Raw genomic sequence first — 57,793 nt, forward strand, 5'->3', positions numbered from 1 at the left:
GTGTGGTGAGTTGTGTATGATCAGTAGTATGGCGAGTTGTGTATGATCAGTAGTGTGGTGAGTTGTGTATGATCAGTAGTGGTGAGTTGTGTGTGATCAGTAGTGTGTGTGATCATTAGTGTGGTGAGTTGTGTATGATCAGTAGTGTGGTAAATTGTGTATGATCAGTAGTGTGGTGAGTTGTGTGTGTGATCAGTAGTATGGTGAGTTGTGTATGATCAGTAGTGTGTGATCATTAGTGGTGAGTTGTGTGTGTGATCAGTAGTGTGGTGAGTTGTGTATGATCAGTAGTGTGGTGAGTTGTGTGTGATCAGTAGTGTGGTAAGTTGTGTGATCAGTAGTGTGTGAGTTGTGTGTGTGATCAGTAGTATGGTGAGTTGTATATGATCAGTTGTGGGTTGAGTTGTGTGTGATCAGTAGTATGGTGAGTTGTGTATGATCAGTAGTGTAGTGAGTTGTGTGTATGATCAGTTGTGTGGTGAGTTGTGTATGATCAGTAGTATGCTGAGTTGTGTATGATCAGTAGTGTGGTGAGTTGTGTATGATCAGTAGTGTGTGATCATTAGTGTGGTGAGTTGTGATCAGTAGTGTGGTGAGTTGTATATGATCAGTAGTATGGTGAATTGTGTATGATCAGTAGTGTGGTGAGTTGTGTATGATCAGTAGTATGGCGAGTTGTGTATGATCAGTAGTGTGGTGAGTTGTGTATGATCAGTAGTGTGGTGAGTTGTGTGTGATCAGTAGTGTGTGTGATCATTAGTGTGGTGAGTTGTGTATGATCAGTAGTGTGGTAAATTGTGTATGATCAGTAGTGTGGTGAGTTGTGTGTGATCAGTAGTATGGTGAGTTGTGTATGATCAGTAGTGTGTGATCATTAGTGTGGTGAGTTGTGTATGATCAGTAGTGGTGAGTTGTGTATGATCAATAGTGTGGTGAGTTGTGTGTGATCAGTAGTATGGTGAGTTGTGTATGATCAGTAGTATGGTGAGTTGTGTGTGTGATCAGTAGTGTGGTGAGTTGTGTGTGATCAGTAGTATGGTGAGTTGTGTATGATCAGTGTGGTGAGTTGTATGATCAGTAGTGTGGTGAATTGTGTATGATCAGTCGTGTGGTAATTTGTTTGTGATCAGTAGTGTGGTGAGCTGTGTGTGATCAGTAGTGGTGAGTTGTGTATGATCAGTAGTGTGGTGAGTTGTGTGTGATCAGTAGTATGGTGAGTTGTGTATGATCAGTAGTGTGTGATCATTAGTGTGGTGAGTTGTGTGTGTGATCAGTAGTGTGGTGAGTTGTGTATGATCAGTAGTGTGGTGAGTTGTGTGTGTGATCAGTAGTGTGGTAAGTTGTGTGTGATCAGTAGTGTGTTGAGTTGTGTGTGATCAGTAGTATGGTGAGTTGTATATGATCAGTTGTGGGTTGAGTTGTGTGATCAGTAGTATGGTGAGTTGTATGATCAGTAGTGTAGTGAGTTGTGTGTATGATCAGTTGTGTGGTGAGTTGTGTATGATCAGTAGTATGCTGAGTTGTGTATGATCAGTAGTGTGGTGAGTTGTGTATGATCAGTAGTGTGGTGAGTTGTGTGTGATCAGTAGTGTGTGTGATCATTAGTGTGGTGAGTTGTGTATGATCAGTAGTATGGTGAATTGTGTATGATCAGTAGTGTGGTGAGTTGTGTATGATCAGTAGTATGGCGAGTTGTGTATGATCAGTAGTGTGGTGAGTGTATGATCAGTAGTGTGGTGAGTTGTGTGTGATCAGTGTGTGTGATCATTAGTGTGGTGAGTTGTGTATGATCAGTAGTGTGGTAAATTGTGTATGATCAGTAGTGTGGTGAGTTGTGTGTGATCAGTAGTATGGTGAGTTGTGTATGATCAGTAGTGTGTGTGATCATTAGTGTGGTGAGTTGTGTATGATCAGTAGTGTGGTGAGTTGTGTATGATCAATAGTGTGGTGAGTTGTGTGTGATCAGTAGTATGGTGAGTTGTGTGATCAGTAGTATGGTGAGTGTGTGATCAGTAGTGGTGAGTTGTGTGTGATCAGTAGTATGGTGAGTTGTGTATGATCAGTAGTGTGGTGAGTTGTGTATGATCAGTAGTGTGGTGAATTGTGTATGATCAGTCGTGTGGTAATTTGTTTGTGATCAGTAGTGTGGTGAGCTGTGTGTGATCAGTAGTGTGGTAAGTTGTGTATGATCAGTAGTGTGGTGAGTTGTGTATGATCAGTAGTATGGTGAGTTGTGTATGATCAGTAGTATGGTGAATTGTGTATGATCAGTAGTGTGGTGAGTTGTGTGTGATCAGTAGTGTGGTGAGTTGTGTGTGATCAGTAGTGTGGTGAGAGCCGGTAGCACAGCGCCGCCCGCGGCCCGGCTACGAACCTATATGAGTGGCTGAGTGCGCGAGCCCGAGGCTGCCGGCAGCCACAGCGTCTTTCATTGGAGCTCCGCTGCGAGTGTGGATGCTTAAACAGCCGAACCGTAAACAGTGCGCGGATTATCCATTCGGGTTTTAATCACAGAAAGACAATTCTATTTATTTCCAGGTAAGTCTCTGGAGCTGCAGCTCGGCGTTACGCGCCCGCTTTTTGAGCTAACCGGGGTTACCATTGGGTCTCGAACAACGGCTAACGCGAGTTAGCCTCAAAGCTAACGACGGTAGCTTGTAAACATGGCAGCTGATTTGAGTTCGGGCACTGATGCTGGCTGGGAATAACCTCAGTCTCCTGGCGTTGCATAAATACAAACACTGTATTTCTTTGTATACGGACCAGGTCATGTTTTATATTTCTTTGGATAATTTAATGGTTTTCTAAGCTGTGCTAGCAAGCTAAAGGAATGCTAAGCTCAGTACGGTTCTGTTTCTGCGGCTAGCTGTCTAGCGAGCTCTCCAGCTCTGCGTTTTCTGAAATAACATGGGTGGTAATAATGCTGAAATTTCGTTTCAGTGCCAGTTCTAGATTAAGCAGCCGTCTTTGGACCTTTTTGCTTGTTAGCTGTACTGGAAGCCAGTACACGACCCTATGACCCAGAATGATAATGAGGCAGGGGCAGTGTGAGGATGTGTATGGGCTGTAATGAAAGCAAATTGGACGTGCAGCTGAGCTGGCGCAAGTTCCTCCTGGATCCTTGCTGTAATGCAGATTGGGGCACGATTCCTGGACGTCTGTAACCTGTTGTTCTGAACAGCCTTTACACGCAGGATCTAGATCACGATGCTTCACCGAATCGAAATATCATCTTTATCTGCAGCGGAGGCTTGGAATGTCCACTATTAACAGCATACCGTATTGAAACCCCGCTTCTTCCATGCATGGTGTGCATCTCGGGGTCCATGTTGCCCGTGTGATCGATAGTTTTGTTAACCCATCAGCTGCGATTCAATCAGATGTCCTTCTTGGATCCCTGCTGTCCATGGGCTGTATATTGAAGCGATGAATTTGACGGTGTTTAAGCTTATACAACCTACAAATGTCATGTTCATTACACCTCCCCAGGGATAATCAGTGATCCGGTGACGCAGGTATCCATAACGACTGTATACCAGATTAGTTTTGCTGCGACATTTAGGATCTATGGCACCGTTGCGTGGTTATTTTCCTGATCAAAACAGTGACCTGGAAACCAGTTCAGATGCCTCCATCATCAGGGTTAATTAAGAATCATTGTAGGGATATTTAAGGTATAAGGCATATATTTAGTAAACGTATGTACACAATGTAGTGTAGTACAGGGTTTGTTACCTGATGAACCCTGGAAAGTGTTCTTGTGGAAAAACTTAAATTAGCAGTGAAAGCAACTCAAGAACTATGAGGCTGGATTTTGACTGATTTAATATAACCAGTCTACTGCAATAGCTTACAACTGTGGTTTGCATGAACAGTTCTGCTTTTAAGTGAACAGCACACCTCAACAATGATAGAGCTGTAATTGATAGACACTCTGTGTTTTCCAGATATGGATGGGGTTCCCTTTTGAGGCTGGATGCTCTCAAGGTTTCTTCCTCGTTCCATCTCGTAGTTTTACGCAAGAGCTTCCATATATTTTTTTTGTTTACCTTGTCGGGTAAATCTTGAATTGCTTGTAAGGGAATGGAAGAACGGGATATTTTAAAAGTGATTAGTCAAACAAATGATAAGCTCTTCTAATCGGTCTTACTTATAGCTGTTAACTATAGGCAGCAACCAATATCCAGAAATTTTATGTAACTGGACCTTCATGAATTGTAGCAGATGGACCATTTAGGAAAAGGCTTTTAACTAGGTATTGTCTGTTTGGGTAGCATCTGCTGCCCTCGAAGAGCAAGTGATTGATTTGTATTGATTGTATGAATAATCACTTAAATTGGATTATTCATGTACGAGACTCAGTGGAGTCATTTTATATTGTGTTGCTCTTTAACCAGTTGATCGGTCTGCCCCTCTGCTTTTTCGCAGCCTCGCTAGCAGCTGCACATGCCGAGCCACGCACAGTTGGCAACCCCTCACCAAAATGACAGCTGCTTCTTTTGAGTCCTTTTTTACAGCTTCTGAGTCCTTTTGCTTCTGTGTCTTTCTTGTATTGTTTCCTGCGGTTGCATCTCAGAAGGAGCCATCCTCTCTCTCACACACAATTTCTAAACACCATTTCTGTTTCTCCCTTGTGTAACAAGTGCACCCGCTGGATAATCACTTGTTAAACGTAATACTAGGTAGCCATCTGTTCAACTGTAACAAAAAAGGACCTTTATATTGTGTTCTCTTAAAGGTGGAAGTTTTTCTGATTAGGTAGAATTTGGTTCTTTTATTTAAGACGTTGCTTCCAGTTGGGGTGCTGATGACATATTGCCATTGCTGAAGCAAAATTCCTTCGATATTATGTGTATCATTACACTTGGGATTGCTATTAAACTATTTTAGCAAAACAATGGCTCATAAAACTACAAAAGTATACTTTTAAATTGTTTATATATCTTCGTGTGCACCAAGATAAAATATTTCATACAGAAAAAAATGGCACATGAAGCCATTTTTTTTTTTTTTAAGAATTCGGTGTCAAAAAACAAAACTAAACACAATATCCATTATAATATTTTATAATAATGTTTTGTGGTTCTTTTGCACACCATTACTTTGTTTACTTCTAGTTTTTCTTTTTGTGCGTCATAACAGCAATATAACCTGAAATATGACCTGTTTATGGCCTTTACCTGTACGAGGATTAACCTATATTTCTGAACTGTGACTTTGCCTCGAGCATCCTACAGATTCATGACTTCTACAGAAAGTCATTTAAATCTACATTGAACCGGTTGCGATAACCCAGGTTATCTCCTCTACTGAAAAGGGCTTCTTTTTTTTTTTTTTTTTTTTTTTTTTGGCCATTATGTTTTCTCTTAATAGCAAGAATATCATGTCAGTGTGTTCCCTAAAGCCCTTGAAAAATACTGGGACGCAATATTTAGGCCACGGATAAGCCATACAGTTGAGAATATGATCGTTTTTACATTAAAGCTGTTGCCTGTAAGGTTTATGAATCTCATGCTATTTCTTGTTGTGGTGTTCTGTTTCCTTCTCCACTGCACATATTAATGCATGCATTCTGCATGAACACACAAAGAGCCCTAAGTAGTATGGCTAAATAGTAATATATTGTACTGGAACACTACTTATTGGATAGTATGCAGTTTGGGAACTGGCCCAAGTATTCATACTTCGGCTTTGTTTGTTACAAAAGCATTATGAGAATAAAAACTCTATTGTGCGCATTAATCTTACAGTCATGGTTACTGGGTGAAAGAGCAAGACCTCTTGGTTACTTTACTGTATTCTCCCAGCACATTGCTGTGTTTTGATAAGGTTGGCCTGCCTTTGAGTTAAAAACATATAGATGCTTCTTCCTTTGTCTTTTACACTATAAATGTTGGGAAATTTGTTGTAGTTGCCTCACGTTTATTTCTATACACCAAGTTAGAGTTGTCTATTCATTCACTCTTATCCAGCTCCGTGCATTTAGTGTACTTCTGGTGCCTTTCTACACACTACAGTCTGCCTTTTTTTGCATTTTGTGATTGATAGGGATAGTGTGGGTATCCAAATGAGACAAAGAGAGAGAGAGAGAGAGAGAGTTGGATGCACACCCTGTTTGGTCACATGGTACACTGCATTAGTCCTCTGATGGTTTCAGCTGCATGTTACCTTAGCAAAGGGAGTGCAGTGCTCTCCACACATATCGCGTTACCAGGCGGGGCAATAATGGGCCCTCTCCATGCAACTGATCTGTTCAAGATGAAGAGGAGGTAATGGCTGGGATGGACTCTGTAATGAACTGCGTAGTAGACAGTATGTTCTGCATCATTCGGTTTCAGACAGCAGCTTGAAGTAGTTGTTATGGCTCTAGTCCTACCTGTTACTAAAGCCTGTCTGTAATGCACAGTGGTGAACTCTGTGAATAAGCATTATATTTCTGCAGTTTCAGTTTACTATTGCGTTTCCCAAAGTGTAGTTGTATGAGGTTTAAAGTTTTTAAGTGATGGTTATTGGTAAGTCATTTCTATCCTCTGCAAGCTGCATGCACTGAGCATCAGGTTAAAGATGCATACAGAGTGCAGAAGAGTTTTATGCCGCAAGCAGTTTGATCAAGTTCTTAAGGTTAACACAGGAATACTAACATTTAAGAAGTGGGTTTGTTTCTTTTAGTTTGTAAGAAAAAACTATTTTAATTTTTTTATATTCCCCACATGCACGTGTACTGCATGTTGAGCATCAAGTCACGTCAAAGGTGCTGTCAATTCCAAAAAGCCAATTTCCTGATTCTCGGCAGAAATTCAACTTCAAACCTTTTAAGCGGATTCCACACACTGAACATGAATTACCTTGTGCAAACTTTCAACCTTGGTCAAGCGAAAGGAATTTACCATCTGCAGGTTTGTTAGTGATATGGATATTGACATTTAAATTTGGTTGGTTGAAATTAAATAGGTTAGGGTTTAAAATGCATTTGAGGGTTAGGGAACTCATGCCAGGGCAGAATGTGTAATAAGTCAGTAATATTGTACCAGACCTCCACCACTTGACCCTGTAGTGAGAACACACTCAAGCTATGTAGTACTTTATGTACTTTGTTTTTTGAGTGTACCGGAGTCTGTTTCTGGATGCGTTTATGCCAAAAATTTAACACGGAAGAAAAGTTGTTTCTTGTGCCGCTGTTGTAAAAAGCTCAAGCCAGTGGGAAGTTTTAAGCTACATTCTGTTCATGCTCTTACATTATTAGTAACTTTCATGCTCTTGGTTTTAAACCTTGAGGGGAAACTATTCTGATGACATTTCCAAATGAACAGGATGCTTAATGTTTTTAAACAATTTGAGTTCCCTCAGTTCAATATTTTGGAGGTGGTAGCTTAGTGGCTGAGTTATTGGACTGATAGTCATAAGTTCAAATCCTAGCCACAGCAAGCTGCCACTCCTGGGCCCCTGAGCAAGGCCCTTACCCCCATAGCTGCTCAGTTGTGTAAATGAGATAAAATGTAAGTCGCTCTGGATAAGAGCATCTGCTGCATGACGTCAATGTAAATTTAGATGTAAATCTTGAATGTAGTCTTCACACCCAGAGGTTAAAGATGACACCATTATAACTTCCCACTTATAAAGAAAGCTAAATGCAGCAAAGGAAGTTGCTTGTTTTTTCCTTTAATTATTGTTCATTAAAATGGTAGGGCTTGTAGTATTTTTCATCTGGGTGTATTCTAAAATGTAATAGAAATTAATGTTTAATAGGCCAGCTTTTTCCGTTATGCGCCAGTCAAGGCAGTCATGAGGAAGAAAATATCCTCAAAAGGATGCCTGCCTAATGTCTGCCATTAAAGATTTCCTGTTAATCACCTTATGAATAGACTGGTATGAAATGAATAGACTACACCCTATTTCAGATGAATGGCATTCAGGTAAATAATAATCATGAAGTGCACCTAAATAAGCAACAATTAAATAAATGTTAAGGCCCAAATAAACAGTGTTTTTTGTATTTCCAGCTGTTGTTTCAAATTAACAATCTTCTGCCCTTGCCTAATGAAATGGTATTGCATAGTCAACTTCATAATTCAGTTCAGTGTGCTAATGGAATGGATTCATCCCTCAGTTTAGCAACCAAACAATAAAATATGTCTTGGCTGAAAGGAAGAAAAGCAAGATGTGTATTGTCTACTGAAATTCCAGCCCTTTACACTGATCTGCATTACACTTGATCGCAATATTCAGATTATGGTCTGCTTCAATATCATTTTACAACTAGGGCTGCTGGTATTGATTATTTTAGTACTCAAGTACCTTATTAAAGAGCAATACTAAATGAGACTATAAGACCGGTACAAGTACAGGTAGTACTACTTACGATGGCGATACGTTACGACGACACCCTTGTAAGTAAAAAATATTGTAAGTTGAAGATCTTATCTCTCACAGGGTGAGAGCAGCTCATCCCAGCTGCACGTCCAAAGTATCGTACATCGCACGCTGTTGCCTGTGCCTGTTGCGCTAAAGTTTAAATATTTTTTAAATCGTCGTATCGCTATAGTCATCTTAAGAAAGAAAAATCATAAGTCGAACCATCGTAACTCGGGGACCATCTGTAATTTGTTTTTCTTTTTAGAAAAAGTTTTATATTTATTGCTTAAATTGCATAAAAGAATATTTGTGAAATCTAAGCCAAGTGCATTTAATAGCCATGTTACATCAAAATACAAATACAGTTGCGTTTAAAAAGTCCCTCTGCAGTGGCCACCTAGAGTAGCTATAAACTATTTGTTTAATGAAACTCAATTATTCTCACTGATGTATTTATTGATATTCTTGGCTCCGGAAAAGCTGCTTGAAATTTTCCACGCACTAAATCCACGTATTTATTGCCAGCATTAAAAACGTTATTCACTCCCTACTCTACAGGGCCACTGCAGAGAGACTTTTTGAATGCACTGTATATGATTAAAAATATAAAAATCAATTTTAAATTGCGTTAAAACTAGTATCCACATTGTACAGTGTTTTCTTTGTTTTTGTTTGAAACGATTCCAAACTTTGGAAAATTTCTGCCTTTTTTTTTTTTTTCTCCCCAGTGTCTTCTGTGTTTACCTGTCCAGAGCGCATCAGCGTTTAGTGGGCGGTGCATCAGTAATAATGGTCCGTGGGAAACATAGTGCTCTGTGTTTAATTTAATAGACTAAACGAAGTGAAAATGTACAAAAAATATTTTTGCCCTACTTACAACTAGTTGTTTCTTCCATCTTTAAAGCATAGTTTTCTTCTTTTGTGTGTGTGTGTGTGTGTGTGTGTGTGTGTGTGTGTATGTGTGTGTGTGTGTGTGTGTGTGTGTGTGTGTGTGTGTATGTGTGTGTGTGTGTATATATATATATATATATATATAATTCACACACACAATGTATAGGCCAGTTTTAAAATATCCAACTGGTAACAATACAAATCGGGGTTTGTTACAAGCTTCCTTTAGTTTAGTATTTTTACTAGTTTTTAAAGGTGTACCTGCATAAAATAAAAAAATTGCTATATAATTATTTCCAACATTAACGGTGCTTATGAGTCTACGCCTCCATGACAGCTGTGACTATTCTGTACTAGAGTGAGAAAGAGGTGTGCATGACTCGCACCTTTTGCATTTGCCCTTTTGTAAAGGTGAAACTTGAAACAGAAACTCTGATCAATTGGTCAGTGACTTTTTAAGAGGGTGTTACAAGTTCTCAGGTTTGTAGAGTCATTGATATTGCTGAAGTGTCATTGTTTGCACCATTTTTGCATAGTGGATATTTTAGAAAGATGAGAGATTCTGTCTTAAAGCACCAACACATTCATATGCACCCTTTTTAACAAATGTTTTTGTTTGGCAGAGTATTTTTAAACCAATGTATGGATTTAATTCTAAAATGCAATAAGATGCAAACAAACCTTTGCAAATAAAATACAAGGCGTTGATGTGTTCTAAAGTGCAGCGACTGAATCATTCAGCGCAAATGTCGAGAGACCAGATATCTTGTAGCATTTGCTGTTTTTACCACACTGTAATCATCAGTGGCATTAACTTGAGCTCCTCAAGCAGAAAGGTCAAGTCTTGGCAGACTTATAAGTGAGTCTGTGTTTACATTAAGTGCTATTGGAGTATTTTGGGTGTTGAGACACTTGGACGGCGTGATTATTGATGATTGTGTAGTAGAAAAAAAAAACCTTGTCAGCATGTAGCAGGCTCTGTACCATAACCTTGAAATTATTTTGAAATTTTATTTCACCAAAGATTATTGATTTATTTTTTTATGTCCTTGGTGGTAAAATGAGCTGTCTACATGTTTGTGCTGTTTTTGATAAAATGCTTGATGATGATAATACGTAGACATTAGTTACTTTCTAGCTGTTTCCTTGCTGTGCCCCCTTCTGTGGGTTTCGGTGTAGTGCTTCTATATTTGAGTGTCTCTTTGTCTGAGGCACATGGTTAGAGGAGGAGGTGGAGCTGTGTAATTTGACACGAATCAGGCCCAAAGTACAGCTCAGACATGGTGAGAGAGAGAGTGAAACGGGGGAGAGAGGGGGCATTCCAACTCCAGCTTGACATTCGACTCCTCAGCCTACAGACTGCATTGGCGAACGTGCGTGCAGTCTGTACTGTTCTTTCTCTCTGTAACGCTTTGCTGTGATTCTACCCTTGTCCCACAGAGAATAGGCTCATCTTCCTGTCTCTCATTTGGAGTTCACACAGGATACTTGGGCCTGCCTGGGAGTGGCCCCTTAGTTTGCTGCTAGAATGTGCCTTTAGACAAGTTGGGAAACTCGCTTTGCTGCTGTTGGTTTTCCTCTCTTCCTCGGCTCTCCCTCTCTTTCCCACTCTCCTTGTGCTCCCTTGCAATCGTCTACCAGGCATTCAGGATAAATTTTTTACATTCTCCTTGATGCATTCTTTTGGAGTTCTCCATTACACTTTAAGCTTTTCCTGTGCTGCCTTTTAACAACGATTTTGCCTTTAAGCCACATGTCTACTTTTAAGCAGTCAACAGACAATTTGGATAGCTTGCAGAGTTTTGCGTGCGTTACAGGTAAGTGACCAGGCCTCACCCTCAAGTGTCCAGGGAGTATCTGGCAGTGAACCTGAGAAAGCTAGTGGAGCAGTATTTTTTTTTAAATATTTTTTTTTATCTGAGCCAGCACCGAGTGAGCATATCGGATATTGGACTGTTTTGGGGCCCTCTGTTATGGGCTGTTTTGTTTCTATGGAAAGAGCGCAATGAAGAGTCACTACGATCCCGATGTCTCCCACCGCTAGGCTGCAGCCTGTCTACTCATGGAAGGGGGTGTTCAAGCTCTTCACATGCGTAGCTGCTCGAACAGCCAACAAGCCTAAAGGTAACTGACAAAACCCAGTGCGTTCTAAATGAGTATTCTGTTTTAGCTTTTGCTGCCAGACTTAAGTCTTTCCTTCAGACATCAACCTATAAACCCAAGTCTTGGACTCTATGTTCATATGGTAATGGACTTTCACTAGCAGGCCTAGACTGGGTCTGACCTCTGTGTAAACTCCAGCAATGTAGCCACTGTTTTTGTGTGTGGGTGTTGGTGGTGCTTACGCTAGACTGAGACTTTGAAAGACAAAGCAGGAGCATTTCTTTGCGTGCTGCAATTTTCTGCCAGATTCTAGTTGTCTATGAAACGGGGTTATTTCATGTTGTTTGAGTGTGTATGTGTCCATAAGACCCCCCCCACCATAGGCCCATATACTAAGAATGTCACACACAAAAAGTGATACTGTCATCGGTCTCTCTTGTGGTGGATATTCCTACGGTTTTCCCATGCAAACACACAACCTATTTCATGTTTGCTATTTTATAGTTTATAAATTGGGAGGAAGAAGAGCAAATGAAGAAAAATTATTTGATTAAATCAATTTGTTATTGAATGTGTGCATTTTTATTTTCAAAATATTTTGTTAGGATGACAAATGTAAGAAAATTAATCAGTGGAAAATTGTAATGTTCAATGTTTATAAATAATTTTTCTTATATCAGGCATGCCAATAATTGTGGTGAGCACTGTAATTTAATTGTGTACTTTAGTAAGAGTAAGTGTGTTTAGTAGTAAATGGTCTAATGTGACTACAATCAGGGCAGGCTGGAACAAGCCTGACCACCAAGAGAACGCTGATTCACCTACTGTATCGCATAAATCTCTAAGAATAGGTGCACTCCTAATCTCCTGTTTACCCGTTGCTTCCACGTTTCACTGTACACATCAGACAGAGCCTGTGTTCAGTTACTTTTTTAATAATTTCAACCTTTTTATATATTGAGATTGGATTGCTGACAGTGAACTAAAATCCTGTGTCATTCCTGTGTAATAAAACAAATTGAAAATAATTGTACCATTATTTTAATGTTAGTATTGGGGAAAGCTTTAAAGTGACAAACACAAAGAAAGGTCTACGCTATTTGTGTCCATATATGATTGTGTCTTTTTGTATACTGGTAAATCTGACAATCACCCTCAGACCCTCAACATTAGGAGAAAGGTTTTATATTAATATTATATATTGTGTCTGATTTGAATTTGTATTTCTTGGGTCTTTGCTTATTTTCAAACAAAAATATGCTAATGTTTTCTCCAGTGCTTTTGATCTGTATATTATACTATATGTATGTGTATGTATATTCCGTATTGCACTCTGCATATTGTCTTTTGTGTGTGTGTGTGTGTGTGTGTGTGTGTGTGTGTGTGTGTGTGTGTGTGTGAGAGAGAGAGAAATACCAAAGTTTAGTTTAATTTTAACATGTTTTGAGGATAGGTTATGTTTACTTGTCAGTGCAAGTCTCTTTGCTTGTAACCAGTCATACTCAAGGCTTATTGTAATATGGTTTCATCTTTCAAGTAAAGCCTGTTTGGTTGAATAGAAAAGGTATCTTGACTAACGGCAGGTGAGCACAAGGGTCACTCAACAGAGTTCAGGCAGTTGGTTTCATTCTTCTTCTTCTCTTTCTCTTTGCAGAGGTCCACACATTTCAAGAGAAGAAAATAGCCTTACTGGGGAATCATATGGACGAAGGTAGGTTCTTAATATACTTTTGCTGCATCATTAGATTTTAAAGAATGTTTTAGCTCAAATCTAAGTAGTAGAAAACTCTGGAAATTGCTACACATTTGTGGTGATTGAGAAGGAGTGGGCCAGTTAATTGAAGAGTGTGTCCTTCACTGTCACTTGGACCTGTAATCTCCCTCCATCACCATCTGGAGAAGCAGGGCAGGTCTGTGCCATCCAGCCCTTATGCCCTGTGTCCCACTGTTGGTCCTTGCAGCATTGGGAGTGGTGATGCAGTGTGTTGTTCCAGCCTGCCCTCAACACACCACACCACACCACCAGTTCCCCCTCTCTTATCTCTCTTTTGAACCCACTGTTCAGTACTGGTGCTGCTATAAGACTGTCTGAACATGTCAGACTTGTGTGCTGACAAAAACACTGCAACACTGTAGTGTAATAAGAGCAGGGTGATCACAGAAAAACCATTAAAATATCCGTTCCCCATATAAGACTTCTACCAATTAACAAGAATTATTGATCGTCACATATAAAGGATTGCCCTCAGCTGCAGTGATGGGAAGCAGCTCTTTTTAAAGCATCTAAAATTATCACGCAAGGTGGTTATGAAGTGGTTGCCTTATGCCTTGGAGATTACTTGAGGTGTGTGTGTGTGTGTGTGTGTGTGTGTGTGTGTGTGTGTGTGTGTGTGTGTGTGTGTGTGTGTGTGTGTGTGTGTGTGTGTGTGTGTATATATATGTGTGTGTATATATATATATATATATATATATATATATATATATATATATATATATATATATATATATATATATATATATATATATATATATATATATATTTTTATTTACTTTATTAAAAAAAAAATCATGTTATAATGGTATTAAAGCAGAGTTACATAAAATCCTGCATGTACCAGCACATAAATGAGACAATTATAGACATAACAGTTGTGTAAAAATGTAATCTTGCTTCAACCAATCTGTCTATTCTATAAAATAATGAAACAACTTTACTGCAACTGCATTGTTTTACTATTACTTCTGCCCCTCCTAGATATAAAAGCAGACTTATTATTTCTTAGCTTATTTGGTTAGAACTAGTAAAATAGTTAGAATGCTGCTCTTATTAATATACTAGCAACACATGCGGAAAAAAAGTTGATTTATTTTTGAAAACTGCACGACATCGCTCAGCAGATTTTGTTTGTTTTTCCTCTTTCTCCTCATCGCCTTTCCGCATTTTCTTTTGCATTGTCTAGTCTGCATGCTTCAACAAACACAGAAAGTCAATATTCTGAACTTGGCAGACTGAACTATTCAGAAGTAGGGTCTTTTTAGAGGTAGTATGAAGAAGCATGCCGTCTGGAAACTTCCCAACCGCCAGTTCATCATAGTTTAGTTGTGTTGTCAACATGGACAAACTTGAAAGACCAGACGTGGAAACAGAATGTCTGTCTTTGCGTTCATGACCGTTTGCTCTTGACAGGCATGTTTCTGATTTTCAATTTGCAATTTATGCTGAGATTTTGCTAATTCTGTTGATTGCTACCATTTCTGGAAATATTTAGCCTTGTTGAATGTTGTTAAAGTGTTTATCTTCTACAGTGTCATTGTTACTATAGAGTAGACAAATCAATGCAACACCACAGACCACACGTTACCAAATTAACCTCATACCTTAATGAGCAAACCCATAGAATTGGTCAAGTAAGGACCATTGACCTCATCTGGTGAAGCTGTTAGCCAGAACACATGGTCACTTTTGACATGTAGAATGCTCAGGTGATTAAAGTACAGCCAACTGAGCTTCTCAAGGGGTAAAGTACTTTGTGCTTTTTGTTAACCTGTGGGTTTGTTTGATCTCTGCCCTATGAGGACTAATGGACAAACTCTGCAGTCTAGGGCTTTTCAGTCGAGGAATAGAAAAATAGTTTAAGTATACATATGATCAGTATAGTTTGGGTGATCGAACAGTCCTCATGATATTACTGGTATGAATTTGAAGATGATTTAATAATTTTGCCATATCACAATACATGGACCTAAACATGTCATTAGTGTTTACCAGTCAAGAAAGAAACATGACTGAGTGCAGGAAGAAAGTTTATTGTTGACCCTGGTAACAGATTAGGTCTTAAATTAAAAGCTGTTGGCTCGAATGCAGAGATTGACTAAACCTAGCACACAGGTGCACTGACATGTCAACATGCAGTCTACGACACAGGTTGTTGTTCATATCTTTTGCTTCATGCATTTAAATAAAAATTATCCCTCTAATTTTAAAATAAAAAAGGTTTAGTGTGTTCAAAGTTTTGTACATAATAGCTCACAGTAGAATGTATAATAATCAGTTTTGACCTATTCATACTTTGTTTTAATAGGCTGTAATAAACTGTTTCCACATGATAAAAAAAAATCCTGCAGTCAGACAGCTGTGAATTAATAGCTATAATAATAAATGTAAACTTCGTTAATTTATTTTTAAGTGCGTTTTGTGTCCCACATAGTAATATCTGGAAATGAATTTATAATGCATCATAACATTGTGGAATATAATATCATGATGTACAAAATATTATACCATATGAGGTATTATGCTATTGTTAAAAAAAAATAATAATAATAATTCTGATTTCCAGAATTATGACTTTAAACACAAGTTAAATAAAAAATGCTATAATACATCAACAAAAAAGACTACTGTACCCTGAAACATGTTGAAATATTTATCTATTTAGCCTTCCTACTAGAAGTTTGTGGTTGGAGCTGCATTTTTGTTACTCCTGTAAGATTACATTTGGACTCCACGTTTCAGAACTGAGTGGTGTGGATGAGGCGAAGTAAACGGTGTGGATGGATTACACCAGAGGATCGGCTGGTTATTTCGATAATGAGCACAATGGCATCGATCGAGCTTGGAGCTATTGTCTGAGGCGAAGTGTACAGTTGAGTTTATGAGAGAGTAGAAGAGAATGTACTTCTGGAATCCTAGGTAGAGAGAAATTCCTGCCGGCACTTCTACCAGCAGGTAGTGGAATGGCATTGTTAAAATTGTAGGAAGCAGTTTAAAGCAAACTGAAATCAGACTTGCATGTCAATGAATGTGCTGGATTTTTCTTTTAATTCCTCTTGGCCCAGATACAGAACGAAAATGTGCACCAAGACCTCACATGCTTGCAGAAACACAGACTCGGAAATCTAAACCAAGTCTCAGTCGTTAGTTCTGTGTAAAGCTTGCAAATGATTTTCACCCCAGTTTTAAAGCGGTAGATTACATTGTTTATAAATGTTAATCTAAAAATATCTTTATTTTATAACTGTTTCTCGTTTATGATTGTAGCAGCATTTCAGGAAAAGTAAGTGTGCTTCATGCAAAGCATTCACTTCTGTTTTGCGTTAATAGCCATATAAAATAACTGACAATTTTATTGTATACAGTTATACAAGTTCTGCTTGACACTGTTTTAGGTTTTCATGGTTTTGGTGGTTGGCTGCTGCTTCTATTCTATAGTTTGTTTATAAGCATGTCCTAAGAACAAGGTTAGAGCTGCATTTATATTGGCACAAAAACACAGCGGTAGCAGCTACTTTACATCTAGCATATAACCCAGTGTAACTGCTACACTGCTACTCAGGGATACAAACTGGACATGGTTTTAGCTCTGCAATTAAAATATGACCAAGGAGAATGGACTGTATTGATAAATGTTTATGTAGAAGGTACACCCTTGACATTCATAGCTGTTTCCTTCCTAAAACCTTATATATATGTTTATATACCGTATGTATTATGTGATTAACTGATGATATACATATTTCCTGCAGTTGAACCAATGCGAGGTCAGTTAGAGACCACACAGCTCACAGGCTTAAGTCTCACATTTTAACAGCGACTGCATGAAATGAAAAATTTGCTTTCTGGTTAAAGGAATAGTTAAAAATAGTGTCTTCCTGTCCCCCACCCCCAGATCTTGCCTGAGATGTAATTGGTGTTAAAAAATAAATAAATAAATATATATATATATATATATATATATATATATATATATATATATATATATATATATATATATATATATATATATATATATATATATATATATATATATATATATATATATATATATATATATATATATATATATATATATATATATAAATATAAAATATTTTATTTATTATTTTACTTGATTTGTAGCTACATTATCAATATAGCTCCAGTTCAGATCAATTTCAGACATCAGCTAGATCATGGCTAGCTATCTTTGCGATTGATAGGGACTTGCCTTAACGTCTTGTGTGATACTTAAAATCACACAAACTTGAAAAGTAGAATTTCCATATGCAAATAGTTTAAAAAATGTTTATACTAAACCTATTAAAAGGGAGCTTTCGTGTTGGTCTCGAATATCAACGCCTATTATTTGATTAATGAACAATATTAGAGTACAGCAAAAACCACAATGATCGTCAATGTGTGTATAGGTTATAATCATGTTTAAACTAGCTTTGTTATACAGACTTTCATTAGTGCTGCTGAAGTGGCTTCCTCAGGGGATACAAGATTTCCTGTGCTGTGTGATGGGCTGCAGACTTTCCACTTGCACAGCAGTTTAGTTCAGCACTTTCCTGGAATAAAGGGTGTGACGGGGACTTCTGGGTCTCAGGCAGCTGTTTTTATTACAAAAGAACAAGGAATGCCGCAGGACAAAAACTCGATTTGGATTAAAAAAAAAAAAAAAAGGTAATTGCTTAATTCATTGTTTATATACATTCAAGCAAAAATAAAAGCAGAAAACGATATACAAGTATTAATAAATAAAGATATCAGAACTTTTCACTCTAAATGTTTTTTTTTTTTTTTTCTTTTTCTTTAATCCAGTGAGTGTCTGTTCAAAATTTGTACAGAAGCAAAAACAAGAACACCAGCAGCGCAATGTCTGAGCTTTCAGCCTCAATATACTCCCCAGCCTACCATATAAAGAGATGTTTGTAACATTCTTAGAACTAGTGTTACCAGAAATTGAGCTCACAATTCAAACCTTGATGAACCTAGACTGCATCTACTACTTGGTGGAGGCAATGCAATTTTTTAAATCAAATCACAAACCTTACTATAAAAACCCCAGCAGACACCATACATGTAATATTGTGGTTTGAGAACAATATGGTAATTGCTAATCATTTGTATCCTGGTCAATTTGCAGGCTGCATGTGGCTCGGGAAGAGGCATAACAATAAACTTTAGTACAATACGGTTGGGACCGAATATGATTCCCAGACACACTTCTATGGTTGAGTAGAAAAACAATTAATTTGCAGAAGTGATCACATGGCCCCCATTCCTATGCATAGTATGAACACAACATATTAATCCAGGCTAATAATTTCAACCCATTTGCTTTGATGAGGATATGCTAACTAACAAGGATAACTTGTGCTTGATCATTATTAGCTTGTGTGCCAATAGGGTGCATGTTGTCCAAACCTGTGCTGAGAACCTTTGAAATGTTGTCAATCTTTCAAATTAACTGATAAAATGTGGGAGATTGTATGGGTGAGCGTGCTTTGAAGAATAAAAGTATGAAACTGCTTTTCCATTGAGATATGTAGAAGTATTTTACCAGTATGATTATTCAGTCAGGATTATACTGTTTAGAACCTTGTTTTTTTATTTTTATGTAAAAGACTGCGTTATTTTTCCAGATGCACAGTCTGTAAAAATGCTGACATGACTGATTAAGACATGAGTAAAAATCCAGGAATATACCGGTTAGAAGATCAAGAACATTTTGGACATGGACAAATTGTCAGATTTTCCATTTTTTATGGCTTTTGGTGCAATTATGCATGCATTTTCATGTTTAGTTTTTCCAAGAAAGTTGATGGTTTAAATGTCATTAATGTCTGTAAACTTCAGAAATTTGCACAGAAATCCTCAGTCTGTAAAGTACATATGGAAAATGACTGCGATAATTTGATTGCAAAAAGGAAATGGATCTAGCAAGAAAAATAATTCCAGTCAAAAATAATCTGGTTTTGATTTGTGCAGTAATTCAGACCCTTCCAAAAAGCAGACCAGACACATTTTTGTCGTACTTCATTTCACTGTTGACGTAGCAGTGACTCTGCAGAAATTGTTTGATCACTGGATCGTTTGGCTTGCAGACATCATAGTTGCATCATCTTCTGTACTGTTAACATCCTACAACAACTCCGTCACTAAGCTTGTGTTTCCTCACTACCAGGATCGCTAAGCTAGACTTTAACAGTGCACACTCCACTCACTCGCACATCCTTTTTTTTTTTTTTTCCTGCTGCACCAAGGAGGTGGACTTTGCTTATCAGCAGTGTCTGGCAGGGTCATTTAACAGAAGGTGGACACATTGTACTGTACTTAGAATTCCAGCAGCACCTCTCGTGCCAGTAGCTCTTCACATGTCTTGCACACATTGAGGTGATGTGTTTTGGCCCATTGGTGGGCTTTTGGACTGGGGTGGTGGGATGAGAACTGTATGTCCAGTTTGAAAAGACCTACTCATAGCAAACCATTAATGACATCACTTGCAGAATAAACACACTCTTTGAAACAGAACCATGAAGGTCATGTGTAGCCAGAACTTACCATTAGCCCCTAAGTCTTTAGATTGTGCATTTAGGCCTGGCTAAAGGCCTCTTGTGCTCTGTGCTAATTTTGGTAAGAGATTGAGCATGTCTGTGAGGGGGGATAAAAATACATAGGCCTTTATCACAGCAGATATGTTTACAAGCTGCCTGTAATTCATGTACATAAACACATGCAACCCTTCACATGGAAACTCCTGTTTGATTTTCAACAATATCAGCAGCTCATTCTGTTTGGCACGTTAGTGTTCTTTTCAATGATGGATTGTTCGAAACTGGTGCCCAAAAAGAGAGCAAGATGTGTGTCCCGATCATGCTGTGCTCCCATGAACTGGGTTTTTGCTAGAGGCAGATGCATTTAGATTACATAAAACAGCACAGTATGAGCACAGGATCACGCCCTGCTTCTGCCATGCAGCAGTGAAAAATCCAGCCGTGATCTCGGCCTGCTCTCCATACACACCACAGCCTGTTGCCATAGGAACGCTCTTTCAGCAGGCATGCGCTGTGGAGGCCGCCTATGTCCGTGCTCTTTATTTCTGCCTTTTACACGTGTAGAAATTGTTCGTTCCAAAAATAGATGCCTTAAGCACTTCCCTATAGCCTATGTCTGACTTGATCATTGCAAAAAGACCACAGTATAGGGGAACTGCTGAGTGGATTAGACAAACTGCTATGCGTTGTATAGGCAATAAATAGCTTTGCTGTGCTGTCCTAAATCTGTAGTGTAGCGACGGAAAATGGTCTATTCAAATTCAGGATTTAACATCTGTTTCTAGATTCATCAGGAGAAATGTGACTCTGTAATTGAAATCCCAATCTGTGTGCCTAATGCTGCATAAGTGCTGCACATGCATTAATCACATTTTATTCATTTTGCTGTTATACTGTTTTTCTCCTTCGGGTGTTTAAATTATACTCTGCCCTATATTTTTTTTCTTACTGTCGTTATTTCTACCTGTTCATTCTTTAGAAATGAGTCGCCAGACTGCCACCGCGCTGCCCACAGGAACCTCAAAGTGCGCCCCCTCCCAGCGTGTAAACACCACAGCCTCTAACAGTGACCTAGCCAGCCTGTTCGAGTGCCCGGTGTGTTTTGACTATGTGCTGCCTCCAATCCTGCAATGCCAGAGCGGCCACCTGGTGTGCAGCAACTGCCGGCCCAAGCTGACTTGCTGTCCGACATGCCGAGGCCCTTTGGGCTCCATCCGTAACCTGGCTATGGAAAAGGTAGCCAACTCGGTGCTGTTCCCATGCAAGTACGCCTCGTCGGGCTGCGAAGTGACGCTGCCGCACACAGACAAAGCTGAGCACGAAGAGCTGTGCGAGTTCCGGCCGTATTCGTGCCCATGTCCGGGTGCGTCGTGCAAATGGCAGGGCTCACTGGACGCAGTCATGCCGCACCTGCTGCACCAACACAAGTCCATAACCACACTACAGGGCGAGGACATCGTCTTCCTGGCCACGGACATCAACCTGCCCGGTGCTGTCGACTGGGTAATGATGCAGTCCTGCTTCGGTTTCCACTTCATGCTGGTGCTGGAGAAGCAGGAGAAGTATGATGGGCACCAGCAGTTCTTTGCCATCGTGCAGCTGATCGGCACACGCAAGCAGGCGGAGAACTTCGCCTATCGGCTGGAGCTGAACGGCCATCGGCGGCGCCTCACCTGGGAAGCCACGCCGCGGTCCATTCATGAGGGCATTGCCACAGCCATCATGAACAGTGACTGTCTAGTGTTTGACACCTCCATCGCCCAGCTGTTTGCTGAAAATGGCAACCTGGGAATCAATGTCACCATTTCCATGTGCTGAGGACGGTCATATACACACAAACACATAGGCAAACACTTAAACATTTCACAACAACTACAAGACACCCAGAGGTGTACATTGAGCAGGGGGTGGGGTATCTAACCTAGGGAGCTTCTTGCTGTTGTATGTTCCAAGTACTCAACAGAACTGAGCTTTACCAACGCTTGGCACATTCAGCAACTGGACATTTTCCCGGATTCTCAATTTTATGCTACAATAATATAATAAGTTAAATAATTACACTAATGTATTCTACATTTTTGAGAGCAAATTGCCCACAAAGATGAGCCTTGTGAAGTGGACTTTCTGACACATGGTTTGTTTATGAAGATGGGTGAAGGAATGGCACAGTAGAATTGAAAGAGGGTGAACGCTAAAAGCTGAACTAGAATTGTCCTGATATATTGGTTTTCTTTTTCTTTTTTTTTTTTTTTTTACTTTCCCCGACAGATAGCATTGTTAATTCAAATGAAACACTAACCTTTTTTTAAGCTGAATTTCTGCAGTTTTAGGTTTTAATCAAGCATTGTTTGGTTTTGTCTGATCTTCCTCTCCCCTTAAAAAAAAAAAAAACTCAAAAAAAAAAAAAGAGATTTGCATGACCACTGGCTGTGGTTTGGTGTGTCCAGATTTCATCTGAAATTTTAGTAGTTTCTGCCTGACTGTAGAATTTCTACCAGGGTTTTCCTTTTGATGAAGGAAAGGGAGGGTTCATGAGAAAATTCTGTATCAACTTGATGTGAGCACATCAGATTTGATGCCCTCAAAGCCACTTTTTTCTCCCCCTCTTAAATGTTTAGCTTTTCCCTATGATAGCCTACTTTTTTGGACCAGGTGCTATAAACAGCAGTCTTGCGCCTGTGAATGTTGTCATTTGAATGGATTGTGCATTTGTTTTGACAGGTGAATACATGCTTGTCTCAGTCATGTGGAAATGGTGATCTCTTCATGCTGGAGGCGAGGCTCTCCTGAATATTAGACTAGAAGTGAGCGCAATTTCTACCGTTATGAGATTATCATTTTGTAACGACTTCAGAAAAAGGAATGAAAAGGCTGTTACATTGTTGCTAATCTTCAGTGTTTGTATATAGTGTTGCTCTTCAGAAGACCTCATGTCTTTTTGTTCTCTTTTTGTAAGTAAGATTTTTTTTTGTTTTGTATGTGTCTGTTTTTGTGAGGATTGGGGGGGGAAACGCCAAAACATCTCTGTGGATTACATTGTACTGTTGCTGGTCCTGGTCTGTTTTTATTTGTTTTAATGTTTGTTTTTTTTGTTTGTTTGTTTTGGTCTATTTTGCCATTAAATAAATCTATCTTTTTCATACCTTTTTGTTGGAGTTTCTTCCATGTCTATATGGGATTTTCCCAGGTCCTTAAAACAGGCATGTAGATGTTTTGGCTAAAATTTTACAAAAAAAAAAAAAAAACCTAAATGTTCATTAAAATGGGAGTGTGTTTGTGTGTGTGTGTGTGTGTGTGTGTATGAGTGCAGAACCTGTGATGGACTGGTCAAATACACAAGTTCTATTAGCTGATTCTTTGTATAATGGAATGTGATGTGAAAATTGGAAATGGTGACTTTAAGGATGTGACCGCATTTCAAGGGACAGTGGTCAGTTTGTCAGGAATTCAGTGCTGGTTAGTGTGTCGAATGTTGCCAAGTAATTGATTTTCATCCAGGTTATGTGAACTTAATGTCCATCCCAAAATTCTAGTTTTCTAGTTAATTCTACTCTGGGAATGAGGAGGTTGATGATTTGCAATATTTTTTTTTAAGGTGTGTGGCATAAGCACACCTAAACATAATAGAAAGCAGAAAATAGAGTCGTTGGAACATTTCAGCATGTTATGTATAAGTGCAGTAATGTTAAGTCAGTTAACTGAAGTGGCATTAAACTGATGCTTCAGTGAGCAAAAGGAGGTTACATTTGGTAAATGTTTGTTCTTCATTCCTCTTGTCCTTATTACAATTTCTTGCATTCTTTTGCCTCTAATTAGAACCGAGAATGATTAGAGACTGCTGTACCTGCTGTCTGTGGCGCTTCCTGTAGGGTCTTGTATCTAGTGAGCAGTGTATGAACTCTCATACATCTGACCAGCATAAAGGCAGAATGTCCACTACTTCTAGAATTAGGTATTGGTATAAAGAAAAAGTTAATTAACTTCAGTTTAACACCACATTGCTGTTATAAGAGGGGAAGTACGGTGGCTGTGTGTTTAAGTGTTAAACTATTTCATCTCTAATTCTGCATAATCTCCATTCATTTGTGTTCACTGCTCTTTGTATTGTGGTTCACGGAAAGGATTCATGACCAGCCGGATTCATTTGACAATTATAGATGACGTAGACTGGAAAAAACATGGCTTCAGAAGCAGTTCTGTCCTTCATGAGGAAGAGGAATGAAGTATGAAGGTAACAACAACTTTTACATTTCCCATGCAGTCAGTCTAGACCAAACTTAAATCTGCATTAGCAGCATATTAACCAATCAAGGCAAATGATCGTATTCACAGACTTTATTATTTTCCATATTCCAAATGATTGTAATACATTTTTAATCAAGTCATCATTATACTTTTCAAATGTAAAATATTTGTAATAACCAAGCTACTGGACATCACATTTCTCTAGATCAGAAATTAGAACCAGTTCAGTGACTTGTTCCCTCAAACGTAGCAGAGGATACTTTATTAGTAACAGACGCACGCTAACAATAACAAAATTCGTATGGATTCAGCAATCTTTTTTATATATATATATATATATATATATATATATATATATATATATATATATATATATATATATACACACAATTATGTTTAATTTTAGTCATCCTTAAAATAAGTGACTTTGCAAGCTTTTGGTGCCAAATTATTAGAAAAGACAGGTGACTATGAAAATCTGGTAAACATATTTCTCTATTAGAATAGATGGGATTATTACATAGTGTTTATAATCAAATTGGCCATGAGCTTCACCCCTTTTAGTTAAAAAAAAAAAAAAAAAAGGCGTGTGTATGTGTGAAAAAGATGAGAGAGAGAGAGGAGGTACTTTCTCAGTTTCAGAGCTTGCTGCTAACCCGTGGGTGTGATACAGGAGCAGTGGGGAATCCACCATCAAAGGCAGCGTTAAGAACCTCGTCCAAAGTACTGGCTGGGATGAAATCCAGTTCAGCGCGGATGTGGGCTGGAATCTCCTCTAGGTCCTTCTCGTTGCGTTTGGGCAGGATGACTCGTTTAAGACCAGCACGATGAGCCGCCAGGACTTTATCCTTTATGCCACCCACCTAAACAAAGCCCAGGTACAGAGCAAGATTTGATTAATTAGCAGGTAAATAATCAGGATCATTAGCTAAATTACTTTTCCCATATTAAACCTAAAGACTTCATTATTTATGTACTACAGAGCTTTCACTAAGTGATGTATAATTTGTTCACTTCATATAAAAATAATTGATCCAATGTGCTACATAGGCTCTAGAGGTGCTACGTTGGTTGTCCAGAAAATGTCACTGATTCTGCTACAAGATGGTTGTTAAAGTAATAGGGTCAGGTAAATTCCCATGTAGATTACAACCGACAAGCGGTAGTCGAAAGTAGCAACATTGGATATTAAAGAGAATATTTAAGACTTGTGCATGTTTATTTTCTCACAATGGGTCTCATTTATATGAGAAATTTGGTACTCATCAAAATCAGCAGTAATGTTTGATTTGGTTTGACTTGTGAAAACATTTAAATGCAGCTTTAATTAACTGATAAACGAGCCCTAATCTAATTATTTAGAAGGTGACCATGTTGTAAGCAAAAGCCTTTCCCCGAACTGTTTCTAAAAAGCACGCAATTGTACGCTGTGTCTTTTTATGCTGTACATTATTTCCCTTTCCCTACTGGCTATTATATTTGTACAAGAAGCAATAAAGAGTGCAAATATATATCCCAGATGGAATCCTTTTCCTAAACCTTATGTTTTTAAGGTTTTCCTTACTGGCAGCACCAGGCCTCTCAGGGTGATCTCTCCTGTCATGGCCACATCAGAGCGCACCAGACGTCCGCTGAACAGAGAGGCTAGGCATGTTACAATAGTAACTCCGGCAGAGGGGCCGTCTTTAGTGACTGCACCCGCTGGGAAGTGCAAGTGGATGTCGGTGCCCTCAAGAGGGTCAGGACAGCCTGCAACTACACACACAAGCTATTCGCTCTTACTGTTGAAAGAATGTTAAATACAATGCGACATCAATGTCACAGTGAAAGCAGAGAACACCAGATGGTTTCCTGTATTGAAATAAGAACTCAGACTTTTCAGTTGATTACAAACAAAACAATGCTTCTTTCCTTCTTATGATAAATGGACTGACAGCTCATTTTTAATGTGTTCATGTAAACAATAGATTATCGCATTAAATTAACGAACGAACGTATGAATAGGCCTGAATGGTTTGATTGTATGTCTCACTGTTTGTTAAATGGTAGTTCTTGGCATTGCTCCGGAGCCAGCTGATGGCCAGATGTGCTGACTCCTTCATAACGTCTCCCAGCTGGCCGGTTAGGGTAAGCTGACCTTCGCCTTCCATACGACTGGCTTCCACAAACATGATCTCTCCACCAAGAGGAGTCCAGGCCAGGCCTATAGCCACGCCGGGCAGAGTCAGGCGCTCTGACACCTACAAACACACACACACACACACACTTGCACAAAATATTCAAACTATAAAAGCAACCAAGACTGTGATCTATATTTGATCCATCTATGCAATGGGACAAGAATTGTATACATTCATACCATAGATTCTTTACTGGAGCAGTAAAAAAAATGTCCTCAATCTCTCATTGGTCCTGCTTTTGCTTTCACACTTGCTCTAACCTGTTTTTTAAACATTTCTGTATGTCACTATGCCGGGTGATGTATTTCAGCAGTTGGAGTCAATCAGTATAACAAACCCCAGTTAATATTGTGTTTCTGAAACGTTCTTAGGTGTCATTCTGTAGATATGTGGCCACTTTATGCTTCTTAAATCCTTTAAAGACATTTTTTCAGTAATTAGGTAAGCACATATGATGTGGACTGGACAGATGGTGGAAATTGAAAGAAATGAGGTGGAGAGCTTAATGCATTCTGATACTTATCCACTTGTGTGGGTCCCATACTGTTGTCACAAAGTTGAAAGCATAAGCTTATTAAGAACATCTAGATTGTATACTGTCACATTACAATTTACTTTACTGAACTAAGGGGCCAAAACCTGTCACAGCATGACGATGCTCCAGTGAATAAAGTCGTCTTTGGCTGCTCTAATTAGGGGTCGCCACAGCAGATCATATGTCTCCATACTACTCTGTCCTCTACATCTGCCTCTTTCAAACCAACTAACTTCATATCTTCCCTCACCACATCTATAAAGCTCCTCCTTGGCCACATGTCTAAACCATCTCAGTCGGGCCTCTCTCACTTTGTCTCCAAAATATCATACATGCGCAGTCTCTCTAAAAAAAAAAAAATTTCTAATCCTGTTCATCTTTAGCTCCGCTACCTCCAGCTCCACCTCCTGTCTTTTAGTCAATGCCACGGTCTCTAAAACATACATCATCACAGGTCTCACCACAGTCCTATAAACTTTCCCCTTCACTCTTGCAGATACCCTTTTATCAGTTCTATCATCTGCCTGCACTCTTTTCTTCACTTCTCGAACACACTCTTCATTACTTTGCACAGTTGACCCCAGGTACCTGAACTCCTTCTCCACCACTTCTCCCTGCAACCGCACCACTCCACTGACGTCCCTCTCTTTCACACACATGTACTCTGTCTTACTCCTACTGACTTTCATTCTCCTTCACTCTCTAGCATGTACCTCCACCTCTCCAGGCTCTACTCAACCTGCTCCCTACTCTCACCACAAATCACAATATCAACATCAATCTGTCCATCACCACTGCAAACAGGAAAGGGCTCAGAACCGATCCTTGATGCAGTCCAACCTCCACCTTGAACCAGTCTGTCGTTCCTACTGCACACTTCACTGCTGTCACACTGTCATCATACATGTCCTGCACCACCCTCACATACTTCTCTGACACACCTGACTTCCTCATACAATACCGCAACTCCTATCTCGGCACTCTGTCGAACGCTTTCTCTAAATCCACAAACACTATTTAACTCCTTCTGACGTTCTCTATACTTCTCCATCAACATTCTCAAAGCAAATATTGTGTCTGTACTGCTCTTCCTCTGGTGAACAAAGTGAGGGTCAATAAAAACATGGTTTAACAAGGTTGGAGTGGAAGAACTTCAGTGACCTTGACACCACTGAACACCTCTGAGATGAACTGACTGCACCCCAGGCCCCCTCACCTGATATCAATGTACTCACTATGCTCTTGTCCTCACTATTCTTGCTGAAGTTGCAAAATTCCAGAGCCATACTTGAAAATCGAATTTGAAAGCTTGACATTGACTTTGGCAGAAAAATATAGCTACACAATAGAAGTTGTAGATCAAATTATATATAACTATAGCTGGCTGAAAAAAGACTATTAAAACAGAACTATATATTTATGTAAGGCCAAAAATACTCTGCTCTGCCAGTCCTGCTTCCTTTGATAAACCATGGTTTTAAAACAAATGACAAGTGGTCAAGCTCTGAAACCAATCACCGATATTCAAAGTGACAAGCAGACCTCAGGAATTTCTGTTCTCCTGTTCTTTACAATTATTTTCTCCAGCACTTGTTGAACTGCAAATACTGACTACCAGCCACCTCTCTATAACTACCACCAACCAAAAATGATAAAGAGTAACACTTATGTTTTGAAAATGCTGCTCACACTGCATCACATGGCAACCTAACACACAGAAGAAAGTGTTAACTACCCTCTTCTGCATACACGAACTTGCAGATGTCCATGTTTTGTCTACTGTCTCTGTGATGGACAGGGGAGAGAGTATAGATCAGCCCACCCATAGCAAATTTGTTTAACTTTTCCTTGTTTGTAATGAGTGATGCATATTTACCTTCTAAAACATTAAACTGTACAGTCAGTGTTACAGATGTATCTAGTTGGAGATTAGAAATTCTGAGTTACGAGTTTTCTTGACCTGTAGCATTAATTCATCCCTCGCCCTTTAGGTGAACCCCTTCCTTGAGGTCTTTTGTGCTTTAAAATCTTATGAGAATTTAAACTGCCTTTCATAGGATCTCAGACATCCCCACACAACCAGAACCTGATGAAAAGGTCTGGAATGCTGAACCTCAGACAAGCAACAACATATGTTCTCAGAAAGTCCTTGGGGAAATAAAACATTTGGCCAAGAGAAAAGTTTCGAACTGATTTGACTGACCTCCATCTCAAAGAGCTGTGGCCCCAAAATGTCTTTGAGAGCAATGTGATCAATGACAATGGGCATCTCTGGAGGAGCTGCTATATGAGAATCCTGTCCTGTCCCTGCTCGATCCTGGCCTGATGGGACAGAAAGTAAAAAAAAAAAATAATTTATGAGAGAATATAGAATCTGCATCATGATTTTTTTTTTTTCTCACTATGTTCGAACATTCTGTACTTTACTTGAGGTTTTACAGGAGGGGATGTGTGAGATGTCAGGTCAGGGGGAAGAGAAGAGGAAAGGAAGTGAAGAGGGGGGCAGCCCAGAGGCCCACTGAGGGGTGAGAGCAGGTGCGCCTCATATTTTTGGGAGAGGGAATGGAGCAGACGTGAGTATCTGCTCGTGCCACTGGCTAAGCACAAGTCATGTGACTCAATTGACAGTGATTATTTATTTATTTATGCAACAATATCATCACAGTAACCATTCAGTATTTGTGCATTGAGGAACCACTGCATGCTCTTGTCTCTGATGCATTCAGACTGTCAAGTTGGTATATTACCTGGCAAAAGAGACACAGTTATTCACGAAGGGACAAGTTGAGAGAGCTACTCTCATTCAGTCCTTTTGTTCGCCTTTCTGGCTGGCCCATGCTGGACAAGAGGAGAAGAAGCACAATCAATCAGGCACACACTCCCCTGCCCCCTACTGTGTTAACTAGCACTGTGACCGCTCGTCTTACACACGAGCAGCTGCACTGAGACAACGGGAGGGTGAGGGGACACGAGGCCGGCTGTTAGCACCCTTACCCCCCTCCAGCCCTCTGCTAAACAACCTGATGATGGGCGTGTCTGTGCAAGCGAGTTTATTCATACTGGCCAAGGAAGATTCTGTGTTTGTCAGCACGGCTGTGTGTGCACGAGTTAGTGCATGAACTGTAATCTACATGACTCATGTCTTGTTGGAGTTCTGTCAGGGCATCTGTCAGTGCTTAAAAAGTTAAATTGTCTAAAATTGCTTCTTTTTTTTCTTCACAAATGAAAGGCCTTAATAAGTATTGAACTGTCGTCAATTTAGATTTAATAGATTTTAGGCTACAGTCATTTTTTTATGCAAATTTGGTTTGATGAGATTTCAGGGGGTATTTATAAAAAAAAAAAAAAGACGTAAAGACTGTTACATATATACACGCAGACGCTGTGTCTTTATGAACATGTGGAAATTTCATTGTGGAAACCGCTGTTTTGTAGTCAAGCATGTTTTTATGTGGGTGTGGCGGGTAAGTGAGACTGTGCCGAGCTCAGCAGTCTTTCTGCAGTGTGTGTACGTGTGTGTGAAGATAGCCACTATGCACTAAATCATCACCACACACACACACACACACACACACACACTCACTTGCTCTCGCTCATTTATAATGAGCCATGAATGAAGCTTATTCTTAGTATAAGCTGCTGTAGACTTGTACCTGCTCCAGATTCACTGGAAGACTCTGATCTTGACATCTTATGACCTTCTGCCACCTTCACAGCCACGGCACGACAGATGGCTCCAATCTTCCTCTCCAAAGAGCGCACACCGGCTTCCCGTGTGTACCTAAACATTCACGCATACACAACTATACATTTGCTCCTCTCGTTCTTGAATTTGAGGCCTGGTGCACATATAGACTGCTTCTTCACTTTGAGGTAATTGCTGTTTTCATTTGAATGTATTTAATCTTTGAAGTAAGTGAACTTTAATACCCTGAGAGAATGTTACTCATCCCCCTGTGGTCATCCTCCTTATTAAAACATCAATGCGCTGTAAATCAGCTCTCCTCTGACCTACCCAAAATCCTCTTTGGCTTTATTCTTCACATTCAGACTCATTGCCAAGTTGTAGTGTAGCAGCAGGGAGTTGAGTGTGTGGGTGGGGACGTGGGCTTCACTTTCTTTATGTCTGCCTGCCACTGAGTCAATCCTGCTGACCTGATTTATCTGTCTGGATACAGTAATCCCTCGTCTCTGTCCTATTTAGTATGTGTGCATGTGGGTGATCGTCTAAACAAGAGAGAGAGAGAGAGAGAGAGAGAGATAAAGCCTGCACATTTACTTGCTGATGATCTCCTGTGTGGTGTCTTGAGGGATCTGGAGCTGCTGAGGAGTGAGGCCATGCTGCTCGAGTTGATGAGGGATCAGGTGCCGATGAGCGATTTCCACTTTCTCCTCCTGTGTATATCCTAGGATGGCCACACACACCCACGTAATTTGAATACAGCACATGGCGCAATAAGCCATCCGCACAATCACAAAGCCATCTGCCTAAACGCAAGCATCACTGACATGTGCTCTTTGTTGGGAAGATCAGTAATCAATAAAGCAGAGATCAATCGGTCATTACATATAAGGAAAGCTTTCAATTCAGTGACACCACATACACTACTGTGACCTGAACTCTGACCTGGCACATGCAGCACCTCCATTCGGTCCAGCAAAGCAGGGGGGATGGTCGCTGTAGTGTTTGCCGTGGCTATGAAGAGGACTTGCGAGAGGTCAAAGGCCACGTTGAGGTAGTGGTCTGTAAAACTGTGGTTTTGCTCTGGGTCTAGAACCTGAATGTCCGCACAGAGAGAAAAAAAAAAGTCATTTTAAACAGAACCTTGTTAGACAACCGCAGTGAAATGGAATTCTTAAAATCATGGTGAAGTGCACATTAAGAGCGACTGCACCACCATTCCAGTGCCATTCTTCATTTCTGAAGGTGGATCAAGTGCTCATATGAACATTTTTCCCTTCTCTGGCTGCCATTTAATGATTATTTCAACGAGAAGACGAAAATATGCATCTTGTAGCAAAGTTAAAACGGTTTTAATTTCAACGAAGTTAAATTTGAAACGAAGAGAATGTTCTAAATAATAAACATCTCTGCCCATTTGCACCACGTGTAAACCAAAGCACATTTCTGCTCTACAAACATTGTGCAGCTGCAATTTTGGTACATTCAATTGTCATTGTGCAAATTGAGATTTGGAATAACACATCAACGCTTTTTAGAGAACAAACGTGCTTTTTGTTATACAGTTTTTGTTGCCAATTATCGAGCAACACTGGGGTCTATTTGGTGTCAATTTATAGCCGGTACCAAATACTACACGCCTGGAACTTTTGATATGGACCAGCAGTTGGGGGGGGGGAAAAAAAACAAACGCACTGTTCCAGTGTTCTACTACAAAAGATTCCAGTGTGATGAGAGAAACACTAAACATTTTATTTGATGTTAAACTATAATTATAATATGATGAATACTGGTCAAAACGTCTCGAGTGAGTTACGTTTAATCAAGTAGAGATTTTGGGAAAAAAACTGCAGAACACAGTTTGCTGTGTGTCCTAGAAGCAGTTCTTACATAAGTCTAAGAGCGAAGACAACTGTTATCTGTTATGCATACCTGCAAAGATTATCCCAAAAAACAAAATCAAAATCACATCAGGCTGCTGTAGGTCTTGCACATGATGTTATTGTCACGTACACACACAAACAGCAGAACATACCCTTTACATAGACAGAGGCACTAAAGCTGTAAATGTTTCCCTATTGATGACCCTCTTTGGTCTCTGTATGTTGCAGTGGCAAACAGAATTAATTCTGCATCCTGAGCACTTCCAGGAAGGACACATGCACTGGTGCTGTTGGTGACATTGTGACCGAGGGACACAGTCTGTGTGAGGTTACAATGCCGTGGTCAACACATTGCTGATTTACAGTGCACCCACATGTTTGTTTGCTTTTTATTTCCATCTCCCATGTCATAGCTCTGTTTTTAGCCGGACAGTGAACCGTTTTTTGTTTGCTTGTCCATGTCTTTATTTTAGCATTCACCTTTCAAGTAATTTTGCTATTTAAAGCATAGGACCAGAGCAGGTTTTACAGGTCCTCGTACCTCCAGCAAGGCAGCAGCGGGGTCTCCCTGCAGGCTCTTGCCCAATTTGTCGACCTCATCCAATAAAAATACAGGATTGTTGACGCCGACAGTCTTCAGGCCGTTGATGATGCGGCCAGGCATGCTGCCCACGTAGGTTCGCCTGAGGATAAAGAGACGAGGATAGGAGGCAGGATTAGGCGGCGTGGGGCGGCACGAGTGAGAGCGAAACCGTACAGCTAATTGAAAACAGTGCTATCAGGACCAGAGCTTTGGTGCTAATAGGAAGAACCCTTTAACACATCAATACACCTGTTAAGCTTACAGAGAATTAAATACAAGATAAGCATGTAGGAGAAAGACTAAGCCAAGATGAGTAAGGCAGGGATTTCCTCCCACTCGTCTAGTTCACGAGATCCAAACTAAAGTAGGCAACACGTATCATGACACATAATTGCAGACATGAGGAGGAAGTGATTATGTTATTACAGGACAGTACAGTGGGTGTGTACCACGGATCGTCATGCTCTGAAATATTGCAGGGTGATTGACCTTGGATAACTGCTACCCGAACCCTAGACACTGCGTTATCCTGATCAGACTCGTGCTGGATCTGGAGCCTCTCCTGGAAACTTTGGGAACAAAGCAGGAATGCACCGAGTCCACAAAGTCTAAGACACATTTAGATCTAGGGGCAATTTATAGTAGTCAATTCACCTCCTGGCAGGTTTTTAGAGGAAAAAGGAAACTGGAAACAACTGACGAGTGCCAGGGTCAAACAGATCGTGGGTGTTTCGGGGGCTTCTGCTGAAACCGAGGGGAAACCTAGAGGGACCTGTCCCAGCCTGCAAGCCTTGATGTCATATCATCTCGTCTGTCTCCATAGTAACCAGAGATCAGAGAGAACATCAAAAGATGACCTCATAGTGCAGCCCGGAGCGCTGAATCTCAGGTTCCCTCACATTACTCACGGCAATATGTAACGTCTCGCAGCCTTCAGCCTACACCTGGCTTCATCCATTTAATAAGCATAGAGGATTTAAAGGGATAATTGCATTCCTGTGTCAGCAGAACAACATTAAATTCGACTTTATTGCAGCATGGAACCATTCAAACTTCCCTTCAACCCTGAAAAAACTCCAGTTGCCTCATTGGTTGGACCCTCTAGTTCTATATATAAGCCGTGACTGTTATTACAAAAACTGTGGCTTCGCATTTTCACAAATGAATACCAGCAGTCTGTGAGCGCCCTTGACAGCAGTAGGATCGAGTCAGATATTGATGCTGATATCCAGTACCCTTGGAGTTTGACTATAATCTTTCCAAACTCCCCTGCTGGCCAAATCATTATCTGCAGAGTTTTATTTTATTTTTTCGATTATGAATTTATGATTTTAATTATGCAGCATTTCCTTTTTCATTCAGTGAGAACTGGTGGTCAGGGGATGGGGAGAGAAAAAAGAAATGCTATCATTTGCACATATTTCTTTTGTCATAAAGAGAAACACAATCTATCATAAATTGCATGTTGACCCAAACGCTATACGTAATGTATGTGTTGCAATGTTTAATGCTTTAATGCAGAATAGAAGTGCTTCAATTTTAGACAATTATCTCGCTCCTCCTTTCATATGCACACAATTTACGACGCCTTCCTCACATTTCTAATGACCATGACCATGCATACTGCTCAGGTCAACCACCCCGGCACTCTCTGTTAAAGATACCGTTTAAACACCATAAAATGTCTGATCAGAATACTGACATTAGATGTAATATATCCAGATCGGTCATTAAGTGTCAGTTTATTCGAGCGAAAGCGTACACCAGGCTTACGTGACGCAATATGATGTGGTATCAGATGCTGGTATCAGCACATATTTTCGAAATCAACTAGCATGATATCTGACCAAATACCTGGTATCTTTATCAGTACTGAAGCAGCTCTTTATTTTCACCACCATGTTGAAATATTTTAGGACAAAGTGTCTTTAGTTTTTGCTTATCTCTAATACGCTTCAGTTATGTTCACAACCCAAATTTCTAAAGGAACTGGTGGGAGTGTGTACCTATGGCCACGGATGTCCGACTGATCACACACTCCTCCCAGGGCGATACGGTGGAACTCCCTGCCCAGCATGCGGGCGATGGAGCGGCCCACACTTGTTTTTCCCACACCTGGAGGCCCTACAAAGCACAGGATAGGACCTTTAAGGGAGCTCTTGAGCTGCCGCACTGCCAGGTACTCCAGCACACGCCTCTTCAGCTTCTCCATGGCGTAGTGATCATTGTCCAGAAGCACCCGAGCAGCCCGAATGTCCAGGCAGTCTAAACAGAGAGTCAGGAGCAAGCTGTCAGAGATTTTAACGGTAACAACATTGCAGCAGATCAGTGCTCACTCTGAGAAAGCACACACATACACACATATACACACAAGTAGAGCTAAACGGAATCTGGGCATTCTGTCAGAGGATTATGAATCACCAGCTCATATAACAGAACACACACACACAGCTGTCCACATGAGGCAACATAATCGAGGTAGACATTTTCTGAACTGTCTTTCTATGTAAATCAGACATTTTTTTTACAGAAGTATAAATCATTAAACAGGCACATCCAAGTAGGCAGGACAAATATTCCATATTTTATATCACGCTATATGAAGGCACGGCACAAACATCCACAGCCATTACCATTATACTGTACATAACACAACAGCCCACATAGTGAGGAATTCGGTTTTGTAAATTGCCTGCGAGGTACAAAATAACTGCACTTTCCATATTAAACTGTCATCCCAAGTGTATGTTATAAGGACCACCAAGGAATTATATATATATATATATATATATATATATATATATAGGCGTGTATCATTTAAAAAAAATAATAGCTATCGTTCATCAATTGCATCTTAAATGACTGGTAGACAGCAGTCAAGAAAAAACTGGGCTTGTATGGCCACAAGGGGGAGGGCTTTCCCACATTTTCTACGCTATTTCATGTATTTGAAAAAGAAAAAAATGCGGGAAAAGCCCTCCCTCTTGTGGACAAATAGCACAGCAATTGGATTACAATTTGATTGCTATTACAAGTACTTTGCAAAGCAATGAACTAAAAATCCACTATAACAAATCTATAATGTACAGTATCTCACAAAAGTGAGTACACCCTTCACATTTCAGCAACCATTTAGTTTATCTTCTCAAGGGACAATACTATAGAAATGAAACTTGGATATATTTTAGAGTAGTCATTGTGCAGCTTGTATAGCAGTATAGGTTTGCTGTCCTATGAAAATAACTGGCAACAAAAGTATGTACATCCTGAGCGAACAAAACTGTTTCCAAAGTGTCAATATTTTGTGTGAGCACCATTATATTGCACTGCCTTAATCCCTCCGAGCGTGGAATTCACCAGAGCTGCACAGGTTGTTGCTGGGATCCTCTTCCACTCCTCCACATTCACATCACGGAGCTGCTGGATGTTAGACACATGGCGCTTCTCTGCCTTCCACTTGAGGATGTCTCAGGGGTGCTAAATAGGGTTCAGGTCAACAAGGAGGTTATCATCTTGGCAGTGTGTTTGGGGTCATTATTATGTTGGAAACCTGCCGCTTCTGAAAGAAGGGTGTCGTGTTCTGCTTTAGAATGTCACAGTACATGTTGGAATCCATGTTTCCCTCAATGAACCGCAGCCCCCCAGTACCAGCAGCACTCATGCAGCCCCAGACCATGATGCTACCACCACCATGCTTGATTGTAGGCAAGACACAATTTCTTCAACCTTCCGATTCTTCAACCTCAGAAACACTGCTGCAGCACTCATGCATCTGTTTTTTCGAAGCCAGCTTCTGCACCTGACGCACAACACGAGGACTCAACTTTGTTCGCTGAGGGTGTTACCGATCTTCTTATAGCCTCGGCCATCTTTGTGGAGAGCAACAATTCTAATTATAAAATCCTCAGAGTTCTTTACTATGAGGTGCCATGCTGAACATCCAGTGGTCAGTATGAGAGAATTCTACTCAAAGAACCAAATTTTAACTGCTCTAATACAAGATCAAAAACTTGTATGGTGTATAGACAAAAATGTGGCTTTGCATAGTTAAACAGCATATAGCTGCATACAGTGTGTCGAGTTATTTTCAGAGAACAGTGAATCTCTACTGCGATACAAGCTGCACACTGACTACTCCCCATCATGCATTATAGTCATGCAGAGGTGGGAAGTAACAAAGTACAAATACTTCTTTACTGTACTTAAGTCGATTTTTCTGGTAACAGTGCTTTACTTCACTATTTATTTTTTAGACAACTTTACACAAATATCTGTACTTTCTACTTACATTTTAAAACCAGACTTGTTACTTTAGTTTGAATGTATTTGATGATATGATCAATATCTTTCTTGTCATTACACACCGTTTTCAGCCCATCATCCTGTCATTTCCTGTCTCTCACACACCACTGATGTAGGCTCGTTTACGAAGATAACAACAAACAAGACAGAAAGCAACAAGAAGTCTGGGGGTAATGTGGATGAGACAGAGGGAGTCAGTGATGTAAACATGACTGAAAACAGAGACTTTCCTGATCAACTGATCATCATCTTTTCTCTGCTTGTGTTTTATATGGTAGATGTTCTGACTGGATACATTCATTAGGTAACAAAATTAAAAATTCATTTTGTATTAATATATAAATCAGGGCTGTCAAAATGCTAATTCGTTTTAACGGAACATATTTTATAAAGGCGCGATTAATGCATTTCTGTTTGACCGTTTTTTTTTTTTATTAAAAATATAAATAAATAAATATAAATGTGGCAAAATAAAAACATTCGCAACACGTTTATTCACAATGGTCTTTCTTTACTTATAATAATATAATATAATATAATATAATAATAAAAAAATTATAATAATCTACACCGACATTTAAAAAAAATCAGTAAACATTGTTTTGATTTGTTTCTGATGCTCTGTTTGTTTGGGGTCGACAAACGCACCGGCGCGTTTTGTGGCATTTTTGTTCCTCATAACGCCGAAACAATCTTAAATTACGCTGTCTTTTTTCAATTGTACAGATAAAAGCAATACATCATTAGCATCTGAAAAGAGTCTACTTTTATAAATATACACTCATAATAACAGCAAAACCCTGTGCTTTTGTAAAATAAAGCAAACATACAGGTTGCACTCTCTGCCTACTTTTAAATAAACCAATTCACATCGAAAAAACAAATACTCCATGGTTATGTAATCCGTATGAAAGTTAGAAGAGGTACAGTTTCTTCGGTATCACCTTATTAACCGTCCGTGTGGAAACATAGCAAAGGTTTAGTATCCTTATGATGACGTAATTTAAAACACCATAATTAGTGTAAAAGTATATTTTATCTTCATGCTCTATGTTGAGTACGGTTTCACGAACAATAAACATAAAGCGTCAATATTTGTCCATGCCCATGTTGATTAGAGTAGTAAAAAATGTAAAAGTTGTTATTTAAGTTACATTTAGAACAGATTAAAAAATGCGCGGAAAAGTTGCGATTAATCGTGAGTTCGATCATGCGATTGAGAGCGATTTAATATTTTAATTGATTGAAAGCCCTAATATTATGATGTGAGCGCTAGTTACCAGCTTGACACTAAAACAGGTAGTAGTAATAGCTACTTTTTACTTAAATACATGTCAGAGTCCAAACTTCTTTACTTTAACTTGAGTAAAAAAAAAGGATAGTCAGTACTTTCACCAAAGTCTTTCTACTTAAGTGAAGGATGTGTGTACATTTGCCACCTCTGTAGTCATGTAATGCAGGCCCACCCAAAGATTATACATATATTTCTATATGGAGCTTGGACCATATTGAACAAAGATATAGATCTATATAACCAAACATTAATGCAAGCAATTATGACAACAATTATTAGAGCACTGAATAGAAACACGGGGCGTGTTGTATTGCTAACATAGTTCAATAATCAAGTGAAAATGTCTTAAAAAAAATAATACAAATCTTTTGGATGCTTGTAATCGGTCAACATTAAGTCATAAACAGCACAAAATGTATGTGAATTGTAGCGTTTGTATATTTCTACATAAAATAAATAAAACTCTCACCCTTGGTGCTCTTACTCCAAGGCAGCTCCACCATGAGCTCCAGGTAGTTGCGGGTGAGAGCATACTCTGGCATGGACTGGGGCATCTTCTTCAGACTGCATACAAATGAAGGTGCCATGTGTTTAGTGTACTTAAATCATAACCAATGAAGGATAACGCAAGAACTATGTATTCACAGAAACATATATTCAAAGAAAAATGTATTTACAGAGGCTGAATTTAAGATCTATTATAAAGTGTATATATTGTAAGGCCTGTTGTGCTTAGCAGCAAATCTTTCTTCGTACTTTCTCTATAACACAGTTCATGTTTTGTCTTCATGTCCTGTTCGCTCTTACTGAACTGACATCACTCTAATAATTAAAATGTTCTTCTTGAATAAATCATAAGAAACTGTGGCACTGGCACTAATTTAATCTCAACAACAAAAAGCATATTTCTTGTATCCTGCTGATCTGATCATGAGAAGCACCTTCACATTGCTCCAGCCATTTCCACTGGTATTGCTTACATGTGAATTTATTGTATGTGCACAAATGATGTGCCTACCACCATTAGCTGATCCTCCGAGATAATACATACACACGTGATCTTTACACCGTGGTAAATATTTTCTTCATATCAGATAGACTAGCACAAAGATAAAAAAGTTATGCTGCCAGTGCAAGCAGACACCACAGTCCTACCCACCACAATTTTGTTAAACATGCTGGTTACAATATATTGCTTAACATTAAGGAATTTGGACTGACTCCAAATGTGTTCATTATGTTTATTTATGCAGGATTTTTTTCACTGGTCCTGTGTGGAGAGTTCATAAAGGCCTCTCACACCAGTAAATGTATATTTGTATGAAATTTTGTAAACCTGCTTGCACGAAAAAAAAAAAGAGAAGCAAACAGACCACACATACCGCTTGAGTTCTTTTAGGCATACACGTAGAGCAGACTCTGGCATTGCTGCCTCATTCATCTTCCTCTCCAGCACAGTCATGTCATCACCTTCCTCATCCTCATTTTCCTCCTCAAGAGAGAACTGGCGTCCAGGAACCACGCTACCTTTGCGGATAACCAGTACCTGCAGGATAACTCGTTCACCTTACTGGGATCAGTGGGCAAAAAAACCAAAACAAAGGTGATGGGAAGAGTTGGAAATTGTGGGTACTGGTAGACATACCCTCTTTTCATCATCGGGTTTGGGTTTCCGAGTCTTCTGCAGCAGTTTCAGGCCCTCAATCTGTCTGGTGAGCATTGGGAGAGTCTTCTTAAATCGCTCCTCAAGGTCTACTGAATTCAGCACCTACCATCCAAATATAAATTTAAAGGTTTTGCGTAACAATATATGCAAAATATTATAGAGTAAATGTTGGATTGCATTGTAAAAGGTTAGGACAAGAAATATGTTAAACAATGACCAAAACTGTGTCATTTGCACAATATAAATGCTAATAACCCAAGGTGAATTTATGACCACAACTGGAAAAGTCTACCTGGAGCTTCTCAGTGTTGGAGGTGCGGATCATGGCAGCAAGTACGTCAGGCAGGGTTTCTCTGGGCAGACTGTCGAGTAGCCGCCTCAGCTTCGCTACTACAGGCACTGACATATCCAGCATTCCCACCAACTGTACATATACAATGAAATAAAATACTACTACTAATAATAAAAACAACAACATTAAATATTCATCAAGGATTTCCGGTTGCATAATCAATCAGTCAGTACCCCAGATCAAGATATTAACAAGTGTTGACAGAGTTATGGAAGGCAACAATAGAGAAAATAGGAAGATCAAGAAAATAACAATCAAAAACATAAATGTACTTGAACAAATTAGACGGAGAACACAGAGAAAAGCAAATTAGCCTGGCGAAGAATCATAACGAGATTAGAGATTTTCATCAAGACAGCCACAAACACCTTCAGGATATAAAATAAGAATTGAACAAGTCTAATAAAAGAATCGAAGAGGATGCGAATAGAATTGATAAAGCGGAGAACTGAATTCAAAACACGGAAGAAGTGCTGGAAGAGATGCTACCACTAACAGAACAAATTGATGCAAAGCTAAATGACCAGGAGAGTCGAGCCAGACTGTCAGACATCAGGATTTACGGCATACCAGAAAGAGCTGATGAAAACTCTCCAGACATGATTTCTTTCCTGAAAGATCCATCTTATAAAGACAAACTTTGTGCATTCAGACGCTTAGGAACAGACGATCAGTGAGTTTGAAGAAATCCTTTTTATGGGGCTTAAATAGATGAAGGTACTCTGATGATCTTCTTTTAGGCACTTTCATTCTCATCTTGTCTTGTTTTAAGTTCCACTTCCTGATTTGAGAAAATATGTTAGGTTTTTTTTATTCAAGTGAAAATTGTGCAGAATGAAAAGAAACTATTTCTAAGACAATATGGCTTTAAGTGCATGGGCCCTCAGTATACTGTAAGTACAAGAAGTTTATGCCTGGAGCATAGTTAATGTTTTATTAGACCATAAATTAGATTCTTCAAACTCTTCGGTTTAACTAGGAAACAAAAAACACAATGTAGTTATATGTTTGATTGATGTTTGGAGAGACCTTTCTTCTGGGCAAAGAGACTATACATATTATTCAAACCCACATACATCCTTTTCAAGAATGTATTACTTTTTGCATTTGAAAAATTGGAACATAACATGAATCGATATTTCTAATCATGCTTTAATATCCCTTTCTCTAAATCGAGCATCCTGAATAATAGAGTGATTAGGGAACAAATTATAGCAGAAGTAGATCAATATGTGGAGCAGAATACTATATTATGGGATGCATGTAAAGTGGACATTGATAGCAAAATAATAGCGATTATGTCTAAATTAAAGAAACGCACGCTCAAAGAAATTTGTCCCAGGAAATGAAGAAAAGTATAACAGTAGAGTTGGATTATATAAAAACAGGACGATGCAATGATACAAGACTTTAAATCTAAACAGATCTTTCATAAGTCAGAAGATATTCAGAGAGTATTTGTAAATTATTATAAAAATCTGTATACTCGAACACAGATGTGGATCCTATTCAAATTGATTCTTTTCTCATTCCTTTAAAACACCCTTAGGTGAGTACCTGGAATGATTTAACTGCAGGTATAACTGAAGAGAAAACAAATAAATCACTAGGTCCAGACAAATTTCCATCTAAATTGTATAAGCTATTAATAAAACCATTTATCCCCATTTTATTTCCGGCATTTAATTATGTTTTACATGGGGAAGTCTTGCCGCCCATGTGGCGAGAAGCCGATATTTCTGTAATTCCAAAAGACTGCACAGCTTATAGACCAATCTCTGTCCTATGGAGGTGATGGGTAGATCAGGCTTGTTTGAAATAAAATCTTATCACTCACTATAGAAAACACAACCTACATTTAAAAACAGGAATGTAGCTTAAAGTTCAAAGTCTATAGAATAACATACTATCAGTCTGTCAAAGTGACACTAAATAATTTTGGGTGCCTCAGAATTCATGTATTTAGAAGACGGTAATTGAGTAGCTCTATGTGTCTCAGAGAAAGCATGTGTTTGTTCTACCCTCCCGTAGTTGGTAGCAATATTGATTGGGTAAGCAATAGGATGGGAATCGGCAAAGCAAATTGGACAGAGAATGTAGAAAATGTGAAAAAAATACATGGCTGTGGTTCGGGCAAATGATCAAGTGATTTAAGTAGGTGGAGTTGATAAGTAAGCAATAAGAACAGTTCCATATCATGCATATTGTTATACATGTGCTGCTGGGTTTTTTTTTTTTTCCATATGGCTCTAGCCATAATTCAGAATGCATCTATTTCATTTTTCCATAATTATGTGCACTTTTAAGCAAAAATAAACAAATATTTTGGGAAAAAATATTAGTTTGAAATCCAAATTGAAAGAACAAATCAATTTAAATGTACATTAAAATACATTTTCATTTTGAAAAGTTTTATAGTTAATAAAAATAATCCTCTATTGGGCTTTGTGTTATTCTTATCAACCAACTGTTGCTGACTATGGATTAATATATTGTCTCAGGCATCTTAATATGGCTATATTAATTAAGTAATCAGCTGAAATTCCCCCCCTTGAAATATCATGATTACTAAATCAAATGTTTTTGCATTCATTAAGTAAAGCGATGTAACAATAATGGGGCTCCGTTCATTTGTGCATATTCACCAAAAAAAAAATGTTTTACCAACAAATTGAAAATTAAATAAATCATTCATCCTGACCCACCTGCACTGCAGCCTGGTAAAACTTCTTAGAAAGTTCTCCCAGCTCTCCATCCAGCTGCTCTCCCTCTGTGTACTGCTCCAGCTTATCCAGCTGTTCCACCACAGCAACTGGAAACGGTCTCTCCTTCAGCAACTGGGTTACACGGAACCGGCACAAACCTGTGATAAGTAGGGTGTAGTGAGGCTTTGGCCAGTTACTGCCCACTACCTGGACTGCCAGGCCTGCCGTGCCAATTCTGCAAGTACACAAAGAATTATCAGTGCACTGATTTACTGCTTCTCTGTCCCTCCATTTTTGTTCAGCAAAACATACAGGAAAACATACAAAATCAAAAATCTATATAAATAATATAATATAACGTTTGTGAATATTTTATATTAAAAAATTGAATCATTTATATATCATCAGTTGAATATAATAATTTTACTAGCAGTATATTATAGCACGACTTGTATTTTGTACAGTGTTAACAGAATACTGTTGCACCACTTTTTGCCTCTGTACACAACACTGGATCCAGCACCTCTACTTCATTAAAGCCATGAGAATTAGCAAGCTCCATGGAAATAACAGCAATAATCTTATCGCTTTCATTATCAGGTTCTTGTGGTAGATGGCATAAAAAAACGTGAGGATGTGTGAAAAGAAAAACCTGAAAACCACCACAATGACTGCCGAGCATAAAGCGAATTAATAAACCCAAAGATTTAATGCTCACATAACTTGGGTTCAGATGCCTGCTCGAGCACACAGCAGGAATTGTCCAAAACAAAAACACAAACTTTAGCATGCAGAAATCCAGCTATCTTACTTCCAATAAGTGTTTTCCAATAATCACTGGAAAACAGTAGACATTTGTGCATTCTGTCCACCAGCAATGAATACATGGGCTGCAGCTGGTCAGCAAATGTTATGTAAGAGATTAAATGTTAGAATTTGTTTAACTGTTCTTTCTCAGATACTGTAGGTTAGGCATTGCAACTTATATCACTGGAACAGTTTTGAGTCAGAGAAGTGCTGTTTTTCTGTTTTCTTTTTTTGAAACAATCCTGTCATCTAAGTCTCATGTTTGAATCGAACAAGCAGGTCTCTTGAGCTCTAACTTCTCCCAGTGTCAACAAAGAGACTAAACATCCAACACTGTACCATTGGGGAACTTTGGGACAACATTTAATCTCTCCTCTGATTCAGGACATATGCAGACAAATTGATAATCTGACTTTATTAGGAGTGGGTCACTATTTCTCATTTAGCAGTTTTAGTTTAACTTGAAACAAAAAGTTGATCAAGCAAGTTTAAAAACTGTCACTGTATAGGAACATCTGGCAACCATGTTCTGCACTGATGAACCTAGAGAACAAGGGTAAAGTCCACAGAGATCATTCTAGATAAATCCCTACGACACGTGTAGCAGTGTAATTGTTTTTATAAATAATAAACTAAATGGCCTATTAGGTTTTTAAAAAACATAGCAAGTCTAAGACAGAAGACGGAAACTAAAACTGGTTATGCGTACTCTCTAGTTTCCTGCTACTTCAGTGTAATTGTATTATATTTACGCTGAGATTCACCCGTGTAATGAAGGGAGCTCCTCGCTGTCCTGCTCCGGGTCTCTGGTGTTAGGAATCACTCCTATAATGGTGCTCTTCAGTGAGGTTCCCTTCAGCAGCCTGCTCTTCACCAGCTGCATGTTTCTAGAAGAGTCCACGCTAAATCGCATGGTAGACCCGGGCAAAAGAACCCCATCATGAGTTAATAGTAAAGGCAACCGGCTGGGTATCTGAATCCCGCCGTTGGAAGACATCGCCAAAGTGTTCAATCCTGCTTCAGTTCCAAACCACAACTGGGATCTGACTCGGAGAAACACTGTGTGACAGCTCGTCTGGTGAGGAGTAAAGGCGAATCATAATTTTAAAAACGCCAACTACGGCACACACACTGGGACAAACTAGGGCTTCCGGGTAACGCCCCCTTTGTTTCCTTACAGAATGACAGAGGGTTTTTGTGGCTACTCGATCCGTACAGGGAAAACTATTTGTACTGCGCATGTGCCAAAATTTGTCTAATTCACCAAAAATGTGTATTTATATTAAGAGAATTAATAGAAAAGAACAATATCCAGTACGGATCGGTTAGTGTCAACCAGTACAGTACTAAAAATACCCAAAACTAGCGCAGTACAAACAGTGTTTCTGGTACGGATCGAATAGTATTTACATCGATTTAATCCTAATTAAACCTGGAAATGTGTCTTTTCCCTAAATGAGACAGAAAATGTGGCTTGGATTGTTTTGTAGTTTTTAGATGGCAGGTCCAATAATGCAACACATGGGAAATGCTAACTTTACTTAAACTCAAAAATAAGTTCCTCAATTATACACGAATTGTTTTTATCTGTGTTTCATCAAGGGCCTGAATATATTGTTTTATTTTAAAAATAAACTTCAACTAACGTTTTTATTTTCATTTCGTTTTATTGAATGTCTGGAGAATATCAACCGAGCGAAACGCTGCTCTGACAAAATTTTGACGATCAGGTTGTACTACACATGCGGCACTGAATGAACGTCGCCGATAGAGACGCTTTACCCCAAACTTTTGTTTTTAATTCAATGCCAAAAGAACATAGGTATTACATATTTACATGATCATATTACCATTAGCTGGTTTGTTCCAAGAAATTTACATGCAATTTAAAGTCATTTATCAAATGTGAAATATTTTGCTCACATTTACCCCACTTCTTCTTATGTATATATTTTCCTAACAAAATAAACAAATGTATATGTTGTATTTTACATTTCAAATGTTTATTCTATGTATAAAAAGCACATAAAATATACACATTTTAATCATACCCTTCAGCTTTCTATTAAAAATCCTTCAAAATAAATCTTAAATAAATACAGTGAAAAAACAAATGCAAAATAGTTGCTTTTTCTCTATCAAAAATGCTCAGGTATAGAACTTAATATAGAGCATAAGTCTTTTCAAAACATGCTAAGCTAGATAATTTCTACGAAGTATTTTGTAAGAAGATTCCTTTTTGTTATTGATACAAAACCTTTGTTGCAGTTGCCATGCTTTAACCCAAGTGATATTACCAAATAAAGAGGGCCAAATTGATTTTGCTGCAGGAAAGGACAAAGAAAAAAAGAACATTTCTTTGAATCCTGTTGCTACACTGCTGTTTTAAAACATTAGCATTAAACAATGAAAATGTTTCCACGAGGATTATTTATGTTGATGTACTCTGAAATACAGTTCTTTAAAATTAACATCACACTCTTTGGAATTGCATCAAAAACAATAGCAAAGTTTCTTCTATTGTTCTCAAAGTCTTACTTAAATAATGCCTACATTCAACCAATTATGATAGAATAAACATTTGTTTTTAAAGAGTAGGTTCTTGTTATTTCATATGAAATAATTGTGAGGTAAAAATTGTGTTTATATACCAATTTTCATGCTAGCAGGGCTTGTCTGTGAAAACCATCCGATTTAACAGGAATTTTGTCAACTGAAAAATGACATTTCAACAAAAATCTATGCCTCCAAGAGTATTAAATATATAGTTAGGGAATACATTCAAAATACTTTCTTCATTCTTTATAAACTCTATTAAACATTTAATTTTGAAAGTGTCATTAAGTGTACTATAATTTAAGACCTCAAGTCCCCCATGCTACTTAACTACTACTAAATTACTTTTTTTTTTTTTCTAATTTGCACTTCACCTCATTTTTTGGCACATAATTTTGTCAGACCTGACCAACTCCAGATCATAACACTTCACCTAGTGGCTTCTAGTGTAGGCAATACACATATATCACTCAGGAACAGGGTAAATCTCATCAGACCACATGACATTGCTTTCATTGCTTCTCTTTATGCTCCCAAACATATTGAAGGCTTTTTACGATTAGCCTCACTGATAAATGTTTTTTCTGTTTAGTCTACAGCTGCTGTCTTCGCAGTGTGTGTGTGTGTGTGTGTGTGTGTGTGTGTGTGTGTGTGTGTGTGTGTGTGTGTGTAAATCCTTTTACTTTCACTATTATATATATAGTTGTGACCTAGTAGACGTGTGATAGAAGAAGAAGAAGAAGAAGAAGAAGAAGAAGAAGAAGAAGAAGAAGACTATACATAATTGTGACCTCTGCTGTGCATTTTTATGATTCAGTATTACCAAAAGTTTAAAAGTTTAAATATTACCAAAGGTTGATAAGGATAAATTATACTATTCAATGAAATTCGATTCAGTTTAATATGTATTGCACTTTACAGAAAAAAAAAAGATTTAATTAAATGTAAATTATTATGTTAGTGCCTATAAGTTTATTGCCTAAAAGTTTATCCCTAATAAGCAAGCTAGTTGCTGCAGTGGCAACAAAAAACTGATGATGGGAAGAGGAAAAAAAACTGAGAGGGTCCAGATTAATCTGGGTGGCATTTAATGTCCATTCCTTATAGTTCCATTATTGTTGTGGTCTGCTGTTCAGTAATGGGTCCATAAATGCAGAACTGTTCATGCAAATTGTAGTCCTAAGCCATTGTAGTAGACTGTTTTTATTAATTACAGTCCAAATTCATGCTCATAGTTCTTGAGTTGCTATGTAACAAGCGTGGTACCTTGATAGGATGCCACCTGTGCAGTCGTGAAATTTTCTTGCTACTAAATATTCCACAGTTAACTGTTAGTTGTATTATAACAAAGTGGAAGCGATCGTGAATGAGAGCAATTTAGCCACGATGTGGTAGACCACGTAAAATCACAGAGCGGGTCAGTGGATGCTGAGACACATAGTGCAAAGAGGTCACCAACTTTCTGCAGAGTCAATAGCTACAGACCTCCACACTTCATGTAGCCTTTAGATTAGCTCCAGAACAGTGCGCAGAGATCTTCATGGAATGGGTTTCCATGGTCGAGCACTTGCAGCCAAGCCTTACATCACCAAGTGCAATGCAAACAAGCGGTACTTGTTTGACTGCATTGAGCCAAGTGTAAAGTTTGGTGGAGAGGGATTATGATGTGGGGTTGGTCCACTTGGTTGAGCTTGGCCCCTAAGTTCCAGTGAAAAGGACTCGAACTTCTTTGATGTGGAAGAACTTGACCGGCTGCACAGAGTCCTGACCTCAACCCGATAGAACACATAGAAAGCTTTCCCAGAGGAATTGCAGCTGTTCTAGCTGTAAAGGGTGGGCCAACATTATATTAAACCCTATGAATTAAGAATTGGATGTTCTCAAGTTTATTTGAATGTGAAGGCAGATAACCGAATACTTTTGGCAATATAGTGTTTGTCTGTTACTCGATAGTAATTTCTTGTTTATAGCTGTTGTATAAAAGCAAAATGACACTAGAAATTCTGCTTAAATGAAGTGGTAGCTTAATAGGTAAGGTTTTGGGTCCTACTTGAAATGTTTGGGGTTCAAGCAACAGCACTACCAAGCTGTCACTCGTGGGCCCTTAAGCAAGGCCCTTAACCCTCCAGGGGCACTGTATTATGGCTTGAGCTTCACGCCAAGCTTTCAAATATCCTTCTGTGTATTGATAGTACTGATATTTTTCAGTCTGAAGACCTCTTCATAATGCACTTGAATTGTGTAGTTAATAGGAAAGTTATTTTTCTGAAAATTAAATAAAAAATTGAAAACATGTAAATAGGATTTCACTTAAAGTAAATGTAGAATAGACAACAACATCTCTGCAGGATGTGTTTCCAGGGATGTACAGAACTCAGGTGTGTGAGAGTATGTTGGGAGATGCAAAAAATTTCATTGTGCTGTGTTTATGTGACCGATAAATGCTATCAGCATGTCTGTAAATATTCACTACAACCCAGCAATCTTGCCCATGTGCTTTTGCACCTACAGACCTACAATACTTACACAGCCTTAAAACCAAAGTCCTCCTGATCTTTTTAAATCATATTATAAGCATGGTTTTCTACATTGGTTGGTTTTAGTATAGCTGTTATACCTGCTGATCATGTTATTAATGTCAGAGGTGTTCCAGTCACCTTGCTATTTTCTTGAACAAAAACTGGTCTACAGATTTGCATTAATAGCTGTAATTTAGAAACGCCTGCCTTGCTACAAGTTTTTAGCAGCTGAAACTGAACTGCAGTAGTTTTATATTTTATATAAGTATTTTATACATAAACACCCACAGGAGAACTACTGATTTCAAGGGCTTGCAGAAAAAATACACTTGACCACATGGGGGCGCCAGATGAATATTTATTTTTTTCCTTCGTCTGCATGATTACTACAATATTCCCAAAATAAATAACACATACACGCACGCACGCACAAAATAAAAATAAAAATATTAAAACACTTTCAAAAAGTAAAACACGTTAAAAAAGTATTACTACATTTAAAAAACATTGTAAGAAATGCAGAACAGCAAAGAAAACAGGAATTTGTTGACTAAGCCAGCAGTCAACAAAACATCTGCATCTAATTATATATACAGTATCTAATATATCTAATTGTATATATATATATATATATATATATATATATATATATATATATATATATATATATATATATATATATATATATATATAATGTGTATGTGTGTGTGTGTGTGTGTGTGTGTGTGTGCTCACTTCTTTAACATATAGAAGATCATAGCACAGACGCATATAATATATTGATATTTTTCCCAGAAATAATCAAAAACATAATTAAATTCCTTTTAGACAGTGTGAATGAGGGCAAATAGTTGCAATAGCGATAGTAGATAGAAGGAAATTCATGGTTTGCTCAACTCAACACACATACATACAACTGTGCTCGTGTTACTATAAATATATGTATATATTACAGCATATATATGGATGGATGGATGGATGGTGGATGGAGAATGGTTAGAGGTAAGAATGGATTGCTTGTATGCTGGTAAACTAATAAACAGCTGTGGCCTTTATGCATTTACTCAGTAGAAACTCCTGTTTTATGGAACTGTCATTCATCCCTGTGTTCCTTTCCCCTTTCTCCAGTGTTGAGCACTGCAGTCTGTTGGGGTGCAAAAAGAAAGAACATTGATGAGTTTACTTCATATATTAAATATTGTCTTGCAAATGCAACCCCATAATTGTATGGTGCAAATGTCTGTGGTTGTCCTCAAACGTCACTCATCAGGGACTGCATTGTGTTTTGCAGTGCGTCTTGCCATGGGGCGATAAATCAGCTGTGAATCACGAACCACCACGGCAGGAAGCCAGCAGGATCAGACGCTACCGTCTTACTTGTCATGAAAGCTGTGTCTTTGACTCAGTCCTGTGAGCATGTGCTCCCACTCACTGTGTGCCTAGCCAGATATGATGGTCAGCTGAGGTTTTATACCACCAGATTGCTTAAACTGACCCAAAAAACGGACTTAGTGAACACCAGATGTGCCTTCTCCATAAGTGCCTTCTCATTTCCCTCAGCAGATGTTTGGAACATACTTCACATAGAAGTACACAAGTTCAGCATACCAAATGATTTAATCCCTAAGCCCAAGCAACCTCATAGAGTTTAACAAGATCACTCATGTTGACTTTCATGCTGTGCTCCATTTATTAACATTGTTGGATTAAATATCTTTTTATGAAATCAAAACTCAAGGCATGAATTCAACAACATTCTCACCTTTCTGTAAAACCAGTTTAGCAGGGCTATACACAATGACAAATTTGCCCTAAAGTTAAATTCATTTTCATTTACACTGTGAAAAATGAAAAGTTATGAATGTTTACTTACAGTCATTTTGGCTTGAGTTTCTTGGGAAGCAGTCTTGAAATAAGCAGTGCATAGTCCGATAGCAGTTATCAAATAAGGATTTGGGTGTGACAGATTTCATCCTTTGAAGGTCCGTTGACTGCAAGCTTTCTAAAGCCTTCTCGATGCTTTCTGGATAATCTACCTGTCTCACAAACATATACACATGATCATCAGCATGACTCAGGTTAGCATGACTTCCGTCAGACAAGGTTACAATTCACCATGAGTTCATGAGAAATGTATGAAAATAATGTGAAAGTACTGCATAACAGCCAAAAACCCAATATTGGTAAATATAGAATTTCAATGTCCTTCAGTGCAGTTTTATTGAATTGTATTTGCACAGCTCTTAAAAATTGTCACAGAATCGCTCGAAATCTAGACCTAGGTTTAGATTAAGGTCTCAATGGACCAAGGCAAGAGTGAGTGTACCAAGGAAAATCTTCATGAGATGACATGAGTAAGAAACCTGGAGACTAACCAGATTCAAAAGGGAACTCATCCATTTTACACCAAATACTGTGATTATAAATAATAACTCTTCCACAACTGCTAATACTTCTTGTGTTAGAAAGATTCTCATTATGAGCATACTGTGAATAAGATTTCTGAGATTAGCATGAGAAAGGGTTTATGTTAACAAGGTTCTTATGTACAAATCTACAAGTAAGTTAATCTATAAACTATACAAAATGTTTGTCGGATGTGCGGTGTTTATGGTATTAATGGAGGACCATCCAGAGCAATTCACAGCAAACCTATTTCTTACTATGTAATTACTATTACCATTCAGTTTACATTTTTTATTTTCTAACATATTACAGCATCTCATTAATGCCCACCAGATGCCCACTGCTGCCCTGTTGAAAATATTTTGGGTATTCATATATTTATATATTACATTAAATCTGAAATGACATTTTCTCTAACATCGTTTATACCATTACAGAATAGCATTACAATTCAGATGTTCTTATCTCATCACATGACAGTGAGCTCACAGAGTCTCTTGAGACTGGAATGAGCTAAGAAGGTGGGTGGCATAAAGAATTAGCAGAGTAAAGGTCAGCACACTGGAAGTCTTTGTCCTCACCTCATCAGAGTTCCGCTTTGGGTAGCTTTCTTGGATGGTTTTAAAAAGGGAATCAAGGTTATTAAGGTATTTATAACGTGTTGGGTGCCTCTCTGGCAGCACTGTCAATATCCTCTCTATGCTATTAACAGTGACCTTGACCCACAAATCCTGGAGATCCCTCACATCTTCAGTTTCATTCATCTAAAACAAATAAATGACAGCTAGGATAAGATTTTGCAATAGAAAAAAGGAACAGACAAAAATTGTAACATGACAATATGAAATAATACAAGACAAGAGTAGGTTACTAAATAAATATCAAGAGGAAACTGTGACATCACTGAGAAACAAAGTAAGTGAGTGTTAGAAAATGAGGAAATTGTGGAAAGTGTGGGATCATGCCATGGCAATCAAGTAAACCAAAACAGTTGCTCACCATCCTACTGATATTTTTCAGTCTGAAGACCTCTTCATAATGCACTTGAATTGTGTAGTTAATAGGAAAGTTATGTTTCTGAAAATAAAATAAAAAATTGAAAACATGTAAATAGGATTTCACGTAAAGTAAATGTAGAATAGACAACATCTCTGCAGTATGTGTAGTAATTCACAAAGTATTACTTTACCAAATATCGTCTCCTTAATGATGAATTGAGCTGATCTTTCAGAGTTTCCAGAGATGTACAGAACTCAGGTGTGTGAGAGTTCACCCAGATTGGTAATGCCCACAACAGTCCTATAGGGAAAACTAGAGAAAGAGAGAAAACACTGTATAAAAACATTATTTTTTCTAAAATGAGTAGCATATAAAATATCTTCCAAATGGCACAAATAATCCATCTAGTTAAAACAAAGTTAGATTATTAATGAATACTTTCTAGGGTTTTGGCACTTTGCCAAGCATGAGTGACATTTTTACAAGCTAGATACTTTCTGCTGAAGCTTTGGAATTTCGAGTATCTCTTGTAAGAAATCCATGTATATGTCATAATTGCTTCTTACCAAACAATGCAACCACAAACACACTGCTGGGTCATGTTACTTTTTTTTTTTTTCTATTTATTACTTTATATGCAACAGAATTTAATTCAAGTGAAATGTCCCTTTAAAGTCTTCGTTGTCACAGCAAATGAAAAGTTATGTGTAAATGGAAGGAGACATCTCACCAAGTCAAATCAAAACCACAAACCACTGCTTTACAAAGAAAAACGATCACACAATCTTTCTATCTAACTCACACTCTTGCTAAATAAATGTTTATACACTGCGCAGACTGAAGCAAAAAATATACATATTGTTTTTTAGATAGAATTTACATCTTCCTCCCTCAAGGAAAGCAAACAATTCCAGAATAAATAAAATGCTGAATAAATACACACCAGCCATAATCAGCCACAATGCAGTTATTTGTTTGATACTGTAATTCACTGTAAAATTTATCACAGCGTTTCCAGAAATTTGCAGGGTTTGACTCGCACTGGTACTGTAAGATTAATGCGGATGCAGATTAAATGATGTGTCAATGGTACCAGAGAGATTTTATAGGATACAGACACAGAGATGGCTGTCAGTCGGCTCTTTCGACTGAAACACAGATCAGACAGCACACCTCGAATAGCTACAAATATATTTGGCCACAGTTCCCACTCATATACTTCAAAGCTTATCCTTCTGAACACAATCTTTCTCGGTTTTTGTTCTTTTACTAATTCTGTTAGACCTTCTCTTTATTCTTCTGCATCTCCCTGACTCTTTAGTACAGGATGTGGTAAGACGCAAAAGAAAATCGCTTAAGTAGGATTATAACCCAAGACATGTCTACATGACACAGCGTGCACATCAACATATACAGTAGCTTCCGTACATAGCTGTGAAAACCACAAGAGAGGACTAACGTAACTCTTTTGCGTCACTCCATCCTTCTTCATCAGTAAAAAGTTTTTTTTTTCTCTTGGAGTTTTTCTCTTGAAGTACATTTCAGTTAACTGGCCACTTGTGTTTGCTCAGGAAGCGATCACTCTTCTTCTTTCTCACTCGATCATCATATGATGATCAAAAACATCTCCCAAAAAAACTCTAAAATCCCTTTTAGCTAACTCATTTCGATGTCTGACAGACAACAGACATAATTCTGAACACTAAGATAAACTGGTGCAGATCTTTATGGGAAATGTGGAACATATGTTCTCAATAGAGCTTACATGTGATTAGAGTGACTTGTGACCATATGCGATGCATTTTCTTAAAAAGAAATACAAAATACGAAAGGACCTCACTTACCCAGAAGCCACTTAGGCAGCCAAGACTCAAACAAGATCATGCTTCTGCTGAAGCTCTGCTCTCCACACCTAAGTAAAATCCAAATGCAGACCCTTTCAAAGTTCAAGTGCAAATGTCTGCAGCCTGGAACAGCAGATGGTACATCAGAGCATCAGTAAAGGCATTGGCACTGTTTTCACACATTTGTGTCATTTAATATCTTCACAGCTGCTTTCATGTTCACCTTGGATTGACACAGGTTTAGCAATTGTTTGGCATGTACATGCATGTAATATAACTAAACACTTGTTTTCTTGTGAAGGAAAAAAAAATCAGTCATGTGGTTCTTTCTGAACAGAATGTTCTTGCTGTATCGATTAAATTTTTGGCTAACACAGTATATAATCCTTAAAACTTCCATTCAGCATGGGTGCAGGACAATTTTCTGACTGTCCTCCCTGTGACAGCACAGCCTGCGCACATAACATACTTACTTAGACATTAAATCCAATCTATGTTTTTCCCCTACAGTTTAACCTTCTTTAAGCAGCAAATGTGTGAGCATCCTTTTACATGCCATACTACATCAAAATATTCTATCCAATATTTTCACACTTCAAAATTCCAAATACTGATCTTGGAACAGTCTTTTTGACATACAGTATATACGAATTTAAGATAAAAATACATATTGCTTTGACATACAATATAGAAGAACTTTAGATAAAATACACGTTGCTGAATTCACACTTACAATCTGCACTGAAGTCGAAAGCAGTTTATTTTAAACACTGGTCCATAGAAATCAACTACACACGCGAGCACACACACACATGGGGGGCGCACGCGTGGGACAGGACTTACCAGCTAATAAGCGCGCGCCCCCCACTGTATACTAAAACTTATATAAATGAACGATTTGATATATTAGTCCTGCTCTTGAAACTGTATATATGTGGTACATGACCAAAACCAAAGCAAAAAGAAGTGCACAGGAACACTTGACTGATTCAGCTTTCCAGTCCAAAACGTAAGAAAAGGGACAGCAGTGAAGTGAAATGCAGTCACGGCTCCAGTGTAAAATACCGAAGTGTGATGAAAAGCAGATGAATTGCGCAATAAAGTGCACATGTGCGTCAAAAGTGGCCCCCAAAAAAGGGAAAGCTTTGTATTAGACATAAAATAGTGTAAATGAATACCCAACATGCACATACTAAAAATTGAAATCGAGTGTGTCGGCGCAAAACCGGTCTAAATCGACATTTAAGTGAGAAAGAAAGAAATGAAAGGTCCACGCACCTCTCTCAATCAGGCTTTTCGATGAGGTTGTTCGACGCCTGCCTGCGTCTGATCGCGCCACAGCTCTCTGCGCTCAGTCAAGTGGTCGTATCCGGCTTCGGGTGTGATCTCCCTTCTCCGTCTCGAAATCGTGCAAAAAGACCTGGAAATTCCCACGCCGTTCTTATTGGTTTTTCAGCGTTGACCCGCCGAGTGTGCGTTTCAGTGGTCTGTGCGCTAAGCGGGACCTTTTTTTACTTTCACTTTACACCTTAACCCGTCACTGACCCACAGCACAGTACTGATCTGTTCGTTTGCTCAGCGCGAAGTATTCTGTTACACCACAACTTCCCAGGGCTAACTGCAATATTTATACCAAAAAAAACATCAAGGAAAAAATATCTCACTAATTTCTGGGTTAACCGAGTGTCAAGTTCCTCTTATGATTATCTACACATACAGAGAAAACGTTTATTAAACACAATAAAGAAGCACTTTCTCAAAACAATTTTCATTGGTTGATGATTTATCATTTGGGATTTTACATTTACTTCCATAATAAATATCCATATATATATATATATATATATATATATATATATATATATATATATATATATATATATATCCATATATATCCATATATATATATATATCCATATATCTCCATATATATATATATATATATATATAGAGAGAGAGAGAGAGAGAGAGAGAGAGAGAGAGAGAGAGAGAGAGAGATTGTAGCACACTTATTTGTGACATAAAAAAGGTTTCTTTTTCTGAATCCTCTCCAAAGTCTTCATTGACATATTATGAACACAACAGACAACAGTTTTCAGCCTATCAAGCATTCATTTATATCACATTAGATTTAGTCATAACTATTTATTTCTATGAAAAAGAATCTGACTGGTGAATAACTTTTAATATCCCATTACAATGGCACTTGGCAATTAGTTCTCAAATTTGGTGAGCAGAAATCAAAATATTAAACAAGGATCTGGACCACTTTGACAAGGGCCAAATTGTGATAGCTTTAGATGAAAGGGTTAGAGTATGTCCAAAACGAGGTGGTTCCTCATATGCAGTGGTTAGAGTCTACCAAAAGTGGTCCAAGTGAACTGGGGCCATGGACACTCAAGGCTATAGTGACGTGTGTAGTGAGTGAAGGCAAGCCCATCTTGTCTGATTGCACAAAAGAGTTTGTGTAGCACAAATTTCTGAGTTCATGCAGGATATCAATTTTTTTTTAAAAAAGGTGTCAAAACACAATGTATTTTAGCTTGCTGCAAAAGGGCATGTGTTGCCACAGACCAGTCAGAGTGCACATGCTGAACTTTGTCCACTGTTGCCTGGACTGGTGAATCACATTTTTTAAGACATGTGGATGGACACAGGTGTGTCTGTGTCATTATCTGGGAAGGAGAAGTCAGCTAAATGCATAAAGTATTGCTGGGAAAACTTATTGACAGCAATATTTCCTAAAAGCAATGGCAACCCTTAATGGCAATGTTATTGCCTATTGGCAATTGCACCTTTCAGCATGATAATGTGCCCTTAAGAACTTGCAAGGACCAAATTCCCCAGATTAATGAATTTGCATAACATCAGGAATAACTTTATATCCACCAATCAGGCATAACATTATGACCACGTGCCAAAATTGTCTTAGTCCCCTTTTGCTGCCAAAACAGTCCTGACCCTTTAAACATTACATCATTAACTTCTTTAGCAATTTGAGCTACAGTAGTTTGTCTGTTGGATCGGACCACATGGGCCAGCCTTCACTCCCTATGTGCATCAATGAGCCTTGTGGTCAGAAACCATGACCCTGTTGCTGGTTCATCAACATTTTTCCCTTGTCAAACTCATTTAAATATCTGCTGCTTACATTTCGGCTGGTGTACTGCCACTTGTGGAGTCTGTGGGTTTAAGAGTCAGAGCTATATTGATGGCAGAAAAACCTCCACAATATTAGGCAGGTGGTTTACCTGGTCAGAATATCTACACACATAGTCATCCTCCAAAAATATTGGAACAGCAAAAGGAATTGTTTATTTATTTATTTTTGGTCCACACTGAAAGAATTTGGGTTTGACATCAAAAATGTATATGAACTGAGAGCTCCAAATTTAAGCTTAAATGATCTGATATTTAGTAAGGAGATGACTTCAACATCCACTTCAAAATGTAACACTTCCCTTTTAGCCATTAGTCCGTTACAAAACAATCCTCAATTAGTTAATTCCAAACTTTGCTCAGAGTGATGAGCAGCAACAATAACAAAAGTGTGCTTCTACAGCTTTAGTG

General features: G+C 38.5%; 3 protein-coding genes across 6 annotated transcripts; 1 reads left to right on the forward strand and 2 right to left on the reverse strand.

Moving 5' to 3' along the window:
• Positions 1 to 2,316: 2,316 nt before the first annotated feature.
• siah1 (siah E3 ubiquitin protein ligase 1) lies at positions 2,317 to 22,807 on the forward strand. 4 transcript variants are annotated; one of them, XM_046865360.1, is made up of 4 exons: positions 2,375 to 2,538; positions 11,288 to 11,367; positions 13,001 to 13,057; positions 20,645 to 22,807. In XM_046865360.1, exons 3-4 carry the CDS (start codon positions 13,048 to 13,050, stop codon positions 21,481 to 21,483), a joined length of 849 nt encoding a protein of 282 aa, XP_046721316.1. In that variant the 5' UTR covers positions 2,375 to 2,538; positions 11,288 to 11,367; positions 13,001 to 13,047; the 3' UTR covers positions 21,484 to 22,807. The 4 variants fall into 4 exon arrangements, with proteins under 4 accessions (XP_046721315.1, XP_046721316.1, XP_046721312.1 ...); XM_046865356.1 differs by lacking the exon at positions 2,375 to 2,538 and adding an exon at positions 9,449 to 11,060 and having other exon boundaries at positions 11,170 to 11,367; XM_046865357.1 differs by lacking the exon at positions 2,375 to 2,538 and adding an exon at positions 9,449 to 11,060 and having other exon boundaries at positions 11,243 to 11,367.
• Positions 22,808 to 24,275: 1,468 nt separating this feature from the next.
• Positions 24,276 to 45,001, reverse strand: lonp2 (lon peptidase 2, peroxisomal). The gene is made up of 15 exons (XM_046865355.1): positions 44,664 to 45,001; positions 43,093 to 43,327; positions 40,328 to 40,459; positions 40,015 to 40,137; positions 39,752 to 39,915; positions 38,839 to 38,933; positions 34,780 to 35,038; positions 32,732 to 32,873; positions 31,253 to 31,403; positions 30,905 to 31,031; positions 30,279 to 30,406; positions 28,829 to 28,947; positions 25,943 to 26,150; positions 25,475 to 25,665; positions 24,276 to 24,773 (listed from the first exon to the last, which is right to left on the reverse strand). Exons 1-15 carry the CDS (start codon positions 44,894 to 44,896, stop codon positions 24,549 to 24,551), a joined length of 2,532 nt encoding a protein of 843 aa, XP_046721311.1. The 5' UTR covers positions 44,897 to 45,001; the 3' UTR covers positions 24,276 to 24,548.
• Positions 45,002 to 49,316: 4,315 nt separating this feature from the next.
• On the reverse strand, positions 49,317 to 55,808 carry il34 (interleukin 34). The gene is made up of 7 exons (XM_046865361.1): positions 55,502 to 55,808; positions 54,224 to 54,346; positions 52,570 to 52,691; positions 52,380 to 52,457; positions 51,962 to 52,144; positions 50,848 to 51,010; positions 49,317 to 50,118 (listed from the first exon to the last, which is right to left on the reverse strand). The coding sequence occupies exons 2-7, from the start codon at positions 54,261 to 54,263 to the stop codon at positions 50,072 to 50,074; spliced, it is 633 nt and encodes a 210-aa protein (XP_046721317.1). The 5' UTR covers positions 54,264 to 54,346; positions 55,502 to 55,808; the 3' UTR covers positions 49,317 to 50,071.
• Between the last annotated feature and the right edge of the window lie 1,985 nt (positions 55,809 to 57,793).

This window comes from Silurus meridionalis, chromosome 13 (assembly GCF_014805685.1).
Source record: "Silurus meridionalis isolate SWU-2019-XX chromosome 13, ASM1480568v1, whole genome shotgun sequence".
NCBI classification, from domain to species: Eukaryota; Metazoa; Chordata; class Actinopteri; order Siluriformes; family Siluridae; genus Silurus; species Silurus meridionalis.

Coding starts and splice junctions, on each gene's coding strand:
- il34 (XM_046865361.1), bottom strand. CDS start 54,263: ATGATCTTGTTTGAGTCTTGGCTGCCTAAGTGGCTTCTGG. Junction 52,458..52,569: donor CATTAAGGAGACGATATTTG/GTAAAGTAATAC, acceptor TTTTATTTTCAG/AAACATAACTTTCCTATTAA. Junction 51,011..51,961: donor CAAAGCGGAACTCTGATGAG/GTGAGGACAAAG, acceptor TTTGTGAGACAG/GTAGATTATCCAGAAAGCAT.
- lonp2 (XM_046865355.1), bottom strand. CDS start 44,896: ATGTCTTCCAACGGCGGGATTCAGATACCCAGCCGGTTGCCTTTACTA. Junction 40,460..43,092: donor TTTACCAGGCTGCAGTGCAG/GTGGGTCAGGAT, acceptor GTATATGTACAG/TTGGTGGGAATGCTGGATAT. Junction 31,032..31,252: donor GGAGGTGCTGCATGTGCCAG/GTCAGAGTTCAG, acceptor TGGCCATCCTAG/GATATACACAGGAGGAGAAA.
- siah1 (XM_046865356.1), top strand. CDS start 11,271: ATGTCTCCCACCGCTAGGCTGCAGCCTGTCTACTCATGGAAGGGGGTG. Junction 11,368..13,000: donor AACAGCCAACAAGCCTAAAG/GTAACTGACAAA, acceptor TTCTCTTTGCAG/AGGTCCACACATTTCAAGAG. Junction 13,058..20,644: donor GGGGAATCATATGGACGAAG/GTAGGTTCTTAA, acceptor TTCATTCTTTAG/AAATGAGTCGCCAGACTGCC.